The sequence below is a fragment of the Phyllobates terribilis genome, unplaced genomic scaffold (assembly GCF_046119375.1).
Source record: "Phyllobates terribilis strain yellow unplaced genomic scaffold, ASM4611937v1 Scaffold_183__1_contigs__length_3771566, whole genome shotgun sequence".
NCBI classification, from domain to species: Eukaryota; Metazoa; Chordata; class Amphibia; order Anura; family Dendrobatidae; genus Phyllobates; species Phyllobates terribilis.
Window position 1 is genome coordinate 812,903 of NW_027362943.1, and position 70,365 is coordinate 883,267.

Below are 70,365 nucleotides of genomic sequence, written 5' to 3' on the forward strand. Positions count from 1 at the left end.
CTCCAGAGAACATACCTTCACCAGGTCACCTAGCATGTTCCTACAAACTTCATCTGCACTTAGGATTTTACTCTGCATCGAAACTAAAACATGTGCGTTCCACGTGAAATACCTGACCACACTTAGTATGAATAAAGTGGTTCGGTCCCTTCTCCCAAGGTCTCCGAACGCTCCATAGGCCCACCCGGCATAGGACAAAGTAGCCAGCCGTGGCCAACCAATGGAAGCTTCCACCCTGTTGTACACCTCTGTATTAAAGGGACAATGAAGCAGGAAGTGCTCCATGCTTTCCAGCATGTTAGCACAAGCCTCACGGGGAGCAATTCCTGTCCTCGGAGCTCCTGTACTTCAAATTGCCCCTTACACACAGCTTACCTTGGAAGCAGCGCCAAGTCAAGTACCAGTACTTCTTGGGAATCCTGCTAGAATTTAACAAACTCAACCCAAACTCCAGATCCCGACTTGGGCAGTTCTTGAGGACCAATGGACTCTGAAAATGAGAAAGCAAGACCCTCCTATCGAGGAGTTTCCTCGGGAGGGACCTCACCTCCCATATTCCCAGACCCCACCGGTGGATCATTTTTAGAAACGGGGTAACATAAGCCGGGAGATGCCCATGCAGTGTGCGAGGATCTTTCAATCTTCCCCCTGAAGATTGATGGCTGAAACCATCCCTTCCAGAGGTTTGCCACGTTCACTTTCAAGAAGGTGTTCACCACCGGGTTCACCATATCCAACCACCCTAGTCTCCTCGTGCGGTAAGTGACCTCCCGCTTGACTAGGTTCAGTCTATTCGCCCATAGCATCTGGAAGAACAGACTGTAGACCCGTGTCCAGAGAGGCTTTGGCAAGACACAGACGCTGCCCAGGTAGATTAGCAAGGAGAGCAGGAAAGCTTTGCACAAGCCAACCCTTTCCCTCAGGCTCAAAGACCAACCCTTCCATTGGTCCATTCTCTGGGTGACACCTTTGATTCTGCCTTCCCAGTTTTTCTCTGGGTAATCACCCTTGATGAATTCAGTGCCCAGGACTTTGGCGTGTTCTTGGGGTTCGGGGAGGGTGTCCGGAAGAGCAAACCTGGGGTCTCCGCCTCCCAGCCAGAGATTTTCACACTTATCCTGGTTGACCTTGGACCTGGATGCCTCCGAGTAGCGCTCCACTTCTGACATCACCACCATTGCCTCCTCTTGCGAAGAAACAAATACGGTGACATCGTCCACTTAGGCCACTACCCTCAAGATAGCCTCCGGCGCCGCCCTGCCCATCCGAACCCCTTCCAACGATCCACAATCGATCCTTCTGAGGAAGGGATCAATTGCAAAGGCGTAAAGCAAAGGGCTAAGAGGACAGCCCTGATGGACACCAGATCCTACCCTGAAAGGTTGTCCAATCCACCCATTTGTTTCAATTGACATCTCTTGTGTTGGAGCCATAATTCATGTCAGTCCACTTGGTGCAACAGCTCTCCAAGGTGTGATCACTCCTTTTTAGATGCAGACACCTGAGCATATCTAATTTGATGCAGGTGTTAGTTTTGTAAATGAAAATTTAGAGGGTGATTCCATAATTTTTTCCCTCTGCTTGGTCTGAAAAAAATTACCCTTACTGAGTACCACATTTTTAATCTTGATTTCTTTTAGTGTTTCTTAAAGCCCTAAAGTTGCCATTTGAAATTACTTTAGTTTTGTGCCATGTCTGTGATCTTTTTTTCAACAACGTTAAACAACTGAATGAACATCCTCCAAGCCCGGTGATTCCATAATTTTTGCCAGGGGTTGTACAATGGAATCGTTCAAGAGGGCCGTTGTAGATCAATTGCTGAAAACATCACCCTCAGATAATGCTGGTGGCAGAGGTACCAGCTCTTTTCAACACCAAGGGATAATGGGGAGAAACACTAACACCTGCTCTAACGGAAGTGGAGGGAAAATGTGCCCAAATTGGGCAGTTTTCAACAAACCAGCAAGGGCTATCTGTGCCTATAAAAATGCTAAGGAGGGATAAGTTGCAGAACATGGTCAAGGGTTACTTTAAGTGACCATACGTGTGTCCTTTCTGACGCTTCAGTTCCCTTTAATTATTGGGTGTCTAAGCTGAACACTTGGCCCGACCTCTCTTTATATGCCTTGGAGGTGCTGGCCTGCCCGGTTGGTAGTGTGGTGTCTGAGCGTGTTTTCAGTTCCGCTGGGGAAATCATCACTGATAGGCTCACCCGCCTCTCCACAGAAAATGCAGACAGACTTACTCTAATTAAATTCAACAAGGACTGGATATCTCCACAGTTTGTAATCCCTCCAGATGACAGCAAGCCAACCTATATTCCCCAAAAATGCAGATTCATGCTACTGCTGTTAACGTCACCCCCTTCTCCTAAAAAACAGATTCCTTGCTTCGTCAACCATGACTCAGCCCATAGGGCTAATTTTTACAAACTTTGCACATTGTGCAGTGGACAAACCAGGACAGTATTCCTACTCCAGCCTAACTACTATTTGCGATTGGAGACCCTTGGGATGGTGGCTTCCTGCATCAACCATGACTCAGCCCATAGGGCTAATTTTTACAAATCCTATGCACATTGTGCAGTGGACAAATCTGGAATGTATATTGGTCCTACCAAACTAATATTTGTCATTGGAGGTTGGAGGCCCTTCTCACAGGTTGTGCCACATTGTGACTGAGATAGTAGTATATTTCTATTGAATATGTACTCCCTGTCAGTCAACCTATTTGGCAGAAAACATGCCTGGCTTGTGCCACATTGTGACTGAGATAGGGGATACATATTCAATAGAAATTTACACTGACCGTTGATGACCGACTCATGGCCCTCTGAAAATTTGAATTGAGGGCCACAACTACTACAGTACTCCATCGTAGATAATGTTTGACAAGGGAGGCCCTTGTCATGGAATCTCCCTGCACCTATGACACAGCCCCCAGGAGTAATTTTTGGAAGTATGATGCACATTCTGCACTGGATCAAGTAGTACAATATCAAGAAGTCTTCTCTTCCTATATAATCTGGGGAATATTGACAATCAAAATTTCGGAGCCATTTGGAGAAGCTTCACCAACCCATCCTGGAGGGGAGCACCATATATCCTTTGTCCATTGACTTGCACAAGTGATATATTTGAGCTCGTCATACAGTTAACTAGTGCAGCTTTATTTTTCTGGTTCACTAAGTTCTGCCATACCTGAAGATCGCAGGCCGTACTCACTGCTACCTTCTAGTACTCCATGTCTCTTGGCTTTTTTTTCTCTGTAGTCTCTGCCCCTAAATGAGTTAAATAATACAGTAAGGGCCCTACAATATGAGCAAGTGAGGGCACTCTCAGATGTACACGAGCAACCTCCAAAATCTCTAGAGTAGGGTATTTCAAAATGTATGTTACAGGGCCACACAAGGGCTCTCACAAAACTCAGCTTTCCTGCCTACTGCAAGGCCTCTGAACATTTGAATTTAGGGCCGCAGTATCACATGGTGGTGGAGGAGGAGGAGGAGGAGGGTCAAGCCCAATGCTACAATGGGCACATTGTAAACTGCTATTGAATGTGTATTCCACTATCTGAGTGTCAATGATGGAGGGACCGCCCAAATGTCTAAGTAACAGCTGTCCCTCCAAATCGCATGTTACAGAGCCACCTGGGGCCTCTCAGGTCAAAGATCTACATACCTACTAAGGCTTTCTAGCTGTGCTTGTAAAGTGCTGGGGAATAGCGAACTGAAAAATGATTCATGACAGAGGGACCTACAAAATGTATAAGTCAGGGCCCTCCCAATTGTAAAAAGCGAAAAAAAGCCACAGCAGTATGTGTGAACAAAGGCTAAAATGGATATTTTTTGGGCTTCTCTGGTTTATTTAGCCTTATATACAAGTGATTGTGCAGGAAAAACTGTTTCTTAACCTTTTTGGCCTGTTAAATGCAATTTAGGTTAGGTTTGGTAGTTGTTCTTGTGTGTCTGTAAAAGTGGCGTAATACTGCGACAAACTTATTCCCAGAAACCATATGTGAGTCAGAAATGCATGCAGGCTCATTCTCCAGGCTCTTCTCATTCTGTTTCATCACTTTCCCATCCATTTCAGCCTTTTCCTCAGGCCCCCAGGCCCCTTTGTGTAGGGTCTAGCAGAAAATTACTCGCATTTCCCATTGACTTACAAAGTACTCGTTATGAGTATAGCGATTACGAATATTACGGTACTCGCTCATCACTACTGATCATAGATGTGACTTCTCCATCTGTCTGTGACTTGTACAATATTTCTTTCAGGGTGAAGATCTGATCCATATTAATACTACAGAGACATATGTGAGGGGTGATGAGCGTTGTAAAGAGGAGATTCCTGCAGATAACCATCCAGGTGAGTAGCAACCACTAAATGCAGAGAAGTCACAGATTCTTCTCAGTCACAGGCTGTGGCTGGTTTACCGGTCATGTAGTCCAGCTGTATCACAATCGTGTGATCACCATTTTGCATCTATACCCAAACATTCTCCTCCACCAAAAACTGTTCAAATTACTTTGGACATTAGAAAAGGAGTTTCATAGAACTTACAACCTGGAAAATCCAACTACCAACTGAAATTAGAAGATCCTGACTCTTACCTGCCCAGGTCTGTAAACTACCAAGCCAAATGACAGTGTATGTAGAAAGTGCTGACAAGTTAGAAAATCACTTGAAGAAAAATATTATGATGAGCCTGTAAGGGAAAGTAGAAGGTATTGATGCTGTTGGCTTCCTAGAACCTTGATATCTTATTAGATGAATATACCTTCTCTCCCTTCTGTGGCGCTGAATGTGCTCATATGGTCCCTATAAGACCAGGTCCTGTCTTTATGACCAAACCTCGCTTTTATGATCGGCAATATTAAACGTGCAGTGAGGGCCAAGTATGAATTTCTGTATAATAACAACGGAGTTTCCCTTTACCCTGACTTTTCAATTTCTTTTTAAACCAAATTACTTCAAATAGATAAAGTATACAAAAAACATTACACCTGTGCCATGACATATCTCTAAGCTGTGAGTGGCTGATGGCTGTAAAAAAAATGCATTCATGCCTGCAGGAGATATGTTGCCATGACTCGAGCCCTGGTTTCATGGATTCACTCCACGTCATAAATAATATTATCAATCCTAGAGAATTTAGATACAATTTATCCTAAAATGGGGAGCACTAATACTTTCTCTACTCTTCTGGTCAGGACTCATAGTAGCTCCAATGGTCTACCATAAATAAGTGCAACTCTGGTTTAGTGTTGGATTTCTCTCCCCCCCCCCCTCCAAACATACATCCTTGTTGGGGATGTAATGTGTTTTTTTTATTCTGTCTTTTTTTTTACAGGTTCATTCTGTATGATAGTTTGATTGTGGTGGGATTGGCCTGCCTCACTTAACTCTGTAATTCCCTGGTAGTCTTTCAAAAAAAGGTCTCCATTGTCTCTTCCAAATACCCGAGTTCTAAATTTAAGACATCTCAGCTCTGCACTATTATAAAAAGTTCTCATTAAATGTATATTTCTTCTTGAGACTCATTTGGCAGAAAATATTGGCCCTTACTATACTGTATGTTAAATTGCCAGGAGCTACCAAGAAGCATACTCTAATTATCCCAGAGAGGTTTCACCACTAGTTACTCTCTCTCTCTCTTTTTTTTTTGATCTTTTCATTACATGTGTTATTGCTTATAGTCAAAGTTTTGCCCTACACCCTTTAACCCCTCTACATGGATCTGTACTTACACAAAGACCCTTAGGATTGGACTTAGTGTTGCCTGCTGTTCTGTGGTGTGACATGACAAGAAGAATAGTCAGGTTGCCGGATCAGAACCAGAAGGGAAGAGAAAATACAAAATCAGAAGACACAATAGTAGTCAGTAAATGGGCTGGGATCACAAGAAGAAACGAAGAAGAAAATACACAACACGGGAGCTGAACACAGAAGACTTAACCAGCGGAGAACAGGGCTGTATCAGGCAGCTTCCAGCATTATGCGTGAGCTTTAGTAGGGTGTGGTGCTTTCCATTTGAGTTAAGTAGGGAGCATATTTGATTTTGGAAGAGCGGATTTTGCTGGATTGGTTTATGGAAGCCATGTTGTTTTTGAGCCACTAATGATGTGGAAACCTCTGTTTTTCCGTTGACAGATTATGGACCTGAGTGGACGCTTTTTTTTTGTGATATGAGCAGAAATTTTTATTGGTATAATTTTCGCATATTTCATATTTGGGAGGCAGAATGAACAAACAGTTGAACACCAAACTCTACTGGTTCATGCTATGAGGTTTTCTATTAGACTGTGAACTTTCATTGTCTTGAATAAATCAATATTTTTACAAAACTTGCCATTTGTACCAACAGTTTAGAAATGTTCAAAAATATAAATTTCAAGAATATTTTATTCAAATATATATTTTTTTACTTAGCAGATGACTGTACTAGGAGATCAGAGGGACAGCTGACATCTTCAATTTTCAAATCAGATGAGCTGGAGATCTCACAGGATACAATTGAAGGGAATGCTATTACTCCAAATATGCCATCATCCCTTTACAGCAAAGATGTGTCATTTGCTCCTTTGAAACAGGTCCTATCTTCTGATTCATTACCGACTACTAAGGAAAATCAAAGTCACAAAATAAGCATTAAAAAACTAACTGCTCCTAAAGCTAAGAAGCCATTTGCACGGTCAGAATATGGAAATGGTTTTCCCCTCAAAAAGTTTTTTCTTAAACATCAAAAAATTCACACAGCAAAGAATAGATTTTCATGTTTCAAGTGTATGAAATGTTTTAACAAGAAATCAAGTCTTCTTAGTCACCAAAGAACTCACACAGGGGAGAAGCCTTTTTCATGTTCAGAATGTGGGAAATGTTTTAACCAGGAATTAGATCTTGTTACACATCAAAGAACTCACACAGGGGAAAAACCTTTTTCATGTTCAGAATGTGGGAAATGTTTTACAGGGAAATCAAATCTTGTTAAGCACCAGAGAACTCACACAGGAGAGAAGCCTTTTTCATGTTCAGAATGTGGGAAATATTTTACAGAGAAATCAAATCTTGTTAAGCACCAGAGAACTCACACAGGAGATAAGCCTTTTTCCTGTTCAGAATGTGGGAAATGTTTTAACCAGAAATCAGATCTTGTTACACATCAGAGAACTCACACAGGGGAGAAGCCTTTTTCCTGTTCAGAATGTGGGAAATGTTTTAACCAGAAATCAGATCTTGTTACACATCAGAGAACTCACACAGGGGATAAGCCTTTTTCATGTTCAGAATGTGGGAAATGTTTTAACCAGAAATCAGCTCTTGTTAGACATCAGAGAAGTCACAGAGGGGAGAAGCCTTTTTTATATCCTTAATGTGGAAAATGTTTTACTTGAAAAGACACACTTTTAGCAAGAAAAAATCGTGCTAATAAGTGAGTACGTCCTATAGACTGAAGGTAACTTCCTGTGACTGAGAACAATGAGACAGTGTCCTTCCTGATCAGTGAGAGAACTGATCTCTCCTCAAGCCCCACACTTATCTAACTGATTGGTGCAGAAGAGAAGAGGAAGGTACTGGGACCTGTACAGAGGCTGCACGTTTTGACTGAGCAGCTGAAGAATCTAGCTCATGGACCTTTCAGATCATGTAACACTGTTTTACATATTTGTAAAAGTTGTCAGGTTCCGTTATGAACTGAGCCATTTCTTAATGAATTTGACCTCCTGAATTCAAATGGGACAATGAGTTTTTCATTTTACTGCTACATATAATTTTATGATAAAAGTTTCAGTACTTTGAAACATTATTATTTTTGTAAATATACAGATGCAGAATATTTTGTTATGCCAATTTTCTTATATTTATTTAGAGAAAACTTAGAAACAATTCAAATAACTAAAACCTGTCTAAACCCTATTGCGAATTTAAACAGTTACAGAAATTGCACTACAAAATTAGTCCTCATTCAGTGACAACTGTTTTTTTGCTTGTTTCTTGTACTCCTGTATCGGATCATCTCTTAAAATTATACAATAGTAATCTGCAAGCATTGATGGATTTCATCTTCCTTGATATCTTTTCTCCATAATTGCAATATCTTGGTTACGTTTCTCACCATCCTCGTCTCTCACTACTCCACAGTTTGGTGGAAAAAAAGTCTACAATATAAGAAATTAATCATTAAGGACATGTTACAGCCAAGATCCTTACATGTTTTGAGTAGAAATAACACCAACTCTTCATAGTTACTGTATCTGCTCTTGAGTATCCCAAAAAGTTAGTTACCACAAATGCAAATGTAAACCATACAGACTTTTCCTTGCCCTGGAACAAATGAAGAAACTGCTCATCTTCAAGAAGCTTACGAATCTGAAGTCCAATAAAGACTCCTTCTTTTATATTTGCTTCACTTAACCTTGGAAAGTTATCAATCAGATGCATGAATGCTTGTACATTTTTATCCATAGGCTTTACTAAGTTCTTCATTAGGCCCAACTTGATAAGATTTTGTTACCACCATTGCCTAGGTGGATCCTCAACTTCTGGATGCAGGACAGTTTACTCCCTTGCTGAAGTGAATGTTGGAGAGGCCAGTCCCTTTTTTTGTAGCCATATTCTCTTGCACGACTATCCCATTCACACAGAAAGCAGCAGTACTTGTGTGCAATAACCCTGACGACATATGTGAACAAGCAGATGTAGGAGCCCCGGCCGAGCATCTAGCTATTTATCCGATATAGGACCTGATGACCATTTTGAAAATCGGCATACATCTACCAGTTAATTGTCTGAGTGTGGAAGTAGTTTGCTCCAGGGGAAAAAAGTGACCAGGAAAAGCCACATAAAGACTGCGGGAGAAGCAGGTTCTCAGCTCTAAGATGACACCACGGTTGTCACGCTGGAGACAGATTGAGCAGGGGAGACGAGGAGGAGGGAAGTGTGGCCTGGCTGTAGCAATTTGCCTGCACAGAAACACAGGTCTCAGCAGGTGACAGTGGCCTTATAACAGCTACCCCACACCTGCGCACGGGCTCCAAGTGGAGGAGTTGGGTGTGCAGGAGATGGGAGAGACAGCCGCTTTGAAGGGGATGAAAAGACCACAAAATTGCATGTGGCACAATACTCACTGCCCCACGGCCTAACCTGCACCAATGGGACATACAGGAACCTGAGGAACCTACTTTAAAAGATGTTTTCATTGCAGTGGTACATTGTAAATTCTCTCTCTGCTTTCAATGTACATTTTGGTGGTCTTAAAGATGAGACAGCAGGTATACGACACAAACTTCAGAAAATAGAGCAGGGGCAGTGGAAGGCTAAGTCAGTGCCATTGAGGACCAGATAGCCCATAAAAGCAATGAGAACAGGCTTGCAGAACATCAAATATCAGCACTGCTGGCGGAAACAGATGATCTTGAAAATAGGTCAAGGCTCAAAGATATACCACTTATTGGTGTGCCTGAAATAAATAGAAGGCTCCTTCCTACTGAATTCTTTGAAAACTGGCTGAAATTAATAATCAGGTGTGAAACCTTAACCCTCCTATAAGCTGTAGAACGAGCTCATAATGTGCTCATTTAACAAATTAATTAAAGGAAGCGTGGAATTAATTTATAATGATATTTATTTTCCTTCTAATAAAATTATACAGTAATTGATAACACACTGATATCAGTATAATGAGACAAAATAATATTCTGACATATGAAACACGACAAATGGACTGTAACAAATATAATAAACTAAAATAACATTTAGAGGAATTCGGATAAGAGCATTTTAGCTCATCAAAAGACATATTAAATAAAATAAATAAAACAAGAATTTTTTTGACATACAATGAACTACAAGTTTTTTACAAACTTTTCTCCTACCCTTGGATTTGCTTTTCTTTTTAATCTTTTGTTAATTCCTAAATACACATAGCGGCTTAACGACTAAAGAACACAGGACACAGTGGTTTTCCCTATAGAGACATAGGTTCTTGCCCAACTCCTGCTTTTAGAATAAGTGAATAAATACATTTATTTTAGCGAACATTTGAACTTCTATATATATACTATATTTAAATAATGTCGAATAGGTTTATAGTATATGAATTGTTATACATTTTTTTGGAGGTATTTCTTTATATAACTGAAATGCACGCAATTTTATTTTCCGATGTAATCATGTGTCTATCCAGTGAACTTTGACACAAGTCAGTTATGTGTTGATTTGGAGCCTTAATTCAAAACTCAAGCCTTTACACTGTCTTGCACAGTTTTGTCTGCATGTGGTTGTTTCCTGAAGAAGTGCTTGTCACTTTTAAACGCATTTAATAAAAACAGCAATTTAATAAACCTTTCTGAATTGATGTTTTCAATAAACCAGCAGCGTGGGAAGTATCCACAAATATCTCCAGATCCTGATATTCAATGATATACCCTGCCAAGTTAAGGGTGGTAGCCCGAGGTACTGTGCACTTTATTCAAGATTCATAAACCCTTCACTGGCTCGATATGAATGAGAGGCAAATACGCCGGGATCAAATTTGGGATGTTCAAAGTTGAAGATCCTGTGGTACAAACCCTAATTCTTCAAAAACACAGTGATCCGTGAGTATATGGGAAGAAGTGTCCCTGCTTGTTGGACAGTTCTTTACAATTGTTGTTTTTTCTTCAGGTTCTATTATGATTATATCACATTTTTCTTGCCTAATTGGGGTTGAATTATCCCCCAAGGGGGCTAAGGTTCTAGGTGGGATTCTCCCATAAGTTCAACAGTGACTGAGCCGCCATTTTTTCTACTTTAAAAGCGACAGCTATGGAAATACTTCGGCCAGTCTCTCACCCGGAGAAAGTTGTTTTATATCTGCCTTTTATGGGGAGGGGGGGTCTTTTTTATTTATTGGGGTATGTTTTATATTGTTGACAATCTTGTAATATGCGCTTAACTAGCTATGTAAAACAGAAATGCTCTGCTGATAGGATATTGGAAACTACATACAGGTGCATCTCAGTAAATTAGAATATCATCAAAAAGTTAATTTATTTCTGTTCTTCAATACAAAAAGTGAAACTCATATATAGAGTCATTACAGACAGAGTGGTCTATTTCAAGTGTTTATTTCTGTTAATGTTGATGATTATGGCTTACAGCCAATGAAAACACAAAAGTCATTATCTCAGTAAATTATAATACTTTATAACAGCTTGAAAAATGTTTTTAAAATCCGAACTGTTGGCCTACTGAAATGTATATTCAGTAAATGCACTCAATACTTGGTTGGGGCTCTTTTGGATCAACTACTGCATCAATGCGGCGTGGCATGGAGGCTATCAGCCTGTGGCACTGCTGAGGTGTTATGGAAGCCCAGGTGGCTTTGATAGCAGCCTTCAGCTCGTCTGCATTGTTGGGTCTGGTGTCTCTCATCTTCCTCTTGACAATACCCCATAGATTCTCTATGGGGTTAAGGTCAGGCGAGTTTGCTGGCCAATCAAGCACAGTGATACTGTTGTTTTTAAACCAGGTATTGGTACTTTAGGCAGTGTGGACAGGTGCCAAGTCCTGCTGGAGAATGAAATTTCCATCTCCAAAAAGCTTGTCAGCAGAGGGAAGCATGGAGTGCTCTAAAATTTCCTGGTAGACAGCTGTGCTGACTTTGGTCTTGATAAAACACAGTGGACCTACACCAGCAGATGACATGGCTCCCCAAACCATCACTGATTGTGGAAACTTCACACTAAACCTCAAGCAACTTGGATTGTGGCCTCTCCACTCTTCCTCCAGACTCTGGGACCTTGTGGAATGTGTCTGCCTTCTGGACATCTATCAAGTCAGCAGTATTCCCCATGATTGTGGAGCCTACTGAAATAGACTAAGGGACCTTTATAAACACTTAGGATGCCTTTACAGGTATTTTTTGTTAATTATTCAAATTTACTGAGATAATGACTTTTGTGTTTTCATTGGCTGTAAGCCATAATCATTAACATTAATAGAAATAAACATTTGAAATAGATCACTCTGTTTGTAATCACTCTATATAATAGATCCCTCTGTGTGTAATGACTCTATATAATAGATCCCTCTGTGTGTAATGACTCTATATAATAGATCCCTCTGTTTGTAATGACTCTATATAATATGAGCTTCACTTTTCGTATTGAAGAACTGAAATAATTTAACTTTTTGATGATATTCTAATTTAGTGAGCTGCACCTGTATACAGTAAAAGTTAATTTTTATTATAACTTTGGGTTGATATGGTCGGATTTTTTCTCTTCAAGTATTTAACTATGTTCAAACGACCCAACCTTGATTTTCATCAGTAGGTGCTAGCTATTTAGCAAGAGACACACTATCTTTAATATGCACCGATTGAGAAACTTACATTGGATTATTGTGTTTGTGTTATGCACAGAATTTTTGTTTCCAATAGTGATGGATTTTAGAGCCAAGGAAAAGACCTGGCTCGGTCAAATGGATCAGGTATTTGGCGCAGGCAGTACGGAACCACAGGTGGAGAGTGAGCGAAGCTGGGATTCTCAGGTCCGGTCTATTCAGGCATTGATTTTGAGGCGGACTAAGCTGTGGTGGAATAGGGCCTTCCTACAGAGGTACATCACCAATAAACTTATCCCGAGAGGTCTGAGAGTACGGGTGATCCCTACATTTGTGGTGGATGATACAGACTTTATCTCCAGTTGGGAAGACCATTGTAATACATGTTCATTTGGATTTATGAAATTACTAATTGATCTTAACACTAAGGCTATTACAGCCCTGGATGCTTCTATTGATGAAGCACAGAATACACTTAGAAGTAGTTGTCCGAATGAGAAACTTCAAGAATTTGACGCACAAATCGATAGGAACCTGGACTTATGCGTAAAAAAACTCCATGACACCCAAGCCAATAAAATGGCGAGGGATCAAAGAGATTTCTCTTCTAATATGGTCTATCACTGGAGAAAGACTAATACTCAACATTCTGTGGCACAACGTTCTTCTTCCATCACATCATCCTCATCTCTTAGTGATTCATCTAGCATTATGTCTTCTTCCGTGATTACACGGTCAGGACTAAGCCTGAAGAGGACACGCGATTCGAATTTTCATCCATACCGACGTAGACAGCCTAGACAGCCGCCCATGGACAGTGGGGATAACAAGGTAATTAACCTTAGTAATTACAAACTTACTGATATGGACCTTGCTCTACTGGGCAGGGGCCTTTCCTTCTCACCTAAGAGTAATTTTGATGTCTTTTCTGCCATCAAGGACCTCCATTTATTTGCGAGGTCCTTGATGTTTAAAAAACACTCCTTTGATGAGACACAATTTAATCTCTTTCCAACAGAAGAGGAACAAGTAGCTTTACGCACGCTGGATGAACTTTCCATGGAACACAATATGGGTGAAGGAGGTAAGATCCCTGCATCTATTAGAGTAAGGTCCAAGAAATTTCCCCCACTGTCCACGTGCGCCAACATAGACTTGTTCGTACAGGTGGTCACGAGAGAATTCGAACGTATGCCCCGTTATATAGAGAAGGACAATCTCACCACACAGGAGCGGGACCGCCTCCATGCTCTTCAGAACCTCCCTAATATAGTGTTGAAGCCGGCCGACAAGGGTGGGAACATCGTGCTGTGGCCTAAAGACATGTATGAGAGAGAGGCCTTCAGACAGCTTCATAATAAAACCTGTTATAAATGTCTGACATTTAATCCTTTGGCCTCTTTCTCATCCGATTTGTCTAAAATTATCCACAAAGCCGTAGCCGATGGGACCATCACTGCCGGACTGGCTTCGGCACTATTGGTTAATGAACCAACGATATCCACATTTTACTTGTTGCCCAAAGTCCACAAGAATATGTCCTCACCACCTGGGCGTCCAATCATCTCTGGAACAGGGAACTTCCTAGAGAATGTAAACCGATGGATTGATAGTAAACTTCAACCACTAGTAGAAAGCCTTCCATCATTTCTTCTAGATACAGGCGACCTACTAAGGAAAGTGGATGGACTGTACCTGGATCCAGAGATGATTCTTGTGACAGGCGATGTGGAATCATTATATACTAATATTAAGCATGTGGATGGCCTTAGGGCCTGTGCATTCTTTCTCAACACCTCTAATTTACCAAGAGATATTGTTGACCTGGTGATGTGCCTCTTGGAATTTTCCCTCACCCACAGTTTCTTCACCTTTAAGGGGTCCTTCTACCTACAGCTCCAGGGTACAGCTATGGGTGCATCTTTTGCGCCAGCCTACGCTAATTTGTTCCTGGGGCTGTGGGAGAGGGACCTCTCCCTGCCGGATCTGCAGGCATCAATGGAGCGCGTCCCCCTTTGGACGCGCTACATTGATGATATCCTGCTGATCTGGCAGGGCTCTGTTGAGGACTTGCAGATTTTTGTGCAACTCCTCAACACCAATAATATGAATATTCATATTACTTTCAACTGGGATATGGATACAGTTAACTTTCTTGATGTTACCCTCACGAGGGACCACAATAATCTGATACAAACAAACATCTATAGAAAGGATACCTCCACGAATACGCTACTTCACGCGTCGTCCTCCCATCCTCCGTGGATGGTTCGTTCAGTACCCACTGGACAATTTCTGCGACTTCGCAGACTTTGTTCCAGTGACGAGGAATTTGCTAGACAGTCTATGGATATGAAGAAGAGATTCTATGAGAGAGGCTACAGTAAACGAGTGGTGAAAAGAGCGTATCATCGTGCCAAATATTCAAATAGGCACGAATTGCTCTATCTGCAAAGAAGTCCTAAGATCAGTGACAAACCAAGGTTTATAACAAACTATCATGGACAATTTGGGCGCATGAGGAAATGTTTGACTCAAGCTTGGCCCATCCTCTTGATAGACCCGGTATTGTCAAAAATTCTTCCTGATCGCCCACCCATCACTGTACGCCGGTCTAGGAATCTCCGTGACTATTTTGTACACAGTCACTATCAAACAGCACCAGGCATGTCTACTATCTTTGGTGCATCAGGTCCTGACTGTGGGAGTTTTCCGTGCGGTCGATGTGTCGCCTGCCCCAATATGGACAGGATCAGTACTTTTTCTAATGCAGCTGGTACTAAAATTTATGATATAAAATGTCGTATTACATGTACCTCACGTTTTGTTATCTACTACGCCACCTGCCCGTGTGGGCTCATTTATGTTGGCCTAACAACGCGCCAACTTAAAGTTAGAATAAGAGAACATATATTGGGGATCGTGGCGGCAATCGACTGCATGGATCCCTCCACACTCAGGACCATACCCAAACATTTTAAATTGCATCATGACTGTGACAGTTCCCTCCTGAGGGTTCGGGGGATAGACGCGTTGAGAATGGGTATTCGTGGAGGTAGACAGAGCCAACGCTTGGCTCAGCTCGAATCTAGATGGATTTGGCGACTAAATACCGTACATCCCAATGGACTTAATGAGAATCTCAGCTTCGCTCCTTTTCTTTAGATTCCTCCCCTGTCACATATCTCTGTTGTGGTTTTTATGATTTTAATCTACTTTTTTATTTTCAGTGTGTTTCACCATCCGTTTGCACCTTACTTCCTCCGACGAGTTATATATATATTATGGCTGATACCATATGGACCAATATGTGAATATGAATACATTGAATAATCCATCTCATCTGGGAACAACTACTGCGGTGTATATATATATACGGTGGATTTTTTTGTCTTGTGCTATATGATCTTTATATACCCTGTCATTTTGATAGAATCTGGATCAGGGAAGTTCGCTACCCCCACACTATACATGATTCTCTGTGAACTTGGGATGATATATGTGATGTTATCTTTATTTTTTTAAAATCTTACTTAGTATATATTACTGGTGTGACAATATGGCCCTTACACATTTACTATATACTTATGGGATTGCAAATGATCTACACTAGCCCTCTGTATGATGGGATATATATAATTGATGTAACGATGTATTATTTGATTGTCATAATGTGAAGTTGCTGGACTGTGACATAGTGTTACTATATGATACATCCATATACTGAAGTGGTGGTAGTGGGAAAGAGAAAAAATATACTATATTGCGCAAGAATAGTATATATCTTCCGGTATGTTCCCCAATTATGTGAATTTAATAGGACCTGACGCGCGAGCGTCGCCGCTTTCTGAGTACCCCGTGCCGCCTGGCGTCTTTATGCAAGGACCTGCATCACATGGGTCCATGTGACCATCATGTGACTCCTTGCATGACGCCCGCGTCACTGGTTGCTTAGCGGCGGGGACGCTACGCGCGTCACTACGGGTCCACCCTCTCCATCTGATTGGCCAGCATGGTATTTAAGTTCATACTCCCCCGGAGGAAGTTGACGCCCCCTGAAGAAGGCAAACGCCGAAACGTGCGTTGGGGTGGGCGAGCGGTCCACGTGGGGGAGCCCCGACATTACAGCTTGTAGCCCAGGTAACCTTCTTGATATTATGCAGTATTTGCCTTTATTCAACTCTACACCTACCTATTTTCATACTGTGCATCTGATACGATGAAAAGCACAGTTTAGTAGCCCACATATGGCATTCAGATAGTACTGATTATGAGTCCCCCCTGAGGAAATCTTCAAGTACTTTAATACTGCCTGTGACATGCATTACTATATGTATATTACTATGGGTATTTCTCTGTGGCTATCCGATAGTCCTCCTTATTGACATTATAGATGAAGGACTAGATATATATATGTTTTTGCTGTGGTGCTGAGGCCCCCCCTTCGTCATTTGTGGACCACATCGTCCCTTCAGTGAGACGGTTTTTTCTACATGTTATATGTCTTTTCGTATTTCTGTATTGTGCCCTATATTGACTATGTAGTAACTTTTTATACTATTTATGAATAAAAGTTAATTTTTATTATAACTTTGGGTTGATATGGTCGGATTTTTTCTCTTCAAGTATTTAACTATGTTCAAACGACCCAACCTTGATTTTCATCAGTAGGTGCTAGCTATTTAGCAAGAGACACACTATCTTTAATATGCACCGATTGAGAAACTTACATTGGACCTGTATACAGTGGGTACGGGAAGTATTCAGACCCCTTTAAATTTTTCATTTTGTTTCATTACAGCCATTTGGTAAATTCTAAAAATCATTTTTTTTCTCATTAAAGTACACTCTGTACCTCATCTTGACTGAAAAAAAAAGAAATGTAGAAATTTTTGCAAATTTATTAAAAAAGAAAAACTGAAATATCACATGGTCATAAGTATTCAGACCCTTTGCTCAGACGCTCATATTTAAGTCACATTCTATCCATTTCCTTGTGATCATCCTTGAGATGGTTCTACTCCTTCACGGGAGTCCAGCTGTATTTAATTAAACTGATAGGACTTGATTTGGAAAGGCACACACCTGTCTATATAAGACCTCACAGCTCAGACCAAATGAGAATCATGAGCTCAAAGGAACTTCCCAAGGAGCTCAGAGACAGAATTGTGGCAAAGCACAGATCTGGCCAAGGTTACAAAACAATTTCTGCATTACTCAAGTTTCCTAAGAGCACAGTGGCCTCCATAATCCTTAAATGGAAGAAGTTTGGGACCACCAGAAGTCTTCCTAGACCTGGCCATCCAGCCAAACTAAGCAATCGTGGGAGAAGAGCCTTGGTGAGAGCGGTAAAGAAGAACCCCAAGATCACTGTGGCTGAGCCCCAGAGATGCAGTAGGGAGATGGGAGAAAGTTCCGCAAAGTCAACTGTCACTGCAGCCCTCCACCAGTCGGGCCTTTATGGCAGAGTGGCCTGACGGAAGCCTCTCCTCAGTGCAAGACATGAAAGCCTGCGTAGAGTTTGCTCAAAAACACATGAAGGACCCCAGACTATGAGAAATAAGATTCCCTGGTCTGATTATGACAAAAACAGAACTTTTTGGTGATAATTCTAAGCGGTATGTGTGGAGAAAACCAGGCTCTGCTCATCACCTGCCCAATACAATTGCAACAGTGAAACATGGTGGTGGCAGCATCATGCTATGGGGGTGTTTTTTCAGCTGCAGGGACAGGACGATTGGTTGCAATTGAAGGAAACTTGAATGCGGCCAAGTACAGAGATATCCTGGATGAATACCCCTTCCAGAGTGCTCTGAACCTCGGACTTGGCCGAAGGTTTACCTTCCAACAAGACAATGACAATAAGCACACAGCTAAAATAACAAAGGAGTGGCTTCAGAACAACTCTGGGCGATTCTTGACTGGCCCAGCCAGAGCCCTGACCTAATCCAAATTGTGCATCTCTGGAGAGAACTGAAAATGGCTATCCACCAACGTTCACCATCCAACCTGACGGAACTGGAGAGGATCTGCAAGGAAGAATGGCAGAGAATCCCCAAGTCCAGGTGTGAAAAACTTGTTGCATCATTCCCAAGGAGACTTATGGCTTTACTAGCTCAAAAGGGTGCTTCTACTCAATACTTAGCAAAGGGTCTAAATACTTATGACCATGTGATATTTCAGGGGGTTTTTTTTAAATAAATTTTCAAAAATTTCTGGGGTGCCGAGTGTACTTTAATGAAAAAAAAAATGAACATTTTAGAATTTACCAAATGGCTGCAATGAAGCAAAGAGTGAAAAATTTAAAGGGGTCTGAATACTTTCCGTACCCACTGTATATATTACATTAAATATGGTGGAGTCAATGAAAATAGCTGGAATGTAAGGGGTCTTTCTTCTAGTGTTAAAAGACAGGTGATCTTTCAGTATTTTCAAATGGAAAAACTTGCTCTGATTTGTCTGCTAGAAACACATCTTACCTCTGAGAAACTTCATCTACTAAACAAGAAGTGGTTACAGCCGACTATCACTCCACGCACTCTCCATACTCTCGGGGAGTCAGTCACAATGTGAGTGTCTTACAGTGATAATAGATACAGAGGGTCAGTACGTATGTTTGTTCTGTAAGTTATTACTAAATCTCTATTACTAATCTCTATCTACATACCATCACCATATTCCAGGAGAATCATACACAAAATTCTAACTATTATTGCCGTCTTCTCGCAAATCCCCTATATTATAAAATGGCACTTTAATAATATACCGGACTCTCACTGGGATAGAGGAAGGTATGAAGCTAAGAGGGTAGAAGGCAATTGTACCCCTTTTGATTACTTACTTAAGGAGACAGCTTTAATTGCTCTTTGGAGAGGCCGTCATCCTAATGTATACCAATGCTACTGTTTTTCATCCACATTCTCTTCTTTGTCGAGCATGGACTTGGCTCTTGGACATGGTATGATACAGAGTCTTATAATCCTGCATCAGTTCCTGCCCAGAGTTCTTTCTTTCTCCTCCCTGTGTCTCCCTAAGCTTAGTCTCCCAATGCAGTATACACCCACATGGAAATTAAACCCTTTTTGGTTGCAAGTTATAGACTTTAGGGGAGCTAAAGGAGTATCTTGTGAATAATAAAAATACAATTTCTATTTTCTACGTGTAGTGCCCCAAAGTTGGATGTGTATGTCCCTTTAAGATGTAGCAGAGTCAGAAGCTACCTCATTATGTTTGCACAATGTTTATATTTCCCTTTGCAGTTAATGTACATGAGGATCCAGTATATGGAATGGTTTATATATGTAGAGTGATTATTGTGTTCTGCTATCAGATTACTAAGAGTTAATGCATTCGTTCTGCTTTCCATATATGGCAATAAGGTCACATGGTTAGACCACATGCCAAGGTCCTGAGCTTAGTGCAGGGAGTGCTCAGGAAGAGAAGGAGAGAGGAGGAGACATTGTGTGGTGTCTGGTCTTGCCTGTGATAAGCTGAAGGAACAGGTATGGAAGCCCAGATATCTGCTGTATGAGAGACCACAGTCACAGCTGCAATCAGCTGTGTGATAGGACTGTACAGATAAGCAGAAGCCAGGACTCAGGTGTCACTGCACCGTTTGTGTATCTGCATTATCATACTGGAAAGTAACTGTGCTTGCTGCATTGAAAGAGAAACTCTGCTGAATCATCTGTCTGGATTTATCTGTAGTTGTTTGCAAGAAGTAGAGTTTACCAGTAGCCTATTATCTGTCTCTGATTTCTGGATTATCAGGAAACAGAAGTTAATACAGTGCACCCTGGCATCACAAACTACATTTTTTTTTATTTTTCTTCATGCCTTAGTGTAGTGATAATACCCGCACACCACCTGTGTGTGATCTATGGCAGAGTAGTGCATCACTGGCATTACAATCTTTTGGCGTGCACGAATAGGATCCTACTAAATGAAAGGTGTGCAAGAAACCCGAGCCATTGTTACTGCAGAGCCTAATGAACTTTACATGTGCTAATGGCCGCCGTGAGAACAAGCACAGAACCAGAGTGAAGTCCCGCTGCCTTCATCGTACTTCAGCCAATTGCAGCACAGCAAACCAAATAAGGGAAAGTCCAGCCTCATACACAGGATTACAGCATCAGTGATCCTTGCAGCAAGATAGAACCAGATCCTAATAAAAAGCACAGCACCTCTGGAAGAGGGTAAGCAAACTGTACCGGCATCTGAATATAATGGAGTGTACAAGATGTCTGTCGATAAAGAGTGTGATCTGCCCAGCAATAGTGGAGCTTACAGCATGACCCACACTATGCCTATAACTATGGCCTATTATTTTGGAACACCGTGGCTCCCAAGCTATAAAGGGGATGCCCATGAACTAAGAGACTTCAGAGAAGAGATGCAAGCTATGTTTAGGCTTTATCTAGTGTCCACAGAGCAGGAGGTGGAGATATTAATTGGGCAATTGAGTGGAGCAGCTCTAAGGGAGGTGAAATCCTGGCCCAATACTGAGAAAAGAACTGTTGAACAAATCTTTGAGAGACTTCAGAGCTGATTCCAGGAAGAATCCTGACGATAATGCCGTTTCAGGTATCCCCTGACAAAAGGTCAGCAACAGCTCCAGAAGGTAATGTTTGCCCTTAGATGGCCATTTGGTCCCTGTTTGCAGTGGTCCATCCCACAACCAGCCTGACCACAGTATGAACTTGTTGACTCTTAGTCACTCCCCACTGAGCATATGGACTTTGAACCGCTTGAGGATGAGCCCTCATCAGGTATCATAAGTGACTCTTTGAGAAGGTCAAAGAGAGTGATCAAAGGCCGTGTCCCAGCTAGATACCTTAACTGACTGGGTTAATGCTTTACTCTATGTACTTTAATTGGGACTGTTAAATGAGAAAATAGCCCACCACAACAGACTGTTATGCTACAGCTCCATGTTCTTAATTTCCTTCATTTTATGCAACGTTCAAGCTACGTGCCTTCAAAGACTTTTGAATTATGTTATTTGTTCCAGGTTACAGCATTTATTCAGAGACTCACTGACTCATAATATTTCACTGTTTGCATTTTATGTGTGTTTCTCCTTATATGTTGTCCTAAAACACTTTAAGACGTTCCAGATGCATGAGGACATGCATGTTTTTAAAGTGGGTGAATATGTAGTGCCCCAAAGTTGTATGTGTATGCCCCTTTAAGATGTAGCAGAGCCAGCAGCTACCTCATTATGTCTGCACAATGTTTATATTTCCCTTTGCAGATAACATACATGAGAATCCAGTATACAGAATGGTTTATATATGTAGAGAGTGATTATTGTGTTCTGCTATCAGATTACTAAGAGTTAATGCATTCGTTCTGCTTTCCATATATGGCAATAAGGTCACATGGTTAGACCACATGCCAAGGTCCTGAGCTTAGTGCAGTGAGTGCTCAGAAAGAGAAGGAGAGAGGAGGAGACATGGTGCGGTGTCTGGTCTTGCCTGTGATAAGCTGAAGGAGCAGGTCTGGAAGCTCAGATATCTGCTGTATGAGAGTCCACAGTCACAGCTGCAATCAGCTGTGTGATAGGACTGTACAGATAAGCAGAAGCCAGGACTCAGGAGTCACTGCACCATCTGTGTATCTGCATTATCATACTGGAAAGTAACTGTGCTTGCTGCATTGAAAGAGAAACTCTGCTGAATCATCTGTCTGGATTTATCTGAAGTTGTTTGCAAGAAGTAGAGTTTACCAGTAGCCTATTATCTGTCTCTGTTTTCTGGACTATCGGGTGCACAACATATCATCACACTAGGAAACAGAAGTTAATACAGTGCACCCTGGCGTCACAAACTACATTTTCTTTTACTTTTATTCCTGCCTTAGTGAAGTGGTAATACCTACACATATGTGTTATCTATGGCAGAGTAGTGTATCACTGGCATTACAGATGTAGCAGATCCGCGTGTGTACGAGGCGTACGGGGCAGAGCCATGCATGTACGAGGTGTACGGAGCAGAGCCGTGCGTGCACAAGGTGTACGGAGCGGAGCCGCGTGTGTATAAGGTTTACGGAGCAGAGCCTTTTACAGAGCGGGGCATTGTGTGTAAGAGGTGAGCAGAGCCGCGAGTGTATGAGGTGTATGGAGCGGAGCCATGAGTATACGAAGTGGAGTCGTGTGTGTAAGGAGCCGTGTGTGTATGATGTATACGGAGGACAGCCGCATGTGTACGGAGCAGAGCCGTGAGTCTACGACATGTACGGCGCGGAGCTGCATGTTTACGATGTGCACGAAGTGTAGAAGAACTGACACTGGACACTCGGTAAAACTGTGCTTGGAGGTTTCTTGTTTCTCGCACAGATATTGATAACATAAGATGGAGTCAGACGAACCCTCCTACAAAACCTGATAACATAGTCATTACTACAGGACTGGATGAGAAAGGGATTTATTCTACAAGAAACGCTGGGGCCACAATGAGAGAATCCGGGCCCCGTGGCTGGATACTCCGGGCCCCCAGCGTGTTAGGAGCAGACGGGGTCTTTGTCCCTGGAGCTTCGCTGCTCGGTATAATGAGACTCTGATCTTGTTCATAGGCCACGGCCTCACTATCAGTATTTGGTCAGTATTCGGTCAGTAGTTTTTCTCAGGAGTGGGAGCCAAAACCAGATGAGGAACAATCAGAGAAAAGGTATAAGAGGAACAATCAGAGAAAAGGTATAAAATAAACAACTGCACCAATTCTGAATTTATCACCCACTCCTGACCTTTTCGCTGTAGCCCTAATATTTCTGTACAGGGGTCTCTGTAGAGATAATCTTTCCCCAGCATTGTGGATTGGGAGAAGGGATTGGGACATTTTATTGTAATTTCCCTCTGGAAAAACCTATAATAAAAAATAACTGATAAAAAAGTGTTTTGTTTTCCCACCATGTTGTCTGTAGGAGGTAAAGAGCCGACACTGAAGATGCTTTATCTCCATAAGTCTACAAAAGGCCACAGCCCACTATCAGTATTCGGTCAGTATTTTTTCTCAGGAGTGGGTGATAAATGCAGAATTGGTGACTTGTTTCTATTATACCTTTTCTCTGATTGTTCCTCACCTGGTTTTGGCTCTCACTCCTGAGAAAAAATACTGACCGAATGCTGACCAAATACCGATAGCAGGGCAGTGGCCAAAGGGGGAGGATTGGCAACTCCGAATGTCCTTGTCTATTTTGGGATTAGGTGGTAGGAAAAGGGGCAGGTGGACATTTTGGGTTTTGTTTTGGGAGGGTGGGGGAAAGAGATGCAATATCTGTCCATATATTGTAAATATTAGTGATGAGCAAGCGTACTCGCCACTGCTCGATACTTGATCAAGCATCGGGGTACTCGGGTGTGCTTGTTACTCGTTCGAGTATAAAACCTGATGATGCAATGCGGCAGGCCAATCAGAGTAATGCCAGTAGAAAACATGGCTACGACATTACTGTGTATGACAGGCCATCCCTGCGTGTTTATTGGCTATCTAACACCCGCAAAACGTGGGGCGGGGACTCGAGCACCTCAAATATTTGATTGAAAACCCGAGCACCACGATGATCTATTAAGTATCGAGCAGTGGTAAGCATGCTTGCTCATCATTAGTAAATATATGAATACAGAAGTATTTGGACAGTGACTGAATCTTTGTGATTGCAGCTCTGCAGGCCACTAATCTTGATTTAAAATGAAACAACTGGGATGCAATTTAAGTGTAGACTTTTAGATTGAATTAAAAAAGGGGCTGAACAAAAATATCCTGTGAAACGTTTTGGAATTGCAACCATTTATCTATAAAGCCTCCTTATTTCAGGGGCTCAAAAGTAATGGACAAATAAAAGAGGTTGCCCACTACGTTTTCACTGATAACCCATCCTTAGGATAGGTCATTGATGTCTGATGAGTCGGGGTCAGACACCCGGCCCCCTGCCCATCAGCTGTTATCGTTGTTGGCCAGAAGTACTCACTTGCGGAGCTAGCTGTCTTCTGGTAGTGGCCGCGACAGGGTACAATACATCCGCCTCATATTGTCTAATCTAGCCTTTGTATTTCTAAGGCTCACTAATGGTTTGCACCTTGTATTGAACGCTCTCTGTATTGTCTCTCATGAAGTCTTCTCTTTTATGTTAGACCTAGACACTGAAAAACACCTACTTCCTGGAGTGTTCTTCATTTAGGTTGATATTATAAACAGGCTTTTCTTCACCATGGAAAGGATTCTGTGATCATCCACCACTGTTTTCTTCAGTGGATGTTCACAACTTTTTGAGTTCCCAAGCTCACCAGTGAACTTTTTTTTGCAGAATGTATCAGTTGATTTGGCCACTCCTAACATTTTTGCTATCTCTTTGGTGGACTTATGTGCCGTGCAATGTTTCACACGCACACATAGGCTTATACATGCGATCCGAATCCAGAATGCTGCTTTTTTTTTTCAGTCCGATTGCGATCCGATCAGGGCTGGAAAAGAAATGCCACTGAGCACACTATCATAGGAATAAATTTATACGAGTGCAATCCAATTTTTTATCCCATTGCAGTAGTCTGATTTAATTGCAAGTGAGAGCGAGCCCTTAGAAATATACTTACTTAGAAAATTGGTGAAGTGTTCAATACTCATTTGGATATTGGTTTTTGGATTAAAGATTAGTGTCTGAATATAATTTTAATTCTAATATACTGTATCCAATGTTTAAACAGCAGAAAAAAGGAAAAACATTTTTCATACTAATTAAATCTGCCTTGATAGTGTAAAGTGGAGATGTGTGCAACGACTCAGTGCCACTTGTGTGGTGGAAGGGGGGTGAACTATTCTTAATTATGCCAGACTTACTATTCCTGTGTTCAGTAAGTCAAGGAACATGAGCCATTGTTTCATGTGAAACTGTCCTGTGCCCATTTTTGTATGCTAATTTGTGGAATGTCTGCTGATTACGTATTGCATTAGTCTCCTGTGGTGTACTAGTCTGCAACATCTGAAGGATAATTAGGCAATCTAATTGAATAATCAAAAATAGGAGTTGAGGGTTATAAAAAGGGGTCTGCTCCTGTGACCAGTGTGATTCCACAGGACTTCAGCCAGTGGATTTCAGAACTGCTCAACACTGAGCCCACAAATTTGTTTTGATAACCCAGGTTGTGACAATTCGGTCACCTGGCTACATATTTCGCGGTGCTCGGTCAGCTTCCTATGCTAGCTGCTATCTCCTTTCTGCGGGTGCCTGTCAAAATCTAGGTACTGCTGTTTGGGGTAGTTGGCCCTGAATGTCCCAATGTCGCAGAGGTTCTAATTCCCAGCAAGCCAGTGGGTATGTTATATATGCTGTTAACTGTCGGTGAACAATAAAGTCTTACCAGAGTGTGGTACCCTCACCCTGCATTGTTTGAGTATTGTTATGTCCACAGGAAACGTGAACGGCAATCAATAGGATGAGCTCCGGCCCGTGCGGTGTTGTTAAAGACAGCCAGGTGAGCACATAACACTGCTGCATGGACATACACACAACACTGCAGCATGGATAGTGCATGCATACCCAGCTTTGCTATATATGCACGTTTATATACACATACAGCTCTGCTACATATGCACAGTTGCATACACATACACTTTATATACATTTTCCCATTTTTCAGTTCCATCCAGGTCATGTGATTGATTATATGATCTGAAAGGTCCTTGAGCTAGTCGGGTAGATGGTTCTTTAGCTGCTCACTCAGGATGTACAGCCTCTGTGCAGGTACTAGTACCTTCCTTTCCTGCACCAATCAGATAAATGTGGGGCTGGAGGAGAGTAAGCAGTTCTCTCAGTGATCAGGAAGGACACTGTCTATAAGATGCACTCACTTATTAGCAAGATTTTTTTCTTGCTTAAAAGTGTGTTTTATAGTCCAAAAAAAACAAACATTTTTAAAGTAATTTCCCTTTCTCATTTAATTATGATTGTCTGTTATATGTTTTTGTACAATTTGTCAACAACATATATAGTTTCTCCGCCGACTGAGTTATTTTTGATGGTCAACAAAATACGATTTTCCAGTAATTCTTTTTCACACTTGGTATGATAATGGCTTCTCTCTGTGTGGAATTTTTGATTTCTAAAGGGGTTTTCCAGTACTTGAACAATCTCTTCTCATTCCTCATGCTTGGTCCTGTTAAAAGAAAGACAATTATACAAACTTCCCATGCTTGTGCTGTTCCAGTGATGTGAGCACTTGCGTTTCTGAGGCTCATGTGACGTTGTTACGTCATGTGAGCCCTGCGGCCAGTCAGCATTGACGTCACTGTCCCCACTTTCGGACACATCGAACAATTAAAGGAAGTCAGAAAGCAGCAGCTCTGGCTTTCTGTTGATGTTTAATACATCTGAAGGCGGGGACAGTGAAGCCGATTGAAGCTGATTGTGAAGGAACACGCATGTTATGTAACAACTTCACATGAGTCCTGGAAACACGAGTGCAGATACCACTGGAACGGTGCCGGCACGGAAGGGGAGTATGAATGTTTTTAATTTAACAAGGCCAAACATGAGGAATGACAAGGGATTGCCCTATAAGTGGACAATACAATTTTCAGTTAAAACATTTCCAACATTCTGAACATGAAAAAGGCTTCTTCCCTGTGTGACTTCTCTAAAGTTTATTAAGAGTTGTATTCCATATAAAACATATCCCACATTAAGACCATGAAAATGACTTCTCCGCTGTGTGAGTTCTCTGATGTGTAACAAGAGTTGATTTATCTACAAAACATTTTCCACATTCTGAACAGAAAAAAGGCTTCTCCCCTGTGTGGGTTCTCTGGTGTCTATCAAGAAGCGATTTAAAGTTAAAACATTTTCCACATTCTGAACAGGAAAAAGGTTTCTCTCCTTTGTGGGTTTTTCGGTGGATATCAAGATGTGCTTTCCGGGTAAAACATTTTCCACAGTTCGAACAGGAAAAAGGTTTCTCTCCTGTGTGGGTTCTCTTGTGGCGATCAAGATGCCCTTTACAGTTAAAACATTTTTCACACTGTGAACAGGAAAAAGGCTTCTCCCCTGTGTGGGTTCTCTGGTGGTCACCCAAAGCTGATTTCTGGTTAAAACATTTCCCACATTCTGAACATGAAAAAGGCTTTTTCCCTGTGTGAGATCTCTGGTGTATAGCAAGAGTCCGTTTCTGTTTAAAATATTTCCCACATTCTGAACAGAAAAAAGGCTTTTCCCCTGTGTGAGTTCTCTGGTGCATAACCAAAGCTGATTTCTGGTTAAAACATTTCCTACATTCTGAACAGCAAAAAGGCGTCTCCTCTGTGTGAGTTCTCTGGTGCTTAACCAAAGCTGACTTACGGTTAAAACATTTCCCACATTCTGAACATGAAAAAGGCTTCTCCCCTGTGTGAGTTCTTTGGTGTATAACAAGATCCCATTTCTGGTTAAAACATTTCCCACATTCTGAACAGGAAAAAGGTTTCTCCATTGTGTGACTTCTCTGATGCTGAACCAAATTTGATTTCCATGTAAAATATTTCCCACATTCTGAACATGAAAATGGCTTCTCCCCTGTGTGACTTCTCTGGTGTCTAGCAAGACCTGATTTCTGGTTGAAACATTTTCCACACATGGAGCAAGAAAATCTTTTCTTCACTGTGTGAATTTTTGGATGTTTAAGAACAGAGTTTTCGAGGAGAAAACTATTTCCATATTCGGTTTGTGAAAATGGTTTCTTTGCTTTAGGAGCAGCTCGATTTTTAATGCTTATTTCGTGACTTGGATTTTCCTTAGTGTTCGGTAATGAATCAGAAGACAGGACCTGTTTCAAAGTATCAGATGATTGATCTTTGCTGTGAAGGGATGATGGTGTATCTGGAGTAATGGCATTCACTTCAATTGTATTCTGTGGTATCTCAAGCTCATCTAATTTAAAAATTGAAGATGTCAGCTGTTCCTCTGATCTCAGAGTACAGTCATCTGCCAAGAATAAAACCAATTATTATTTTTAAATAAAGTATTCTTGAATTTTATATTTTCTAACATTTGTACTTGAACCAGCTGTAGAAATGGCAAGTTATTTGAAAATATTGAATTATTCACCAAGTTGATGACAGTTCAATGTCTAATAGAAAACCTCATAGCATGAACCAGTGGAACATGGTGTTAAATTTGTTTGTTTATTCTGCCTCCCAAAGATGGAACAAAAAGCCACCAAACAATATTATGTAGGCCAAAATAATACCAATAAAAACTTATAAGCATCTCACAAAAAACAAGTCCCCACTCAGGTCCATCATCTATCAATGGAAAAACAGTTTCCTCATTATTAGTGGAGTATAGCAAGGGCATTTCAGACTATAAAATATAACTTTTAATAGATAAATTTAAAATATTTAGTATAAGACAATTATGACAGAGACAAAGTACACATACTCCCCAGGTCGGAGTAACAACTAAATAAGAGAGTAAAGCACATCACCTGAGTGGCATACCGGACCCTGGTCAGAAAGGGCAATTTAATAAAGCCTAAATGACACATGGTCTCTGTGAAGCGTCCAACAAGTAAGTGGACAAAATCAAATAAAAATTTTCACCTGAGATTAGTGAAGACAGTTATGCTTTATCATGTTGAGACAGCTTAGCCTTCATGGTGCTACACAGTGGGGTCCCCTGATGACTCCGAAAGGAAGAAACGCGTCCGGACTATAGGGCAAGCACAGGGCTACTGGAGCAGTCTAGATGTGGACTGTCCTTGTTAGGGCAGGAGTAAAGGGGTACAGGGATAGTGCAGTCCATATAGGGTGTTAATAGGGGCAGAAAAATACGCCTCCCCTGGACTATTGCCTGTCTACCTGCTTCCCCTTCAGGAAACATCTCGTCCTTTTTACCCACTGTGACGTGAACTACTCCACATATTGGGTGAGGACGTTCCATTACTCTTATTCAATTTTCTAAATGTTATTCTGTATGGATGATAAACGTTTTCTATTGATGATGTCATTGCCATAATCTTACCGTATCTATTTTGAATGCATATGAGAAACGTTTTTTCAATCATCCTAAGACGTTTATCCTGTGTTAATAGCAGGATCATCACATTGATACTATTTGATTTTTTGAGAAACATCTAATTTTGTCCACTTACTTGTTGGACGCTTCACAGAGACCCTGTGTCATTTAGGCTTTTTTAAAATGACCCTTTCTGACCAGGGTCCGGTACGCCACTCAGGTGACGTGCTTTACTCTCTTATTTAGTTGTTACTCCGACCTTAGGAGTATGTGTACTTTGTCTCTGTCATAATTGTCTTATACTAAATATTTAAAATTTATCTATTAAAAGTTATATTTTATAGTCGGAAATGCCCTTGCTATACTCTCCTGATGACTGGGTATGAGATACATATTTGAATATAAATCATAATATTGCTACCTATCATTATTAGTGGCCCAAAGGCTCTTGAAAAGCAACATGGCTTCCAGAAACCAATCCAGCAATATCCACTGTCCCAAAGTCAAATCTCCCCGTCGCTTCTGAGCCTTGCAGTGTGCCCAAACCACATTTAGCATCCATGTATGTGGCATTACTATAGTGAGAAGAACCCACTTAATTTACGGTGTATGTCTCCTGGAGCACAATCTGGGCACTATGTGTTGGGTAATAAAATGGCATATTTGCAATTTTCACTCTCCAACATCCAGTGCATGCTAATTTCAGGAAAGTGGCTGTGAAGTCAAAATAGTCACTTCTATTCATTGAGGGCTATAATTTCCAAAATGGAGTCACTTTATGGGGAATTATACTGCTCTGGTTTTCTGCCATTTTGTCATATTAGGGCTTCTGCAAATTGTGTGTCCCATCTCCTCTGGGATCTGCTCCTGTAATGTCTGCTTCTTTCACCATGTGTGGCCTTATTCATTCTGCAGGCGGCGCTGGTAATGGAGGAGACGTCAGAACCAGAAGCTTTGGGCGGCGCTCTGGACAGAGCCTAGCCAGTAAGATTGGAGTGCCTTGGGCCATTTGTACCATCCAGTCTGGCAATATAGGTGTGTGTACTGTCCAGCTGGAGTAATCTACTCCCTACATCAGCCAACTGGAATGAACCACGCCCTACTAAAGCTTGAAGCAAATTGCTGGAAGCTGCCAGATACAGCCTTGTCCTCCTCTGGTTCAGTCCTCTGTGCTCAGTTCACGGCTTGTGTATTTGTTTCCTGGTGTATTTTCTCTGCCCTCCTTATTCTGATCTGGCTACCTGACTATTCTTCTTGCCATCTCACACCACAGAACAGCCGGTAACATTGTGGCCCAAGCATAGGGGTCTCTGTGTAAGTCAAGATCTATGTAGAGAGGTTAAAGGGTGATGGTCAAAACTATGACTATAGACAATAACACATTTACTGAAATTATCAAACTCAACAGTCTTCATCAGTAATAAATGAGTAACTAGTGGTGAAACCTCTCTTGGGTAATTGGAGCATGGGGCTTGGTGGCTCTTGGTAATCTAAAATATTGTAAAGGCCAATATTTTCTATAAGAAGAGTTTCAAGAAAAAATATTAGACATCTAAATAGAACTTTTTATAATAGTACAGATCTGAGGTATCTTAAATTTAGATCTCGGGCATTTGGAAGAGGCAATGAAGACCTTTTTTTAAAGACTACCAGGGACTTGCAGACTAGTGAGGCCGGCCAATCCCACCACAAGTCATACAAAATGAAAAACTGTAAACAAATAGATATAGAATAAAAAAACATGTTACATCTCCAACAAGAATGTACACTGGGTACGGAAAGTATTCAGACCCCTTTAAATTTTTCACTCTTTGTTTCATTGCAACCATTTGGTATATTCTAAAAAGTTCATTTTTTTCTCACTAAAGTACACTCTGCTCCCCATCTTGACTGAAAAAAAAACAGAAATGTAGAAATGTTTGCAAATTTATTAAAAAAGAAAAATTGAAATATCATATGGTCATAAGTATTCAGACCCTTTGCTCAGTATTGAGTAGAAGCCCCCTTTTGTGCTAGTACAGCCATGAGTCTTGGGAATGACACAACAAGTTTTTCACACCTGGATTTGGGGATCCTCTGCCATTCTTCCTTGCAGATCCTCTCCAGTTCCGTCAGGTTGGATGGTGAACGTTGCTGGACAGCCATTTTCAGGTCTCTCCAGAGATGCTCAATTGGGTTTAGGTCAGGGCTTTGTCTGGGCCAGTCAAGAATGGTCACAGAGTTGTTCTGAAGCCACTCCTTTGCTATTTTAGCTGTGTGCTTAGGGTCATTGTCTTGTTGGAAGGTGAACCTTTGGCCAAGTCTGAGGTCCAGAGCACTCTGGAAGAGGTTTTCATCCAGGACATCTCTGTACTTGGCCGCATTCATGTTTCCTTCAATTGCAACCAGTTGTTCTGTCCCTGCAGCTGAAAAACACCCCCATAGCATGATGCAGCCACCACCATCTTTCACTGTATGGATTGTATTGGGCAGGTGATGAGCAGTGCCTGGTTTTCTCCACACATACTGCTTAGAATTATCACCAAAAAGTTCTATTTTCGTCTCATCAGACCAGAGAATCTTATTTCTCATAGTCTAGGAGTCCTTCATGTGTTTTTGAGCAAACGCTATGCGGGCTTTCATATGTCTTGCCCCGAGGAGAGGCTTCCGTCGGGCCACTCTGCCATAAAGGCCCGACTGGTAGAGGGCTGCAGTGATAGTTGACTTTGTTGAACTTTCTCCCATCTCCCTACTGCATCTCTGGAGCTCAGCCACAGTGATCTTGGGGTTCTTCTTTACCTCTCTCACCAAGGCTCTTCTCCCACGATTGCTCAGTTTGGTTGGACGGCCAGGTCTAGGAAGACTTCTGGTGGTCCCAAACTTCTTCCATATAAGGATTATGGAAGCCACTGTGCTCTTAGGAAACTTGAGTAATGCAGAAATTGTTTTGTAACCTTGGTCAGATCTGTGCCTTGCCACAATTCTGTCTCTGAGCTCCTTAGGCAGTTCCATTGAGCTCATGATTCTCATTTGGTCTGACATGCACTGTGAGCTGTGAGGTATTATATAGACTGGTATGTGCCTTTCCAAATCAAATCCTATCAGTTTAATTAAACACAGCTGGACTCCAATGAAGGAGTAGAACCATCTCAAGGAGGATCACAAGGAAATGGACAGCATGTGACTTAAATATGAGTGTCTGAGCAAAGGGTCTGAATACTTATGACCATGTGATATTTCAGTTTTTATTTTTTAATAAATTTGCAAAAATTTCTACAGTTCTTTTTTTTCAGTCAAGATGAGGTACAGAGTGTACTTTAATGAGAAAAAAAATGATTTTTAGAATTTACCAAATGGCTGCAATGAAACAAATAGTGAAAAATATAAAGGGGTCTGAATACTTTCCGTACCCACTGTATGTATTGGCAGAGAACTACAACATTAAACCGGAGTTGCACTCATTTATGGTGGACCATTGGAGTTACTATGAGTTCTGATCAGGAGAGTAGAGAAAGTATTAGCGCCCCCATTTCAGGAGAGATTGTACAGTAATCTGAATTCCTTAGGATTGAAAACATAATGCAATCTATGACGTGGAGTGAATCCATGAAACCAGGACTAAAGCCATGCCAACACATCTCCTGCAGGCGTGAATAAATGTATATTACAGCCAAGTTTGGTCAGAAAGACTGTACCTGGTCTTGAAGGGACCATATGAGCACATTTATCAGCACAGAGGGGAGAGAAGGTAGATTCATCCAATAAGATATCATGATTCTAGGAAGCCAACAGCATCATTACCCTCCGCTTTCTCTTACAGCCCCATCATAATATTTTTCTTCAGTGTGTCAGCACATTGTTTGTACGCTGTCATTTGGTTTTGTAGTTTGTAAGGTTCTAAGTTCTACAGAAAAGGACCTTCAATGCCCAAAGTCATTTGAACAGTTTTGGGTGGAGGAGAATGTTGTGGTCTAGCGGCAAAATGGTGATCACACGATTGTGATATGGCCGGACTACACCACCAATAAAGCAGCCACAGCAGGTGACTCAGACGAATCTGTGACTTCTCTGCATTTAGTGGTTACTACTCACCTGGGTAGTCATATGTGGGAATCTCCTCTTTACACTGCTCATCACCCCTCACATATGTCTCTGTAGTATTAATATGGGTCAGATCTTCACCCTGAAAGAAATATGGTCACAGAAATCAGGAGAAGTCACATCTATGATTAGCTTTAATCCTGCCGTCTCCACCATTCTCATTACACAAGTATAAAACATATAATACTGGAAGATAAAACAAAACTGAACACAGTTGTCTAAATATCATAGGAGAGATCTCATGACACGTTTTCTCCATCTACCTGATGATCCTGAGGAACATTGGGATCTTCTTGTTTATAGTCCTGTGGAAGAAGAGGATGGGAACATCTCTCTGGTGTTGTCGACTTAATGGATAGACCTGTAGGAAACACATACAGGGATTGAATTCATGTTTTACATACACTAAATATACATGGCCTAAAATTATTTGTATTACCTGGTGATGTGAGGGGCTGGAGAACCTCCATCATGACGTCCTTGTACACATCTTTGTGTCCTTCTAAATACTCCCACTCCTCCATGGAGAAATAGACAGCGACATCCTGACACCTTATAGGAACCTGACATAAACAATGATACCATCATCCCACTGATTCCTTCACAGCGTTACTTAATAATGTCCTAGCATTCCCAGCAGTGTCACCTCTCCAGTCAGCAGCTCAATCATCTTGTAGGTGAGTTCTAGGATCTTCTGGTCATTGATGTCCTCATGTATCAGGGGGTGAGGTGGAGGCCCTGTGATTGGGCTCAGAGGTCTTCCCCATCCCTCAGACACAGGGTCCCAACAGCGCTCACTAGAGGTCTTCTTCACTACTGTGTAATCCTGGTTATGGAGAGACACATTAATTAATCTCACTACAGACATTTCCAGAGTCCTCATCTCTCTAGTTCTGTCCATACGTTATCCCCATAGATAAGAATGATGTAATGTGACATAATTCGAATATCTCACCTCTCCAGTAAGCCGGAAGAGGATCTCTAGGGTGAGGTGTAATATTTTTCCTGCCATTTTGTCTCTGTCCACATCCATCTTTTATGGGTAAATCAGAAAATTCTCTTACATAGAAGATCTTCACTGAGAGGATCCGATATTGTAGGGATATGAATGAGAAGAAGATGAGCCTATGTAACATCATAAATATCCTGTGTAATAATACAATTACTGAAGATAATGAGGGAAACATATGAGATTTATTATTTTATAGTATTTAGTTTTCTGCTTTACATCTACTAATAAAAACTATATATTTTAGGCCACAGACAACAAGCAGTTTCTTCCTCAGAGTCTGCAGCTGAACACGTTTCTCAAAGACTCATCTTACATAAGGCTAATTCTTGTCTCTTTTACCGACACTGGAATCGGCATTAGCAATACTGCAGGAGATATTCATTACATGTGACATGAGAAATAACTACTTCATGAGGAGGACGACGACATCTTCATCTTCTACTACGGCTCTAGAAACATATTTGGCCAGAGTCTGTCACTGACTACATCAGCACCGGCCGTCTATATGAATGTTTCCTGTCTTCTCCGGACCGTAATCTTCTATCACGTTAAATCTCACGTCTGATTCACACACAGAAGTTTGAGGCTTTTTTGTTTGCACAAACACCGCGAACAAAATTAATTTGATACCAAAGTCTCCTTGTACAGTGTTTTATGGGGTTTATATCTGGCCTTAGGCTTTCCTATATTACAAGAAATACACCAGAAAAAAAACAAACTGGCACCAACAATTATTGTAATAAGAAAAAAACATGCAAAAAGCACAATACAAGTTTTATTATTTTTTAACACATTAAACATTTGTTTAAAAAAAACAAAACTCTTTTGGGCACCAGAACATAGATGTACACCGCAGGGATGGCACAGGTGCGGCTGCAACAAAAACCATTGAAGTTTAACTGCTTGCTACTGTCAAAAGCAAACATGGCATCTAAGAATGTTTGACAGAGTTCGACTGAATGCCCCTCCTCACCCAAGTACTCGATAGTATGGGGCTGCCTATTTTCTCTGATACTTATACAGTAGTGTTCAAAATAATAGCAGTGTTTTCAAAAACATGAGTTAAGCACAAAATCTTTCTACTAGCTTTTACTTCCATGCATTGGGAACATTGCACACTGTTTTCTAATTCAAAACATTTAGAGAAATGTATATAAGTTTTAACTACTTTACAGAAAATAACAAAAAAAGAACATTGGGCTGTTCTAAAAAAAAATAGCAGTGTCTGTGTTTCGCTCATGCCCAGACTGATTGACGTGAGCGTGGTTTGTGGTCCCACTGGGCCACGAACCGAGGAGTGCCTGGAAGTTCGTAACTAAGGGTCTCGCCCAATCCGACCCCGGACGCACGGCGGCTCAAAAAACTCCCCGATCCGAGGAGGGACGAGGGAGGTGACCCAGGTGCCACACCAGGGCAGACCTCGGTCACAGAGCTGTTGACCCACACCGGGGTTTGCAGGAACGGGCAGGTTCAGCTGGTATACAGACATGCAGGTATGGGGAGCAGAGCAGAGCCACAGGTGCGGATGGGAAGCGGAGCAGAGTAGAGCCACAGGTGCGGACGGGAAGCGGAGCAGAGCAGGGTAGGCGGGAATGCGGCAGAGCGCAGCCAGGCAAGACAGTGCTCTGTTCACATGGAACAGACAAAGTCAGGAAAGCCTGTACCTGTGTCTTGCGTACTCTGATTAAAAAGTTGATTGGAGAGGGTAAAACTTATAAAGAAGTGCAGACAATGATAGGCTGTTCAGCTATAATGATCTCTAATGCTTTAAAATGGAAAGTAAAACCAGAGAGAGGTGGAAGAAAACGGAAGACTACCATTCGAATGGATCGAACAATAGCCAGAATGGCAAAGGCTCAGCCAATGATCAGCTCCAGCTCCAGGATGATCAAAGACAGTCTCAAGTTTCCTGTGAGTACTGCGACAGTTAGAAGACGCCTGTGTGAAGCTAATCTCTTAGCAAGAAGTCAACGCAAAGTCCCACTGTTAAAAAAAGAAAAAAAGACATGAACTCAAGCAAATACAATTTGCAAAAATTACTTTGTGCCTCAAAATAATACGAAAAAAATCTGCAACTCGTCCCGCAAACAATAAGCCCTCATACAGCGCTGTTTGCCAAAAAATAAAAAAGTTACAGTGCTTATTATATTCAGATAAAAAAACTACTTTTTGTAAAAAAAAAACATTTTTACCGTGTGATAGCAGCAAAACCTAAAAAAGCACAATATAAATTTGGTATCGCTGTAATCGCACCGACCCGAACAATAAATCCACCTTATCACATATACCACACAGTGAACCGTGCAAAAATAAAAATAAGAACTATTCTTGTACTGTTCATTCTACCTCCCAAAAACTGGAATAAGGCTCTGCTCACATCTATCCTGCACACTCCGCTGAGCACTTAAGTCGGGGTTTCCTTGTAAATTCCCCAAAACCGCGATTCAGATAAAAACACTGACGGAACCACTCACTTATGAGGCAGATGGAGTCACTTTAGACTGGTCTGTGTTCCGGCGGCGTCCCACCATTTTAGGGGTCTTTTTAGAGCACAAGTGTGGACGACTACAGATCTGTGCACACCTAAAAAGATGGATGCCACCGGAGTAGATGCCAAACGGACTCCAAAGTGTCTCCATTTGCCTCATTATGGTGGGTGGTTCCGTCGGGGGTGTCGTCTGAATTGCATTTTTGTGGGATTTACACAGAAACCCCAAGGTAAGTGCTCAGCGTAAAACAAAAGAATGTGATCCCAGCTTTATTCTGGAAGCAATCTAAAAATATTATGTACCCCAAATTGTTACCAATAAAACCCTAATTTATTCCACACAAAACCCGCCCCCCCTCAGGTCCGTCATCTATCACTGGAAATATAGGGGTTTCCTACGTTATTGGCAGAACAAACCCCTCAACTGACCTATCCATCAAAGTTAATGATTGCCCGCTCTCCCCAGTAACACAAGCTTGCTGCCTCGGTGTAACCCTGGACACTGATCTCTCCTTCAAACCACATATCCAAGCCCTCTCCACTTCCAGCCGACTCCAACTCAGAAATATCTCCCGGATCCGCACATTCCTCAGCAAAGACTCTGAAAAAACACTAGTGCAAGCCCTCATCATCTCCAGCCTCGACAACTGCAACCTTCTGCTCTCGCACCCCTAACACTCTCGCACCCCTCCAATCTATCCTAAACTCTGCTGCCCGACTAATCCACCTGTCCCCCCGTTATTCCCCGGCCTCTCCACTCTGTCAATCCCTTCACTGGCTCCCCATTGCCCAGACTCAAGTTTAAGACCCTAACCTTGGCATACAAAGCCACCCACAGCCTGTCTCCTCCATACATCTGTGACCTAGTCTGCCGGTACTTACCTGTACGCCACCTCTGATTCTCACAAGATCTCCTTCTCTACTCCCCTCTTATCTCTTCTTCCCACAATCGCATACAAGACTTCTCCTTTGCATCCCCTCTATTCTGGAACTCTCTACACCAACATATCAGACTCTCGCCTACCGCTGAAACCAGGGCTGTGGAGTGTGAGTCGGTGCTCATTTTGGTGGAGTCAGAGTCGGTATAAAATGGACCAACTCCGACTCCTAAAATATATAATAAATTGGGTACAGTAGTTCAATGCAGAATGTGCTGAATATTTTTTCATAGGAATTTGGGAAAGTTATGAAATGTCCTATAAAATGGCTGTTCTATTCCTTATCTAAGTCTACATTCACACAGCGTTTTTTGCTGCATTTTTTGAGGATACATTTTTCAGCTGCAAAAGCAGATCAGCTGTATGAAAAACCGCATCACCTGAAAGTTTTTGAGCTCATAGATAATGTTTTCAATAGCAAAAGCAGATTAGAAAAACGCCGCACAAACTGACATGCTCATTCTTTGTGAGGATCCGGTTTTGAGCCCAAAAACGGATCCTCACAAAACGATGTGTCTGAATGTCATATCTTGAAACCCATTGACTTTGCTGGGATGCCCAGAGTCACTGCATTTTACTGCAAAAAACGAATCCGCAAAAAGGCTGTGTGTGAATCATGGCCGTGGCCAGCGAGGGGCAGGGGGGGGGGGCAGCCCCAAAGCAGGGGCACACACCTATCAAAACTCACTTGTATGCTGCAGTGCTCCCGTCCTGCACCGGCTCCAGACTGCAGGGGGCAATCTCCCCTCCTCTGTCCTGTCTTCTGCCGTCTTCACCAGAGAGAGGAGGGGGAGGGGTGCCTGCCCTGCACAGGATCCGATTCCTGGGCCCCGAGCTGGATAAAGTGAAAGTACTACTGCTCATCTCTGTCACAGGAAGGTAACTAATGCTAATATTGTAGGTGATTATTATGTGCTCTCTGTACAATGTGTGAACTATATGTGCGATATGTGCAATGTACTATTTGCTGTCTGTAGCTATCATCTGTCCATCACACTCTATCTATCCCTCCATGTATTCATCTATCTATCCATCCCTCTATCTATCCATTTCTCTATCCCTCCATCTATCCTTTCATTTATCCCTTTATCTATCCATCCCTCTATCTATATATCTATCCATCCTTTCATCTATCCCTCCAGCTATCCCTCCAGCTATCCATCCATATGGCTATATATTTATCCATCCATCCATCCTTGTATCTATCCATCCATCCTTGTACCTATCCATCTATCTCTACATCTATCGATCCCTCTATTTACCTATCCATCCCTCTATCCCACTATCTATCTATCATCCCTCCATCTATCTATCTATCTATCCCTCTATGACTTTATCTATCTATCTATGCATCCATTTATCCATATCTGTCTATCCATATCTTATCTATACCAAATGAAGCTCTGACTGAGGTAGCAGTTAGGATGAGCGGCCTACAGGAGGACTGTCAGGCGCAAGAGGACTTGGGTCCTGACAGTGCTACTGCTGCCATATCTTCATCCTCATCAGATGAGTTTGACTTTGACAAGTATTTGGACGACATGGAGCAGGCAAAGCTTTGCCGCAAGGAAAAAGATTTCACTCCGTCTCCTATAGCAAGCAGATTGACCATATTTCAGCAAAATGTTTCACTTGCTCTCAAAGAAATAGAAAAATGTAACCGTTCATCAAGTGCTCACTATGCATCTAGATAGGTGCCTTGGGGGGTCTAGTTTCCAAAATGGGGTCACTTGTGGGGGAGCTCCAATGTTTGGACACACAGGGACTCTCCAAATGCAACATGGTATCCGCTAACAAATTGAATGGAAAATCGGCTCAAATTGTTAGCGGACACCACGTTGCGTTTGGAGAGCCCCTCTGTGCCCAAACTTTGGAGCTCCCCCACAAGTGACCCCATTTTGGAAACTATACCCCCCAAGGCACCTTTCTAGATGCATAGTGAGCACTTGGAACCCCCAGGTGCTTCACAAATTGATTCGTAAAAATGAAAAAGTGAAAAAAAAAACACTTTTTCATTTTTATGAATCAATTTGTGAAGCGCCTGGGGTTCCAAGTGCTCACTATGCATCTAGATAGGTGCCTTGGAGGGTCTAGTTTCCAAAATGGGGTCACTTGTGGGGGAGCTCCAAAGTTTGGGCACACAGGGGCTCTCCAAATGCAACATGGCGTCCGCTAACAATTTGAGCCGATTTTCCATTCAATTTGTTAGCGGACACCATGTCCCGTTTGGAGAGCCCGTGATGTGCCTAAACAGTGGAGCTCCCCCACAAGTGTCCCCATTTTGGAAACTATACCCCTCAAGGATTTTATTAAGGTGTATAGTGAACATTTTGAACCCAGAGGTACTGCACAGAATTTGTTTACATTAGGTCATCATATTGAATAAGTTGTCATTATTCTTGAGCGCAAGTGCTCGCTACTTGAGTTTGCATCGGGTACTCAGGTATGCACCATGTACAGCGTGTGCTCGAGTGACATGCTCGAGTCCCTGCTCCGCATGTTTCATGGTTATTAGACACCCAAAAAAAAACATGCGGGGATCGCTCGTGCATGGCAGGCAATCCCCGTAAAGTTTTTTTGGCCGCGAAGCATATAGGGCAGAGACTCGAGCATGTCACTCAAATACCCACGATACTCAATGCATACCAGAGCACCCGATGCAAACTCAAGTAGCGAGCACTTGCGCTCGCTCAACACTAGTCGCCATATCGTCATCTTTTTTTCTTACTTTTGAAAAAAATCCCAACCCCAGCCCTAACCCTAGCACAACCCTAACCATAGCACAACCCTAGCCCCAGCACAACCCTAGCCCCAGCACAACCCTAGCCCCAGCACAACCCTAGCCCCAGCACAACCCTAGCCCCAGCACAACCCTAGCCCCAGCACAACCCTAGCCCCAAACCCAGCCCAAGAGTTTATTTTTGACGCCGTTCCTTGTGCGGTATAAGTGATAAGACGACTTTATTCTTCAGGTCGGTGTGATTACAGCAATGTCAGAATCATATGGGGTTTTTATGACTGACAGCTGTCACACACTAAAAGACGCATTCTTTGTAAAATCTAGTTTTTGCATCGCCATATTTTGAGAGCTATAATTTTTCCAGATTTTGACAGACAGTCATGTGACGGCTTGTTTTTTGCGGGATGACTTGACGTGGTTATTGGTGCCATTTTCAGGCACGTGACATATTTTGATCGCTTTCTACTCCGATTTTTGGGAGGCAGAATAAACAAAAACCAACAATTCAGGAATTGTTTTTTTTTTTTTTTTTTTTTTTATTCTGTTCCACGTGTGGTAAAATTGATAAGGTAGCTTTATTCTTCGGGTCAGTATGTTTACAGCGGTACCACATTTGTATCATTTTTCTATGTTTTGTCGCTTATACACAATAAAAGCTATTTTATAGAAAAAAATATTTTTTAGCATCGCTTTATTCTGAGAGCTATAACTTTTATTTTTCAGCTGATAGAGCTGTATGGCGGCTTGTTTTTTTGCGGGACGAGATGACGTTTTCAGCGGTACCATTTTTATTTATATGCGTCTTTTTGATCGCGTGTTATTCCACTTTTTGTTTGGCGGTATGGTGATAAAGCATTGTTTTTTGCTTCGGGTTTTTTTTTTTTTTTTTTACCGTGTTCACTGAAGGGGTTAACTAGTGGGACAGTTTTATAGGTCAGGTTGTTCCGGACGCGGCGATACCAAATATGTGTACTTTTATTGTTTTTTTTTTTTATAATAAGATTTATTGATGGGTACATTATATTTTTATTTTTGGTGGATTATTTTTTTATTTATTTTTTATATTTTTGCAATTTTTTTTTTTTCCACTTTCAGACAGTTTATACACTTTATTACTTTGTCCCACTCTGGGACTTTCACTTTTTTTTCTCTGATCGCCTGCATGGCACAGGAATGCAGCACCATCCCTATGCCATGCAGGCTGTCAGCGGTGCACAGTGTGAAGATTGTTTGGAGATGCACTGCGCATGTCCAAACAATCTTCCTGCTGTCTGGTGACCCGAATGTTGTCATGACGACATCAGGTCCTCATGGCAACACCCGGGAAGCCTTTGCAGACTGCGCTAGAAGCCGGAAGAGGAGGTGAGTATCGGCGATCACCTCCCCTTGCCCCCGCTCCCTGCACATAGTACCAGGTGTCAGCTGTGACAATCAGCTGACACCCGGCGGCCATCGCGCCCGCACAGCCTGTGTGCGCGCGCGATCGCCATGACGTACTAATACGGGTCTGGGTCTTAAGTCCCAGGGCACAGACGCGTATTAGTACGTCAGATGTTGTTAAGGGGTTAATGAAAGCCTGGACTGATAGGTAAGATGGCGGTGTTGCATGGTGGGAGGTGGTAAGCCATGTCAGCACGCCGCCAGGGATGTTACACTCCGCACTGCAGTAACTGCATTCTAGCCACTTCTATAAGGAACCATCTAGGTTGGAGATGATTATTTGAGTACCTCATTTTAGCCTCCACTGTAGGCGGCTCACTAGTGAGTTGAGTAGAGCGGAGGTGATTTTTTTACGGACCTGGCCGTAGCCTCCACTCTAGATGGTTCAGTACCAAGGTGACTACAGTGGAGTTGCTGGAGTGAGGTCCTCAAAAAATCAACTTCAAACTAAGATTGGGTGGAGATTTGCGGGGAGGGTGGTGACAGTAACGGAGCAGCCGACAGAATCATCATACTTGACATCACAAAAGTTGCATAAATTATAACAGCAGTGTTCTCCAATGCCCTTAGACATTCCTGTAACAATTTGTAACTTCTGTGTTGTACATTATGGTGACTGTTGGGGGCGCTCTTTTACGCCTCTTCCCGCGGAGCTCCGCACACGCTTCACAATGTCGGTGCTGAGGATGGGACTGTGGACTAATGGGAAGAGTCACATTGTGGCAAAACTGAACAATCAGGGGATTTTTTTTATATTACATAAAGCGACAATAAGAATGTAAGTTTCATTAATCAGGAAAAAAAGAATTTTGCCCAATTCCATAAAATATATAACAGTGTAAAAATACGTAAATTATATAACAGTGTAAAAAAAATATTTTTGACTTGTGATGTTTGCTCCATTAAAAACATGAGCAATTGCATAAAAATGCATAAGAAAAACAAGAAAAACATTAAAAAGCCAGAAGAGGCGACTACCTGTCTCATGCTGCACATAACACATCTGCATCTCTGGCTGCTGTGGGCATGAAAGGGGACAAACTTATGATATGGCCCCCATGCTCCACTGACCTCAACCCCATTGAGAACCTCTGGAGCATCATCAAAAGGAGTGTCTATGATGGCGGGAGGCAGCTCACATCTAAGCAACAGCTCTGGGAGGGTATTCTGTCCTCATGCAAAACAATTGAAGCAGAAACCATCCAAAACCTGACAAATTCAATGGACGAGAGAGTTCAGAAGCTCCTTTCGAACAAGGGGTCCTATGTGCAAATGTTACATCACCTAGAATAAAGTTTTGAGTTGAAAACTGTTTGATTTCAGTTTGTAGTAACCTGCTAATGCTTATAATTTCAAAAATGACCATTTTTTTTGTTCTTTATTAAAATGAAAAGGTTGAAAACTCTGCTGTGCATAATAATTTGGAACATGCATTTTGAGTGCCATTTGAGTGTTTTATTTTTTAAAAAATATACTGTTATCATAGGCAGTTTGTACAAAAACCTTTCAATTGTACTCTAATAGTTATTTGACTGGAAAATTACAAATGACTGCAATTCATACATGTAATTTGGGAAAATCTGAGAAAATATTATTTGCATAATAATTTGGAACACAGTGTAGACAGTGAGTACGAGGATCCTGGAATCAACGCCGATCTAGTGGTGTCAGTGCTGAACTGTCTACATTGGAGGGGATTACCGAGACCCTCACTCCAGCAACTCTGATCTAGTCTCCTCAGCAGTGAAGTGTCTACATCGGTGTGGCTAAAGTGAGGGCCTCAAAGAACAACTCCGATCTAGACGCAACCTTGCCTGTAGCAGTATTCAAATACAGTACAGACCAAAAGTTTGGACACACCTTCTCATTTAAAGATTTTTCTGTATTTTCATGACTTTGAAAATTGTACATTCACACTGAAGGCATCAAAACTATGAATTAACACATGTGGAATTATATACTTAACAAAAAAGTGTGAAACAACTGAAAATATGTCTTATATTCTAGGTTCTTCAAAGTAGCCACCTTTTGCTTTGATGACTGCTTTGCACACTCTTGGCATTCTCTTGATGAGCTTCAAGACGTAGTCACCGGAAATGGTTTTCACTTCACAGGTGTGCCCTGTCAGGTTTAATAAGTGGGATTTCTTGCCTTATCAATGGGGTTGGGACCATCAGTTGTGTTGTGCAGAAGTCTGGTGGATATTCAGCTGATAGTCCTACTCAATAGACTGTTAGAATTTGTATTATGGCAAGAAAAAAGCAGCTAAGTAAAGAAAAACAAGTGGCCATCATTACTTTAAGAAATTAAGGTCAGTCAGTCCGAAAAATTGGGCAAACTTTGAAAGTGTCCCCAAGTGTAGTTGCAAAAACCATCAAGCGCTACAAAGAAACTGGCTCACATGAGGACCTCCGCAGGAAAGGAAGACCAAGGGTCACCTCTGCTTCTGAGGATAAGTTTATCCGAGTCACCAGCCTCAGAAATCGCAGGTTAACAACAGCTCAGATTAGAGACCAGGTCAATGCCACACAGAGTTCTAGCAGCAGACACATCTCTACAACAACTGTTAAGAGGAGACTTTGTGCAGCAGGCCTTCATGGTAAAATAGCTGCTAGGAAACCACTGCTAAGGACAGGCAACAAGCAGAAGAGACTTGTTTGGGCTAAAGAACACAAGGAATGGACATCAGACCAGTGGAAATCTGTGCTTTGGTCTGATGAGTCCAAATTTGAGATCTTTGGTTCCAACCACCGTGTCTTTGTGCGACACAGAAAAGGTGAACGGATGGACTTTACATGCCTGGTTCCGACCGTGAAGCATGGAGGAGGAGGTGTGATGGTGTGGGGGTGCTTTGCTGGTGACACTGTTGGGGATTTATTCAAAATTGAAGGCATAACGAACCAGCATGGCTACCACAGCATCTTGCAGCAGCATGCTATTCCATCCGGTTTGCGTTTAGTTGGACCATCATTTATTTTTCAACAGGACAATGACCCCAACACACACCTCCAGGCTGTGTAAGGGCTATTTGACCAAGCATGAGAGTGATGGGGTGCTACGCCAGATGACCTGGCCTCCACAGTCACCAGACCTGAACCCAATCGAGATGGTTTGGGGTGAGCTGGACCGCAGAGTGAAGGCAAAAGGGCCAACAAGTGCTAAGCATCTCTGGGAACTCCTTCAAGATTGTTGGAAGACCATTTCTGGTGACTACCTCTTGAAGCTCATCAAGAGAATGCCAAGAGTGTGCAAAGCAGTCATCAAAGCAAAAGGTGGCTACTTTGAAGAACCTAGAATATAAGACATATTTTCAGTTGTTTCACACTTTTTTGTTAAGTATATAATTCCACATGTGTTAATTCATAGTTTTGATGCCTTCAGTGTGAATGTACAATTTTCAAAGTCATGAAAATACAGAAAAATCTTTAAATGAGGTGTGTCCAAACTTTTGGTCTGTACTGTACATGGGCGGCGTCAGCAGTGACTGAATGTGGTGCCGCCCATAACTGAATGTGAGAATCACACCCCTATGACTGAATGAGCAGGCAGGACAAAGTATATATAAAGTTATAAAATAATTATACTACCATCGATTTTAATGAAAAAAGCTTGTTAGTGAAGCACATTGCATCACTAACAAAGCAATGGGGGCAGTGTACATAGCAACTAGGACGTGACAGGTTCCCTTTAAGGGGTGTAGTTTCCAAAATGGGGTAACTTGTGGGGTTTCCACGGTTTATGCATATTGGGGGCTCACCAAAAGCGAAAGGGCGTTCGCTCTCGATTTCAGACATTTTTGCATTCAAAAAGTCAAACGGTGCTCCTTCCATTCCCAACCCTGCCGTGTACCCCACATATGAGATATCGGAGTACTCAGGAGAAATTGCACAACAAATTTTGCGGTCCATTTTCTCCTTTTACCCTTGTGAAAATAAAAAAATTGGGGCTAAAAGTACATTTTTGTGGAAAAAATTAGATTTTTTTTATTGTCACGGCTCTACATTATAAACTTCTGTGAAGCACCTGGGGGTTCAAGGTGCTCGTCACACATAACACACATCACACACATAATGTACCAATTATGTCCTTAATGACCAAGCCAAATTTTACAATTCTGACCAGTGTCACTTTATGTGGTAATAACTCTGGAACAACAGATCCCACTGACTCTGAGATTGTTTTTTTTCGTGACATATTGTGCCTCATAATAGTGGTAAAATTTCTTCGATATGACTTGCGTTTATTTTTGAAAATATCTTTCAAACTTTTAATTCATATGCCTATAAACCAGAAACTTATGTCACACAAAATAGTTAAAGAAGTTGTTCACTACTTTTTAAGAGACCCCCAATGTATTAACCCAGTGATTATAAGACGTTTTGTAAATACCTTGCTGTGTCCTTCTTGCTTGGGAGCGGCGCTATCGCTGGATGCTCACAGGCATCATGTGACCCCCCACTGATGTCACGTCAAGTGAGGCGTAACATCAGTGACGCGGTCCCCAAGGTGGATGCTGGGCTGTGGGCGCGCTTTCCCAATGAATGAGGAGAGGTGCGTGGTTGATGCTGGGTGTGACGTGCGGGGTAACCCCGCCCACAGCCCATTACTCACCGTGGATCGCAGAAGTGCGTAACCCCCAGCTGCAGCCGGCACTTGACGTGACATCAGCGGATGTCAAAGTCGGCTGCAGGTGGGGGTCACGCGATGCCTGTGAGCGGCTAGTGATAGTGCTGCTCACAGGCAAGAAGGACACAGCAAGGTATTTACAAAACATCTTAAAATCACTGGATTAATACATTGGGGGTCTCTTAAAAAGTAGTGGACAACTCCTTTAATAAATAATATTTCCTACATGTCTACTTTACATCTGCATCATTTTTAAAACATTATTTTTTTTTCTTAGGAAGTTATAAAGGAAAAAAGTTGAGAAGGATTTTTAATTTCTCCAACAAAATTTACAAAATCATTTTTTAGGGACCACATCACATTTGAAGTGACTTTGAGGGGCCTGTATGACAGAAAATACCCAAAAGTGACACCATTGTTAAAACTGCACCCCTCAAAGTACTCAAGCCACATTCAAGTAGTTTATTAACCCTTCTGGTGCTTCTGGAAAAAATCAACATTTTACTTTTTGTCACTAAAATTTCATTTTTATTATTTTTTTATTTTTACAACGGTAACAGGAAAAATAAACCCCCAAATTTGTTGTGCAATTTCTCTTGATTACGCAGAAACCCCATATGTGGGGTAAAACTAGAATCAAGAGTGAATGCTATGTCACGTTTGGAGAACCCCTGATGCTCCTAACAGTGGAAACCCCCCACAAGTGACACCACTTTGAAAACTAGACTCCTCAAGGATTTTATCAAGGGGTATGGTGAAAATTTTGAACCCAGAGGTACGACACAGAATTTGATAACATTAGGTCATCATATTGAATAACTTGTCATTAGTCTTGAGGGCAAGTGCTCACTACTTGAGGTTGCATCGGGTGTTCGGGTATACATCAAGCATCACAGGTGCTCGAGTGACATGCTCGATTCCCCAACCCGCATGTTTCATGGTTGTTAGACACCCAAAAAAAACATGCGGGGATTGCCCGTGCATGGCAGGCAATCCCTGCGTGTTTTTTTTGGCTGTATAACAGCTGCGAAACATATGGGGCGGAGACTCGAACATGTCACCCGAGCACCCGCAATACTTGGTGCATACCCGAGCACCCGATGCAAACTGAAATAGAGAGCACTTGTGCTCAACACTAGTCGCCATTTCGTCATTATTTTTTTTTTACTTTTGAAAAAATCCCAACCCCAACACAACCCTAACCACAACCCTAACATTAACACAACCCTAACCCTAACATAACACTAACCCAATCCTAACCCTACCCCTAAATCCAGGGCTGGCTCCAGGTTTTTGTGGGCCCCGGGCGAAAGAGTCTCAGTGGGCCCCTTTAACACATACCACGATTCATGATGCACAGATACCGCAGAGAAATATATATATAGTACAAGGCCAAAGATTTCACTTCTTACATTACATGAGCGATATCTATTGTTAATTCTACAATAGCTCAGAAACAGGCGAATAGCTCCATACAGAATACTGGCCCCATAAAATGCTCCATACAGGATACTGGCCCCCATGTAACGTTCCATACAGGATACTGACTAAAGCTCTATACAGGATACTGGCCCCCATATAACGTTACATACAGGATACTGACCCCCTTATAACGCTCCATACAGGATACTGGTCCCCATATAACGCTCCATACAGAATACTGGCCCCCATATAATGCTCCATGCAGGCTGTTCCCCCCTTATAATGCCCCATGCAGGATGTCACCCCCCTTATAATGCCCCATGCAGGATGTCACCTCCCCCCCATATAATGCCCCATGGAGGTTGTCACCTCTCCACCCATATAATGCCCCTTGCAGGATGTCACTCCCCCCCCCTTTCAATGCCCCATGCAGTATGTCGGACCACCCCCTTCCTTATAATGCCCCATGCAGGATGTCACACACACCCCCTTCTTATAATGCCCCATGCAGGATGTCGCACGCCCCCTCCCTTATAATGCCCTCCCTTATAATGCCCCAGGCGGGATGTCACTTCCCCCCCTCCCTTATAATGCGCCATAAGGGATGTCACTTCCCCCCTCCCACCTTATAATGCCCCATGCAGGATGTCACTCCCCCCCATATAATGCCCCATGCAGGATGTCACACCCCCCTCCCTTATAATGCCCCATGCAGGATGTCACCCCCCCATATAATGCCCCTTGCCCCCATTCATTAAAAAAAAAAAATTACTAACCTCAGGTCTCACCTGCCTGCTTCTGTTCCGGACTCCAGCGTCGCCGGCGTCTTCCCGCTCTGCGCTGTAACTGCTCAGGAGAAAGCGCGGTAGAAAGACGTCACCGTGCCCTCTGACCTGAGAAGTCACAGTCAGAGGACACGGAAGATGCTACGGAGACACGGGGAGAGGTGATTATTGTGCCGGCTGCCGGGGCCCTGAGCAAGCGGGGGGAGTGGGCGCTGACACCGCTCTCCTCCGCTCACGGGTCCCATAGCGCGGCGGGGTGACCTACGGTGCGTGGGCCCCTCTGCCTGCTCAGGGCCCCGGCCCTTGCCCGGGTGCTGACGCCGGCCCTGCCTAAATCTAATCCTAGAGTTTATTTTTTAAGCTGTGACGTATAAGTGATTATACGACTTTATTCCTTGGGTCGGTGCGATTACAGCGATACCAGATTCAGATCGGGTTTTTATGTTTGGCAGCTGTCACACACTAAAAGACGCTTTTTTTGCAAAGACTATTTTTTGCAATCATTTTTACATATTTCGGTCGACGGTCATGTTGACGTTTTTATTGGTACCATTTTCGGGCACGTGACATTTTTTGATCGCTTTCTATTCCGAATTGTGGAAGACAGAATAAACAAAAACCAACAATTCAGGAATTGTTTTTTTTTTAAATGCCGTAAAATTGATAAGGCAGCATTATTCTTTGGGTCAGTACGTTTACAATGGTACCATATTTATATATTTTTTATGTTTTGGCGCTTTTACACAATAAAAACTATTTTATAGAAAAAAAACATTTTTTTGCATCGTTTTATTCTGATAGCTAAAACTTTTTATTTTTTGGCTGATGGAGTTGTATGGTGGCTTGTTTTTTGCGGGACAAGATGATGTTTTCAGCGGTACCATTTTTATTTACATTCGTCTTTTTGATCACGTTTATTTCCATTTTTTGTTTGGCGATATGATGATAAAGCATAGTTTTTTGCTTCGTTTTTATTTATTTTTTTTACCAGTGACTTTTTCACATATCCCCTTCCCCTGCCCAAAGCCAGGGGTTTTGGCACCTTCATTTGCTAAACAGAGAAATCTGCACAGGGCATCTGCGTTTCCATGTCTTTTCCGGGGCCTGTGCTCTACATGAAAATTAAAATCTTGGGAGTGCTAGGAACCACCTAGTTACTCAGGCATTGTTCTTCTTCCTTTCCCTCATCCATCTCAGGGGTGCATGGTCTGAAACTAGCCTGAATTTTCGGTCTAACAGATAGTATCTTAGGGTCTCAATGGTCCATTTGATGGCCAGGCATTCCTTCTCTACAATGGCATAGCTCTTTTTACAAGAGGAGAGTTTCCTACTCAGGAATAGGACTGGTGTAGCGCCGGCGTCCCTGCCCTCTGCTAGGCAGGGACGCTGTTCCCCTCACCCCTCTGCTCCGAGCCCGGCGTCCTCCTCCCGCTCTGCTGGCAGCGCGCGCTCCTTCCCGGCCACCGTGCTTAGGGCGCGCGCTCCCTCCCTCTTAAAGGGGCCGCGCACGCCGTCCTAAGGAGTCCCCGGCCAATGGCCGGAGGACTTCACCATATATAAGGCACCTCCTCCAAAATGGAGGTGCCCGAGCAATGTTGTTGCACTGTTCACTACTCTGCTTCAGCCCTCAGGTCCCGTTGCCAGTTACCTGCCAGTTTGCTGTCTGTTTCCTGCCTGACTTTCCTCCTACCTGCTTGCTAGCCTGAGGTCCGACGGTCTGCCTTCCTACTCCTGTCAGTCTGTCTATGGACCAGCTTGCCCGCTCACCTGGGAGCGCACATCTGCTACCTGCCTGCTAGCCTACCTGGAGGCTCCGCCGTCACGTGCTGTGACCACCTGCCATTCCAGAGACTCCTGCCCGCTCACCTGGGAGCACTCATCTGCTGCCTGTCTGTTGGCCTACCTGGAGGCTCCGCCGTCACGTGCTGTGACCACCTGCCATTCCAGAGACTCCTGCCCGCTCACCTGGGAGCGCTCATCTGCTGCCTGTCTGTTGGCCTACCTGGAGGCTCCGCCGTCACATGCTGTGACCACCCGTTTATCCAGAGACTCTCGCTTGCTCACCTGGGAGCACACATCTACCAGCTGCCTGCTAGCCTACCTGGAGGCTCAGCCATCACAGGTCGTACCTACCCTTTACCCAGAGACTGCCCCGGTCACTTGCCGTGACCTCCTGCCCATTCATCCAGAGACTGTCCCGGTCACTTGCCGTGACCTCCTGCCCGTTCATCAAGAGACTACCCCGGTCACTTGCCGTGACCTCCAGACCGTTCACCCAGAGACTGTCCCGGTCACCTGCTGTGACTGCCTGCCCGTCTTCCCTGGTCGCCACCCGCTCCCTTACAAGGACCGCCCCCTTGTATAGTAGCTCAGAGGTTCCGCCTCCCAGACCCGTTACAGTTTGCTCGGGCCATGGAACCCGGTGGCACCCAAGCTCCCTCACTCTCGGACCTGTGTCATGAACTGTCCCGTCAGAGGTCCCAACAGGAGTCCATCCTGGGTCACCTGCGGAATGTCAATTCTCGCCTGGACACTCTGACTGCTCCACCAGCAACCACCGCCAGTGCCATGACTCGCAATCCGGCAGCTCCGCTGCCCACCAATACTATGGTATCATACCCCGGACCCCGGCTTTCTGCACCTCCTCGCTTCGGAGGCGACTCCGCTCAGGCTCGGGGCTTTATAAATCAGTGCACCCTGCACTTTGAACTCCTGTCCCACCAGTTTAACTCCGACCGGGCCAAAATTGCCTTCATCATGTCCCATCTCACCGGGGAGGCCCTGGCCTGGCTAAATCCTCTATGGGAGAGAGGAGACCCCCTGGTGTCCGACTTGCCTGCCTTTCTCACGGCTTTCCGGAAAGTCTTCGACGAACCTGGACGGAAGACCTCATCCGCATCATCTCTGCTACGCCTCCGTCAGGGAAGTCTCACCGTGGGCCAATATGCCATACGGTTCTGTACCCTTGCCTCGGAGCTGGCCTGGGATAACGACGCTCTGGTATCTGTCTTCTGGGAAGGTCTGTCCGGCCGTAATAAAGATGAACTCGCCGGTCGAGACATTCCTACCACTCTCGATGACCTAATAACTCTTGCCACCCGGATTGACCTATGGTTCCAGGAGCGTGCCAAAGAAGTCACCCGTGAGAGGAGGCTTCCACGTCTAGCTCCTACTTTTCAGAAACCCGTCACTCCCTCCGTTTCTCCCCAGGTACACTCTCCTGAGCCTATGCAGGTCGACCAGACCAAGATGGTCAAAACCCGTCAGGATTTACGCCGTGCCGAGGGGAGCTGCTTCTACTGTGGCAGTAAGGAGCACCGGATCCGTACCTGCCCGGAGAGGTCGGGAAACGCCTGTGTCTAGGTTCGCTCAGAGAGGTCGACCTAGACAAGAATAAATCCTCTCCATCTCTGCTGCTGTCAGTCTCAATTATCTGCGGGGAGAATCGTTATTTCGAACTAGCCCAACTTGACTCTGGAGCGGCCGGGAATCTTATTTCACAGGCCCTGGTAGAAAAATACCGCATTCCCACCAAACCTCTGGCTATACCATTATCTGTCGCTGCTGTGGATGGGGGCCTCTTACCACGTCCCATCCAACTCATCACCGAATCCATAACTCTGCAGGTGGGAATGCTGCATTCTGAGAGCATCTCTTTTCATGTTCTGCCTGGACTCTCTCACGCCCTCTTACTAGGTCTACCTTGGCTCCAGAGACATGCACCCGTGCTTGACTGGCAGACCGGAGAAGTCCTTCGCTGGGGACAGGACTGTCATAAGACTTGTTTGGTTCCTGTTCATCCCGCCCGTCCTTCTCCTACCCCAACTAATCTACCTGGACTTCCGATTCCCTATTGGTCATTTGCTGATGTCTTTAATAAAAAGGAGGCAGAGACATTACCCCCTCATAGACCATACGACTGTCCTATCGACCTGTTACCCGGTACTACGCCTCCCCGTGGGCGTATTTACCCATTGTCCGCTGCTGAGACCCGGTCGATGTCCGAATATATTGAGGAGAATTTGGCCAGGGGATTCATCCGGAAATCTACCTCCCCGGCGGGAGCAGGCTTCTTTTTCGTAAAAAAGAAGGACGGCTCTCTCCGTCCCTGTATAGACTATAGAGGCCTTAACCAGATCACGGTGAAGAATAAGTACCGCCTTCCGCTCATTCCAGAATTATTTGATCGTCTGAGGGGGGCTAGAATCTTCACCAAACTGGACCTCCGTGGGGCGTACAACCTGGTCCGTATCCGTCAAGGGGATGAATGGAAGACTGCATTCAACACCCGGGACGGCCACTATGAATATCTGGTAATGCCCTTTGGTCTCTGTAACACTCCCGCCGTCTTTCAAGGGTTAGTCAATGACATCTTCCGGGACCTTCTCTACTCCTGCGTAGTGGTGTACCTGGACGACATCTTGGTCTTCTCTCCGGATCTCCAGACTCACCGGAGACACGTTCGTCAGGTCCTGCTCAGGCTCAGGCAGAATCACCTCTTCGCTAAAAATGAGAAGTGCCTCTTTGAGCAGACCTCGCTTCCATTTTTGGGCTACATTATTTCTCAGACCGGCCTACGAATGGATCCAGAGAAACTGTCTGCCATCGAGAAATGGCCCCGACCGGAGGGGTTGAAGGCCATTCAGCGGTTCCTGGGCTTCGCCAACTACTACCGCCTCTTCATACCGCACTTCTCTTCCCGGACTGCCCCAATTTCCGTGCTCACCCGTAAGGGCACTAATCCCAGAGACTGGCCGCCCGAAGCAGAGGAGGCCTTTCTTTCCTTAAAACAGGCCTTTTCTTCCGCCCCGGTGCTGCATCGCCCAGATGGCAACAAGCAGTTCTTCCTGGAGGTTGACGCCTCCTCCTCTGGAGCCGGAGCGGTACTTACCCAAAAATCATCTTCCGGGAGAATGGTAACTTGTGGCTTCTTCTCCAAACTCTTCTCCTCTTCTGAGCGCAACTATTCCATAGGAGATCGAGAGTTATTGGCCATCAAGCGGGCATTGGAGGAGTGGCGTTACCTGCTCGAAGGGGCTCTTCACCCGGTAATAATTTACACTGACCACAAGAACTTGGCTTACCTCCAGCATGCCCAGAGACTTAACCCGCGCCAAGCTCGGTGGTCCTTGTTTTTTGCTCGCTTTGATTTTATTCTTTTCGCCCGGCTGACAAAAACATCAAGGCGGACGCCTTGTCCCGATCCTTTCTGGTGTCTGATCTCGAGGAAGAACCGAAACACATCATCGATCCCGCCAGAGTAATGCAGGTGGCTCCCGTGAGTCTAAATCGTCTCCCTCCCGGTAAGACGTTCGTATCAGTACCTGATCGGGAGAAGATCCTACACTGGGGTCACTCGTCTAAACTAGCTGGCCACGCCGGTCAGAAAAAGACCCTCCAGCTTATTACCCGGCACTACTGGTGGCCTACCCTGCACAAGGACGTAATAGACTTTGTTTCTGCCTGTGTGTCCTGCGCCCGCAACAAGGTTCCGAGACATCTGCCAGCCGGTCGCCTCCTTCCGCTCCCAGTACCTGCTGCCCCCTGGCAGCATATAGCAATGGACTTCATAACTGATCTCCCCGTCTCTGCCGGTTGTACGGTCATTTGGGTGGTCGCTGACCGCTTTTCCAAGATGGCTCATTTCGTTCCCCTTCCAGGCCTCCCGTCTGCACCCGAGCTGGCTAAGGACTTTATCCGCCACATCTTCCGTCTTCATGGCCTGCCCCTCCACATCGTGTCGGATCGTGGGGTACAGTTCACCTCACGCTTCTGGAGAGCCACTTGTAAACTGCTAGACGTCACCCTGGACTTCTCCTCCGCTTACCACCCACAGTCTAATGGTCAAGTGGAGCGGATCAATCAGAACCTGACCAGTTACCTCCGGCACTTCGTTAATGCCCACCATTCAGACTGGGTGGATCTCCTGCCATGGGCCGAATTTTCTTACAACAATCACGAGAGCGAATCTTCCTCCAAATCCCCGTTTTTTGTTGTCTTCGGTCAGCATCCTCGGATCCCATTTCCCGTCTCCACCTCGGTGGACAATCCGGCTGCGGAATCTCTTGTTAACAAATTTTCCTCCATATGGGAGAGTACCCGATCCGCACTCCTTCTGTCATCCGAGCGTATGAAAAGACATGCTGACAAAAAATGTCTGGATCCTCCTCAATTCCGTCCAGGGGATAAGGTCTGGCTCTCGTCCAAGTATGTCCGGCTCAAGATTCCTTCCTATAAGTTAGGGCCTCGGTTCATCGGTCCTCTGGAGGTCATCAGTCAGATCAACCCGGTGGCCTATAAATTGAAACTCCCGGCCAACTTGCGGATCCCTAACTCCTTCCATGTATCTCTCCTCAAACCTGTGGTACTTAACTCTTTTTCCAAGTCTACAGGTACGCCTCCTGCTCCGGTTTCCGCTGAAAACGAATTTGAGGTAGAGAACATTCTGGCCACCAATAGGGTAAGAGGGAAGACCTTTTTTCTAGTAGATTGGAAGGGGTTTGGTCCTGAAGAGAGAACGTGGGAGCCCCGGGAGAACATCCATGCCCCTCTCATCCTAGCTAAATTTCTCTCTGGCCTAAAAAAGGGGGGGCCTAAAGGGGGGGGGGGTACTGTAGCGCCGGCGTCCCTGCCCTCTGCTAGGCAGGGACGCTGTTCCCCTCACCCCTCTGCTCCGAGCTCGGCGTCCTCCTCCCGCTCTGCTGGCAGCGCGCGCTCCTTCCCGGCCACCGTGCTTAGGGCGCGCGCGCGCGCGCTCCCCCCCTCTTAAAGGGGCCGCGCGCGCCGTCCTAAGGAGTCCCCGGCCAATGGCCGGAGGACTTCACCATATATAAGGCACCTCCTCCAAAATGGAGGTGCCCGAGCAATGTTGTTGCACTGTTCACTACTCTGCTTCAGCCCTCAGGTCCCGTTGCCAGTTACCTGCCAGAAACCTGCCAGTTTGCTGTCTGTTTCCTGCCTGACTTTCCTCCTACCTGCTTGCTAGCCTGAGGTCCGACGGTCTGCCTTCCTACTCCTGTCAGTCTGTCTATGGACCAGCTTGCCCGCTCACCTGGGAGCGCACATCTGCTACCTGCCTGCTAGCCTACCTGGAGGCTCCGCCGTCACGTGCTGTGACCACCTGCCATTCCAGAGACTCCTGCCCGCTCACCTGGGAGCGCTCATCTGCTGCCTGTCTGTTGGCCTACCTGGAGGCTCCGCCGTCACATGCTGTGACCACCCGTTTATCCAGAGACTCTCGCTTGCTCACCTGGGAGCACACATCTACCATCTGCCTGCTAGCCTACCTGGAGGCTCAGCCATCACAGGTCGTACCTACCCTTTACCCAGAGACTGCCCCGGTCACTTGCCGTGACCTCCTGCCCGTTCATCCAGAGACTGCCCCGGTCACTTGCCGTGACCTCCTGCCCGTTCATCCAGAGACTACCCCGGTCACTTGCCGTGACCTCCAGCCCGTTCACCCAGAGACTGTCCCGGTCACCTGCTGTGACTGCCTGCCCGTCTTTCCTGGTCGCCACCCGCTCCCTTATAAGGACCGCCCCCTTGTATAGTAGCTCAGAGGTTCCGCCTCCCAGACCCGTTACAACTGGATGTTGGTCCCCATCTATTTCCTGGGAAAACATGGCTCCCAAACTGACCTCGGAGATGTCAGTCTAAACCACAAACTCCTTACTGAAGTCAGGTGCTACTAAGACAGGCTGCTTACATAGGGCGAGCTTCAACTCCTGGAATGCCATCTCCACTTAAGGGGACCACTTGGCCATTGATGTCTTCATGACCTTAAGAGATCAGTAATGGGGGCGGCTATCATGGTGAAATTTGGGATAAATCGCCAATAATATCCCACAATTCCCAGAAACGCACAAACGTGCTTCTTGGAGTTCAGTTGCGGGCAGTTTTGGATAGCCTCCACCTTCTTTACTTGCGGCTTTATTTCGTCCCTTCCAACAACGTAGCCCAAGTATTTTGCTTCTTCCTTCCCGATGGCTCACTTCTTTGGGTTTCTCGTAAACTCTGCTTTCCTTAGCGCATCCAGTACCGTCTGGACCTTCTCTAATTAACTTCCCCAGTCCGGGCTGAAGATTACGATGTCATCCAGGTAAGCTGCAGTGTACTTCTTATGAGAAACTAGGATCCGGTCCATGGCCCTCTGGAAGGTAGCTGGGGCTCCCTGCAGACCGAATGGCATCCTGGTGTACTGAAAGCACCCGTAATGAGTAGAGAAGGCCGTTTTCTCCTTGGCACTTGGGGACAAGAGAATCTGCCAGTACCCTTTCGTTAGGTCCAGGGTGGTGATATATCTGGCGGTCCCTAGCCTCTCAATAAGCTCATCGACGCGGGGCATCGGATATGCATCGAACTTTGACACCTTATTCAGATTCCTGTAGTCATTACAGAACCGCTATTCTCTGTCTGGCTTCAGCACCAGGACAATGGGGCTGGACCAACCGCTCTTTGACTCCTCGATGACGCCCAGGCTCAACATTATCCTCACCTGTTTGGAGATTACCTCGCGGCGGGCTTCAGGAATCCGTTATGGCCTTTGATTCACCCTAACATGTGACTCTGTCAGGATTTCATGTTCGACCACCTGCATACAACCTGGCAGCTCTGAAAACAGTGAAGCAGCTCTCGGCACTGTTGTTTCTGGGACGGTGACAGTGTCTCCGCCACTGTGACATCCTCGACTCGGGCTTCAGGATGGGCCCCCAGACACGTAGCTTCCACCAGCTCCCTGTCTCGCCAAGGTTTGAGCAGGTTAACGTGGTATACCTGATACGGCTTTCTTCTTCCTGGTTGGTGGACCTATTGACATCATTCAACTTTTCCCCCCACCTCATATGTCTCTTGCCATTTGGCCAGGAATTTACTTTCCACCGTTGGGATTAACACCAACACCCGGTCTCAAGGGCTGAACTGTGTCAGTCTCGCCGATCGATTGTAGAACCTTGCCTGGGCCTCTTGTGCTTGTAAGAGGCTTTCCCTTACAATTGGCATCACCCTCGTGATCCGGTCTTGCATTTGGGCCACATGCTCAATGACGCTCCAGTGAGGTGTTACATCGGCTTCCCAGGTCTCTTTCGCAATGTCCAAAAGTCCCTGAGGGTGCCGTCCTTGAAGGAACTCGAAGGGTGAGAACCCCGTAGAGGCCTGTGGGACTTCTCTAATGGAGAATAGCAGGTAGGGGAGTAGGCAATCCCAGTCTTGGCCTCCTTCTCCACGACCTTTTTAAGCATGGACTTTAGGGTCTTATTGAACCTCTCCACCAGGAGAGGTTCACTGACACTGACATCCTCAGTTGTGTAATCTGGAAAGCCTTACACAACTCGCTCGTCACCTTCGACATGAACGGAGTTCCCTGGTCTGTCAGGATCTCCTTTGGCAGGCCCGTCCGAGAGAAGATATGGACCAGTTCTCGCGCAATACTCGGGCAGAGGAGTTTCCAGATGGTACTGCCTCGGGGTACTGTGTCACGTAGTCCAGCACTACTAGGATGTATTGGTGTCCCCTGGCAGACTTAACTAAGGGCCCTACAAGGTCCATAGCAATTCGGTCAAATCGGACCTCTATAATGGGTAATGGGACCAGGGGACTACGGAAGTGGGACACGGGAGCAGTTAACTGACACGTAGGACAGGACGGACAATAGCTGACAACCTCCCGGTGACATCCAGGCCAGCAAAATCTTTGAAGGACCGCTCCTGGGTTTTGTCTATGCCCAGATACCCCCCTAAGACATGAGAATGGGCTAGGTCTAGTACCTTACGCCTATAAGGACCAGGTACCACCAGCTGTTCTAACACTTCCCCTCTCTGTTTAGTGACCTGATATAGCAAATCCTCATTCACTGAAAAATAAGGAAACCTGGTGTCAGCTTCCGGCTCTTGGACAACTCCATTTATCACAGTCACATTGTCCTATGCCCTTTTAGCGTAAGGTCCTCCATTTGAGCAGCCCCAAAATTTCCCCCAGAAACTCCCAACTCAGAAATCTCAGCCTCTTGGGTCCCTTTCTGGTCCTCGTCTCCAGCAAGGACACACAGGGGGAACTCAACCACCTCTGGCTGTAATGGGGATTCTTCATGGACGAACCAGCTCTGGTCTGAGCAAGGGGGCAACCCCGCCTTTCCCTACAAGTCCCAGAACGGCCAGAAGTCCCGCCCGATTATAACCGGGTGTAACAAGTCTCTGACTACTCCGACCTCATGGGCCTCAGTACCATGGCTCGTTTTTATAGACACTTGGGCGACGGGGTAGTTCTTGGCGTCTCCGTGGATACAGCGGACACCCATGTGTTTCCCAGGGACCAACTGGTGGGGAAGAGTAGCCCTTAACAGAGTCACCAAACTCCAAAAGTCCCAACACCAGTATCCCATTTACGGTCACGGGACATGACTGTGGTCCCTCACCGGGCTGATAGTCCACACTGCAGGTGGTATAAGCATAGTATGAGCAGCGTCTTCCTACGCTGCAGTCCATCTGCTCACAGGACATAGGACACCTGACAGCTATGTGTCCAGAACCGCGACACCTCCAGCAGATCATGTCTTTCCCAGTGGCCTTTGGCAGCCACTCAGCAACCCCTTGGGACCTTGGACTCCCCTCAGTCGTGGCTCTACTCCCCTCTTTTGGGACTCTGGCTCCCCCTGAGTACCCCAGTATGGAGATGCAGTATCATCCGGCTTTCTTAGGGACATCTCGACCACCTTGTATTTTTCTATGAGGTCGACCAGGTCCTCCGCATTCCGGGGGTCTCCCTGGGCAATCCAGGTCTGCACCGGCCTAGGCAGGGAGTGAATAAACCTATCCATCATGACCCTTTCTACCATCTGGGCTGGGATGGAGGACTCTGGCTGCAACCACTTTTGTACAAGATGGAGGAGATCAAACATTTGGGAGCGAGGGGGTTTATCACTGCAATATGCCCAGTGGTAGACCCTTTGGGCTCTCAATGACAGTCACTCCAGCACATCCCAGTATCTCAGTTTTAAGTTTAATATACTCCTGAGTATCCTGCAAGGCCATGTCGTAATAAGCCTTTTGGGGTTTACCAGTCAGATAGGGGGCCAGCACCTCCGACCATTGCTCCAGCTGTAGCTTCTCCCACTCTGCAACCCGTTCAAACACAGTCAAAAATGCCTCCACATCATCGTCTGAGGTCATTTTTTGCATGGCTCGCCTTACCGCTTTCCGGACACTCGAGTAATCACCTGGAGTTGGGGGAGGGGCTGTCGGCCTTCCATGAACGGCCTCTGCGAGCAATTCCATCTACTGCTGCTGCTGTCAGAGCTGGTCCTGTTGGTGCTGCTGCTGTTGGTGGATCTGCTGGACTAGCAGCTTGCTTGTCTCCTGCTGTGCTAGCAAAATGTAACATCCCTGGCGGCGTGCTGGCATTATTTACCACCTCCCACCATGCAAGACCGCCATCTTACCTATCAGTCCAGGGTGCACACTTTGCTCCAGTACCTGCTGTGTGCATGTCTCTTGTCTGATTGCTTAGGGCAGTGGCGCGGTTACTGCCTGATTCTTGTAGTTGCTGTGTGCACACTTCTAATGTGTTCCCAGCCTATTGTTGTGAGTCACTGGATACTTAGACCCCCTCCACCCAGTGGGAGGTGCCTGAGCAACTCTTTCTTTCAGTGTGTTCTGTGCAACTGAGTTGCCAGGTCCTGTTCTGTATCTTGTCTGTTTCTGCCACCCTGGGGGCTGAGTACCCAGGCCTGTTACCTGTATCTGTGACTTCTAGTCTGTTCCGCCACCCTGGGAGCTGTATACCCAGGCCCGTTGCCTGTATCTGTGACTTCTAGTCTGTTTCCACCACCCTGGGGGCTGAGTTCCCAGGCTCGTTCCTGTATCTTGTTCCTGGTTCAGTTCCTGTCTGAACAGTGTCCTAGCCCGTTACTTGTTTGTCTCTATGTTCGTATCTTTCCTTTTCCTGCAGTGTCTGAGCCTGCACCAAATTCCAACTCATTGTCTCTGCACTTCGGTTTGTGAGTTTAGTGTCCACTCGCTACTTCATTGTAAGTACCTTGTGTGTATCTGCTCTGCTTGTCTACCACACCTGCGGGTTTTGCTCTGCTCTGCTCGTCTACCGCACCTGCGGGTTTTGCTCTGCTCTGCTTGTCTACCGCACCTGTGGGTTTTGCTCTGCTCTGCTTGTCTACCGCACCTGCGGGTTTTGCTCTGCTCTACTTGTCTACCGCACCTGCAGGTTTTGCTCTGCTTGTCTACTGCACCTGCGGGTTTTGCTCTCCTCTGCTTGACTGCCGCACTTGTGGCTCTGTTCCTGTATCCCAGTCTGTACTGGTCCCTATTCTGCCTGCGTTCCTACCTGCCAGTACCCAACTGTCTGCATACCAGCCGTGCCTGCCAGTATCCACCTGTCTGCATACCAGCTGTGCCTGCCAGTACCCACCTGTCTGCATACCAGCAGTGCCTGCCAGTACCCACCTGTCTGCATACCAGCAGTGCCTGCCAGAACCCACCTGTCTGCATACCAGCAGTGCCTGCCAGAACCCACCTGTCCGTACGCCAGCCTAACCTGCCTGTTCCTGCATTCCCCGGTGTGGGTCCAGCTGTGACCTGGGTCTGACCTGGAGTAGCACCTGGTCCCTATGCTCGGTTCCTCCCTGGTTCACGGAGTCGATTGAGCCGCCGTGCGACCTTGGTCAGTCCGAGTTGATACTTAGTCACGCCTCTCCAAGCACTCCTCGGTTCATGGTCTAGTGGGATCACTAATGACACTCACGCCAGTCAGTCCGGGCGTGTGCGTAACACAAAAGATGCTTGACCAGGTCCTCCATACTGTCAGTCTTCGTTCCCTGGCTTATGGCCGCCTTTACACAGGGCATGCGGTTTGTCCTCAGTCGTTACAGGTGCCTCCTGGAGATCTTGCCCGCATTCTCCACTACCTGTGGTAGATCGCTCACTCGGCTGCAAACTGAGGTAGATACAGATATACTGTCTCTTTAAATCTTTGGTTGGCTTATTATAACAGCATAAACCAACCTTTAGTCCATGAAAATAAACACAGCCCGCTGTGCAAAACAGGAAAACAATATCTAAAATGGTAACACAAAGAACACAGTCCTTGTAGTAGCATGGCTTCGCCTGCTGGGAGTTCAGCAACTTCCCATGGTTCAGGAACAAACACAAGCTCCCTTCTGGAGCTTACTTCCCCAGACATTGAACTCTGAATGCCTCAGCTGGCCGAGTATTTGAACTCCCCCAGACCACACCTTGAGGTGGAGAGATATGGTGAATGGCCTCCCACCCTTCACAATGGCCATTCACAAAAAACACTCCCTTTTACTATATACTTAACCCCTTTCAACAAATAACATGCTGGAGGAAATTTAATGGTTTTAGTTCACTGACACCAACAGCCTCAGGGAAACATATCTCCCCTCCAGCACTTTACCAGTGACTTTGTCACAAAGGGTACAGTATATTTTTATTTTTTGGGGGGTTATTTTTTCAAAAAATATTTTTACAATTTTTTTTAACTTTCTGACATTTTCTTTCACTTTTACACTTTGTCTCACTATGTGACTTTCATTTTTTTGCAGGCTGATCGCTTGCCTAGCATAGGGATGCAGCAGCATCCCTGTGCTATGAAGGCTGTGAGCTCTGCACTGGTACAAGTTAGATAGATTGTGCACTGCACAAGATCTATCTAACTTCCTGATGCATGGTGATCATGACGACATGAGGTCACCACAGCAACAATCGGGACCACGCGGACACAGTGAGGGGTCTCCGATCCAAGGTAAGAGGGGCACTCTTACCTCTGCCTGCCCCGGAAATGCTGCGATCGACTTCGATAGCAGCATTCCGGGGGTTAATGGGCCGGGATCGGTGTCGGGAGCGGAATCAGCTGACACCCAGCGGTGATCACGCCCGCACAACTTCTGTGCGGGCGTGATCGCCGAGGCGTAATAATAAGTCATTAAAGTCCAGGGGGCAGGTATGTATTATTATGCACCACGTCAGAAAGGGGTTAAGTAGGCCTCCGTCTGAACCAAGTACCTTATCCTGCTGCTCACCTTTGCAAAGTTTTATCCCTTTAATTAGGTCTCCAGACCTTCTTCTGCCCCTGGATAAAGTTCTGTACCGTTTAACTAGGCCTCCTGGCCTGAGCTAAGGACCTCACCCTGCTTTTTGTCTCCACTCTGCTTCCTGCCTGGAATACAGATTTTCACTGCTATTATATCTTTACTTTCCTTCCCATTGTACTAATGTATCCCTCCTGGCACACAACACCATATCAATTCAATTCTGGAACCAGATGGACTAAATGTCTGTATTTCTCACTTACTTGTCCCTATCTAACCCATCGCCAGGAAATTGTACTCATGTGTGCCCATGTAACTCAGAATGAGGGCTCCCACAGAGTATGATGGCCCTCACAGCCCCTCACACAGTATTATGGCTACAACAGCCTGCTACACAAAGTAAGGACCCCCCACTCAGTATGAAGGCCCTTGCAGTCCACCACTCAGTATAACGGCACCCACCAGCCCTTCACTTAATATGATGCCACCACAATTCCTGATATTTAAAAAAAAACAAGCACACAATGATTAAGGATTCTAATCCAAAATGCGTTTGCTCACGCCTATAATCCCACTGTAGGGATTGAGACTTTTTGTTGTGGATTTCAATTGAATTTCAATAAATGGAATATTTTTATTGATGATCCGCACGCTGGATTCTCTTTCTTCTTCATTGATATATCCTGTGGCACTCAGACTCACAGGCGAAGGCTGAATGGTGGATCAGGGAGCTTTCGATTCTTTGATTCTCTATTCTATTTCAATGGTTTCACCGTCATGGGAATTTGGATATCACTGATATTGTGATGATGGGGAAGGAGTGGGTGACCGCTGACAAGCCATTCCGAGCTGTCTCAATTAAATAGTCGCCATGTGGGCTGCTGTTATGGATGATATGCCTCTGCCTATCCAACTATTGTGTGGTAAATATCTCATAGGTCCTGGGTTCATAAGTATCTGCACCAAGAATGGGGTAAGTGAGTATTTATTAATTAGCCGTGGGGTAGATGATACCAAATTGTGTGTGTAGGGGGCAATACTGTGGGAAACCGCCCCTAAAGTAAAATCTTACACCTTTATTAAATATATGCATTAAAAACTGGACTAACAACATATATATACTTAATGGTAGAAAAATTAAAAGCTGAATGGCTTGTTGTGGATGTATATAAACAGATTTAAACAATGATGTTGCTGAATGATTGATACAGTCACTACCTTACCCTATCCTGTATCTAAACAAAGCTCATACTGCCTAGCCTGATACATTAAATAGGACCAGATATGTCTCAAGGTATATGTAAAGGAAAGGGTTTGGTACTTATCAGAGAATGTTTCAATAATCTGCCTCAATGTGTTTCCCCAACAGGTTCATCAGGAGGCTTGATACAGCGATGATAATTCATGATGTTCAGCATAGTGTGCCTAATAGCCAGGTGTCCATGTATAAATATTCCACTTCATCCAAAACCCCTTCCCAGACTAGGAGGCTCATTCCGATTCCTAAAGGAGAATTGTCAGAAGACATATAGAATGGGGTCTGTCTACAATAATGTACTGCGCCTGCGCTACTTCTCATGAGCTAGAGGTCCGATAATGTCCATCACCTAATGTGCATGTCGGGAAGTGACATGCTTTAAACTTAAACACCAGATAAGCTGATTTCCGCCGCGCCACTCGTACCCGTGACTGTGCATGTCCGTAGATATGCGTTCCATGTCGCAGCACATCTAGAATCATTGTCTGAGACTGCACATGTCCGGAAGCATACGTTCCACTCCAGAGCGCATACTGAATCTCTTCCACCAATATAGAAAAGTCCTGTCTCTGAGATCAGAGTCATGGGAGACTAAAGCAAGTATTGCACACCCTCCCATCATGTAACAGGCATGAAGACCTAATTTATCACTACATAAAATATGGGATGATGGCCCACAGTATATTCCCAAATGGTCAAATTTGACCCCTATAGCACAATTAGAGATACACAAGGAACACCACACTTGTTAATTACTAAATAGTATATATGGGATATAACCGATAAGAAATAATTCTGATATAGAAGCTCAGACACAATATGTAAACCCCATTCACAGGGAACCAAGTAGTAATGGGTAGAGTATAAAATCCAAAATGTAATCCAGGATGGGGCTGTATTCACACAAAACAGGCACAGGAAATTTGCTCAGAGTCCCTTAGGGGCTCGTGAATCCAATCTAAAAATCTACTCACTTTCCTTTTTGAGGATACATCTATTGTGATCACCTCCTCTCACATTGGGATTAACCACCTCAATGATGCAAAAGGAGATGTCTCCAGTTTCACCTCGATGTACACTGTTCATGTGTCTCACTAATGAGGTGTCCCGACCATGGTGTCTATTGCCCAAATGCTCCCCACCCTCATCCTAGACTGCCTCTTGGTCTTGGCTACATAATCTAGGGGACAGGTGCATGTGGCCATATATACAAGTCCTGAGGTTTTACAGTTGGAATAATCCCTCTGGAAAAAGATTTTACCTATAGAGGAACTCGAGAAAGATTTACATGGTCTCATCCAATTACATGTACAACTTTCTCCACATCTAAAGAAACCGCAGACTCTTCTATCCAGCCAAGTCCCTTTCAGTGCAGGTTTTTATAGAAACTATGCACTAAACGGTCCCTAATTGACCAACCCTTTCTTAAACCTATTGTGGGAGTAGATTCCACAGCACCCTCAGGTCCAGGTCGGCCAGGGTTTTCTGAGGATATTAAAGATATGGTCACTCTGATTCTTGTAAGTTCATATTAGGCTGAGTTCACACGATGCGTTTTTAATGCATTTCCGCGGCGTTTTTGCAGTTGCGTAAACGCCGCGGAAACGCATTAAAAACGCATGGTAGAAGGGAAGCAATGTTCCCCAACTGAAATCCGCATGTGCTGTGCCCATGATGCGGATTTTTCCGCAGCGTAAACGCTGCGCTCAAAAATCCGCAGCGTGTCCATTAATTTTGCGTAAACACGGCGTTTTCGCCGCCATTGACTTGCATTAGAACGCGCCAATTCCGCAAGACTGCATTTGTACTTGCGCTATTGGCGCGTTCTAATGTGCGGATGGTACCCGGGTGTGGAGGAGAGGAGAGTCTTATCCACACCCAGGTACCATTAAAAAAGCTGTAAAAAAAGAATAAAATAAAAAATAAATGTATACTTACCTTCTGTCGGCCCGCGCACCGCTCCTGCTTGGTTCCCGGCACTTTGCAGTGAGTTGTAGGACCTGCGCTGACGTCAGAGTCATGTGACGGGTCACGTGATGCTGACGTCGGCAGGTCTTTCAATTCAAAGTTGCCGGCGAGGGAGAACGGAGTGAGCAGGACAGAGTGGGCCATCGGAGGGTAAAGTATACATGTATTTTTTATTTTTACCACTCTCTCGGGTCACACTATATAAATCCATGCCGGTTGCATGGATTTATATAGTGTGACCTAGTTGTCAAGCACTTTCCAGGTGATGCTAAAATCGCCTGGAAAGCGCTTGTCAATCCACATGCGGAAACGCATGTGGAAAAGCATGTGAATCCGCATGTATTCCGCAGGAAAAACGCATGCACAATCTGCATGCGTTTTTTCTGCCAGGGAGATGCAGAAATGATGCAGAAATTTTCTGCTTCATTTCTGCATCGTGTGCACATACCCTTACTTTTGTTATCCCATCTTTTTCTTGTTCTCTTGGTTAGGTATGGAGGAGAGTCTGTCTCTCCTGTGTTTCTGCAAACAATCGTGTGGAATCCAAAATGTACTGTGGGTACCTTTTTCCTTGAATCTGGTGTTCATGTCTATTGCCTGTATATTAATATCTGTGACATTAGAGCAGTATCTTCTCAACCGTAAAAATTGGCCCTTGGATATTGTTGTTTTTTTTTTATAAGGATGGGGTGGTGACTATTCCACTTCAATAGTTTATTAGTGCTTGTAGGTTTATGGTAGATGAGTGTCCCTAGGGCTCCATCTCATACTTTCTTGATTGGTTATAATTAACCTCTGATGTAAATCTCAGGCCCACTCTATTGATGTTGATTTCCCTGACAAATTCAAGAAACTGTTCACTCGTCCCTGACCAGATGATAAAAATGTCATTAACCCTTTAAGCCCCGGAGCATTTTCCGTTTTTGCATTTTCGTTTTTGCTCCCCTTGTTCCCAGAGCCATAGCGTTTTTATTTTTTGGTCAATTTGGCCATGTGAGGGCTTATTTTTTGCGGGACGAGTACTTTTCAACGCCATTACTAGTTTTACCATATCCTGTACGGGAAAACGGGAAAAAAATTCCAAGTGCGGTAAAATTGCAAAAAAAGTGCAATACCACAGTTGTTTTTTATTTATTTTTTTTACCACGTTCACTGAATGCTAAAACTGACCTGCCCTTCTTATTCTACAGGTCATTACGAGTTCATAGACACCAAACATGTATAGGTTCTTTTATATTTAAGTGGTGAAAAAAAATTCCAAAATCTGGTAAAAAAAAAAAATTAAAAAAATAGCGCCATTTTCTAAGACCCGTAGCGTCTCCATTTTTCGTGATCTGGGGCTGGTTGATGGCTTATTTTTTGCGCACCGGGCAAACGTTTTTATTGATAACATTTGGGGTAGATCCGATGTTTTGATCGCCCGTTATTGCATTTTATTGCAATTTTGCGGCGACCAAAAAACGTAATTCTGGCGTTTAGAATTTTTTTCTCGTTACGCTGTTTACCGATCGGATTAATTCTTTTTTTATTTTGATAGATCGGGCGATTCTGAACGCGGCGATACCAAATATGTGTATGTGGGTTTTTTTTTTATATATTTTATTTTGAATGGGACGAAAGGGGGGTGATTTAAACTTTTATATTTTTAAAAACTTTTTTTTTTTATTTTTTGCTTGCTTCTATAGTCTCCATAGGAGACTAGAAGCAGCAACTATCCGATCGCCTCTGCTACATACAGGGGACGAGCAGATCCCCTGCATGCAGCAGAAATGGTCCTGTGCTATGAGCGCCGACCACTAGGTGGCGCTCATAGCGACAAGATCATGACAACCACAGGCGTCTGCTGCAGACCCTGGGTTGTCATGCACGCCCATCGGCGACCCGCGATAACGTGACGGGGTCGCTGGTGGGCGGGGCTTATGACGCGCTACCCGGAAGCGCGCGTTAAATGCTGCTGTCGGAGATTGACAGCAGCATTTAACATGTTAACAGCCGCGGGTGGATCGCGATTCCACCCGCGGCTGTTGCGGGCACATGTCAGCTGTAAGAATCAGCTGACATGTGCTCCGTTCAGTGAGGGCTCAGCGCAGCAGCCCTCACTGAACGGGGGGATCGCAAATATGCGTACTAATACGTCCCTGGTAAGTAAGGGGTTAATATATTTATACCATACCCCAATATATGGATGCCACCACTTATGATCATCCCTGAATATTGTGGATTCCTCCCACCAGCACAGGAATAGGTTAGCATACAAGGGGGCACAGAGGCTCCCCATCGCAGTACCCCTGAGCTGGTGGAAGTACTTCCCGTCAAAAAGAAAGAAGTTATGAGTAAGAGTGAATTTTAGAAGATCCTCCATGAAGTCATTATGTCTGCTACACTCTATTAATCTCGATTTCAAGAAATGTCTTACTCCTCTGATATCATCCTCATGCGGTATATTACTGTACAAAGCCTCGAAATCTAGTAAGGCCGGCTCCCCTACATGCATGTATACATGCTCAAGGGTCTACATGTAAGGGAGCAGCCAAAGGGAAAACCAATCCCAGAGGAATCATTCCACGTGCAGGACCTCAGGCGGTACTATGGGAACATTATACTGTGTGGGGGCATCATTCATACTGCATAAGGGGCATAATGGGGGCATTATACTGTGGGGGGCATCATACATCCTGTATAAGGGGCATTACACTGTGTGGGGGCATTATACATACTGCATAAGGGGCATAATGGGGGCATTACACTGTGTGGGGGCATTATACATACTGCATAAGGGGCATAATGGGGGCATTACACTGTGTGGGAGCATCATCCATACTGCATAATGGGAATATTGGGGGCATTACACTGTGTGGGGGCATCATACATCCTACATAAGGGGCATAATGGGGGCATTACACTGTGTGGGGGGATCATACATCCAGCATAATTGGGGCATTACACTGTGTGGGGGCATCATACATTTTGCATAAGGGGCATAATGGGGGCATTACACTGTGTGGGGGCATCATACATCCTGCATAAGGGGCATAATGGGGGCATTGCACTGTGTGGGGGCATCATACATACTGCATAAGGGGCATAATGGGGGCATCATACATACTGTATGAGGCATAATGGGGGCATTACACTGTGCGGGGGCATCATACATACTGCTTAAGGGGCATAATGGGGGCATTACACTGTATGGGTGGATCATACATACTGTATAAGGGGCATAATGGGGGCATTACAATGTATGGGTGGATCATACATACTGCATAAGGGGCATAATGGGGAAGTTACACTGTGTGGGGGCATCACACATCCTGCATAAGGGGCATAATGGGGGCATTACACTGTGTGGGGCATCATACATACTGTATAAGGGGCATAATGGGGGCATTACACTGTGTGGGGGCATCATACATACTGTATAAGGGGCATAATGGGGGCATTACACTGTATGGGTGGATCATACATACTGCATAAGGAGCATAATGGGGGCATTACACTGTGTGGGGGCATCACACATCCTGCATAAGGGGCATAATGGGGGCATTACACTGTGTGGGGCATCATACATCCTGCATAAGGGGCATAATGGGGGCATCACACATCCTGCATAAGGGGCATAATGAGGGCATTACACTGTGTGGGGCATCATACATCCTGCATAAGGGGCATAATGGGGGCTTTACACTGTGGGGCAGTAAAGGGGTCCTGTACTATGAGAACAATACGTTTCCTCCCTTCCTGTCTCCATAGTTGGGTCGTATGTATCTATTACAGGAAACAGAACAAAAACCTTAGGATTCTTATAAAGGGGCAACTCAAGACCCCAAAAGAGTCTCGGCGCTGAAGGGGTTAATGCCCCCTGCGCCCAGTAATGGGGTCTCCACATACCTCCACCTGCAGAGCCGCCACCACATATATGGCTGCTCTGTGCGCACAGGAGCTGTGATGAGGTCACAGGAGGGGAGGAGTCAGGGGTCACATGATCAGGGGCCTCAGTGGATGCAGGACTCTGCTGTGCTGGTTGTCATGGTGCTGGATGAGCTGAAGTTTATGTGTGGGGTCAGGAGGGGTTTACAGTGTGGATGTAGCAGAGCCGTGTGTGTACGAGGCGTACGGAGCGGAGCCGAGTGTGTACGAGGTGTACGGAGCGGAGCCGCGTGTGTACGAGGTGTACGGAGCGGAGCCGCGTGTGTACGAGGTGTACGGAGCAGAGCCGCGCGTGTACGAGGTGTACGGAGCAGAGCCGTGT

The 70,365-nt window shown here is 44.6% G+C and overlaps 1 protein-coding gene and 1 pseudogene across 1 annotated transcript; one reads left to right on the top strand and one right to left on the bottom strand.

Moving 5' to 3' along the window:
- Window positions 1-4,135: 4,135 nt before the first annotated feature.
- On the top strand, window positions 4,136-10,181 carry LOC141212745 (uncharacterized). The gene is made up of 2 exons (XM_073665056.1): window positions 4,136-4,367; window positions 6,435-10,181. The coding sequence occupies exon 2, from the start codon at window positions 6,542-6,544 to the stop codon at window positions 7,370-7,372; it is 831 nt and encodes a 276-aa protein (XP_073521157.1). The 5' UTR covers window positions 4,136-4,367; window positions 6,435-6,541; the 3' UTR covers window positions 7,373-10,181.
- Window positions 10,182-26,257: 16,076 nt separating this feature from the next.
- On the bottom strand, window positions 26,258-59,647 carry LOC141212720 (uncharacterized; annotated as a pseudogene).
- Window positions 59,648-70,365: the final 10,718 nt, after the last annotated feature.

Coding starts and splice junctions, on each gene's coding strand:
- LOC141212745 (XM_073665056.1), top strand. CDS start 6,542: ATGCCATCATCCCTTTACAGCAAAGATGTGTCATTTGCTCCTTTGAAA.